Source organism: Motacilla alba, chromosome 2 (genome assembly GCF_015832195.1).
Source record: "Motacilla alba alba isolate MOTALB_02 chromosome 2, Motacilla_alba_V1.0_pri, whole genome shotgun sequence".
NCBI lineage: Eukaryota > Metazoa > Chordata > Aves > Passeriformes > Motacillidae > Motacilla > Motacilla alba.
The window spans coordinates 145,925,122-145,997,210 of NC_052017.1; positions in this window are offsets into that span (position 1 = coordinate 145,925,122).

Genomic DNA, 72,089 nt, shown 5'->3' on the forward strand with positions numbered 1-72,089 from the left:
GAATGGACTGGGGGTGAACAAGTTGTCGGGAGAGGAACCAAAGCTGAACTAATTAAAGATGATTCTGTCCCTCTGCTCTGCCCTGGTGAGACCCTACCTGGAGCATTGTGCACAGCTCTGGGATCTCAGCACAGGAAGGACCTGCTGGAACCTGTCCAGAGGAGGCCACCAAGATGATCCAGAGGGATGAAGCACCTCTCTTATGAGGAAAGGCTGAGAGATTCATGTTGCTTCAGCCTGCAAAAGAAGAAGCTTTGGAGTGACCCAGTTTTGGCCTTCCAGTACCTGGGAGGCTACAAGAAAGATTGAGATTTTTTCCAAGGGTCTGGAGTGCCAGAACAATGGGGAATGGCTTCAAGCTGAAGGAAAGTAAATTCAGACTAGATATTATGAAGAAATTCTTTCCTGTGGGGGTGGTGAGGCGCTGGAACACTTTGTCCAAAGAAGCTTTTTCACTCCCATGCCAAGAAGTGCTCAAGGCCAGTTTGAATGGGGTTCTGAGCAAGCTGATCTAATGAGAGGTTCACCTGCCCATGGCAGGGGTGCTGGATCCATTTGACCTTTAAGGTCCTTTTCAACAGAGGCCATTTTATGTTCCTGCAATTCTATGATATTCCATGCCATATGATATAAAATCATAGAATATCCTGAGTTAAAAGGAATCCAAAATGATCATTGAAGTCCAGCTCCTGACATGCATGTCAGTAAAAAGGGAGAGAAGACGATTTAGGGAAGTTAGCCATCTATTGTTCAGGAATTGACTGGGATTTGGTCTGCTCGTAGGAGATTGTGAGCAATTATCTTTGAATTTCACATTTATTTGGAACACAGAGTTAGCTTGATATTGTGAATTGGACATGGTTCAAAGCCTCTATTTTGCCTTCATTTGAGGCCTATTTGTTTAGTCAGTGCTCAGTTTGCTTTTGAGCAGATTTTTAATGGTATCATCATTAATGTCATCAAAGACAGTTCTCCATGGCACCATTCCAAAGAGAAAGAGAAAAACATGATGAAAAATAAAGGCCTGTGATCTACTGGATCAGGAAATACCTAGTGAACAGTGGAAAGCAAAGGACAAGAATTTAAAGCTTTTAGAACTTCTTATATATTAAATGAAAGGGTAGGTTTTGAAATTATCATCATCCATCCGGGCTGTCAGAGGAAAGAAAGATGTCTTCTCTTAACTACAAATGAGTCTGTTGTTTTCCAGATTCCAACAAAGGAGTAATAAATACTACTGATTCACTCTCTGAATTCTTGAAATTATTGCTCAGATGAATATCATGAGAATGAACAAAGTGGTTCTTAATCTTCTGGATAACTTTGAGGGACACAATGGTAGTGAATGGACCACTCACCATGTCCATCTGTCACATATTCAGGAACAGCTGAAGCTCAGTAACAAGCAGGATTGAAATTCAAATTATATTGTTCAGTGCCCTTACTCTATTGATATTCAGACAGACTGTCAGTAAACGAGATGTGCTATCAGTCAATTAGTAAATTCTCTGTCTTGACTTTTGTTTCCTGAAACTGCAGTCATGTCCAACTCATAAATATAAATTTGTGTGTGTGTGTGTTCCTTAAAGTTGTGTTCAGCAGGAAGTCCCTTCATCAGAATATTCTCTCATTTTGGGTACAACAACAAGCCCACTGCCAAAGAAGGTCTATAAAGGAGAAGGCTACAGCTCTGCTTCAGTATGGACCAAAAATTTTCCCTGGCAATGAAACAGTTGTGGGTATTGGTAGAGCAGCCCTTTGCACAGTTTGACTTGCTTCAATAACAAGTGTCCCAATCAATTCCCAAGCAGCACTCAGGGTTTAGCACGGTCTAGGGATTATTTCCAATAAACGCCTTGGGTGAACATACATGCTTGTTCAGACTAACGGTGTTTAACAGGTGCCAACCACAGGAGCGACACAGATTGTTCCATGGCAGTTGGCATTGGTGGCAGATAAGTGTATGAATAAAGAGTGCTTAATTTACAAAAAGGTCTTTAAAGTCATCCCAGATTTTCAAAGTCATCTCCATCCTTCAAAGTCGTTCCTCTTTCCAGAGGACATGGAAACAAGCTGTAACTGAAGCAAAACACTGCAGGTTCTGTAGTGTATATCATATAATGTATATATGGCATCCATGTAGTGTGAATCAAAGGTGTTCTTGGCTCTCTCTGTAGTGACTTCAGCAGCTTCTCCTGAGTCATTTGAGTCCATTAGTGAAATCATTGTAGTGCCTTATCACATTTTCTGTGAGTTTGTTTTTGGCGTTTGGGTTTTTAGTTTTAGTGTTCTGTTGTTTCTTTTAAAATTATTTTTTAAATAAATATGCAAAAAAAAAAAGTTTCTGACATTTTCCATTTTATTCTGCTGAAGCTGACCATGGTTAATTAAAACCCCATTAAAGCATAGGTTTGAACACTTATAAACTTTTAATTTTTGATACTTTAGTTGCATCTTGTTTAAACAATCTCTGCCATTTGCTAATTAGTTTTCTTTGCTGTTTTTGTGGTCAAAGAAGGTAATATTGAATCAAATGAGCCTTGTAAAGGAAGAGGTAAACAATTTGACAGTTTTTCTGTCAATGTGAATGGACACAAACTGCAGGTGCCCCTATTTTTATTACTTTTTATACCTAAATGGTGCTATACAGAATATTGTGTATTTATATTTTAGCAGGTTTTTTGTTACACAAAATTTCATAAAAATCTAAAGATATCTCAGCAAAGAGAAGAAGAACCCCAAATCATAGTACCATGTTTGATCAGCTTGGATGTATATTTTTCTGTTCTGTTAAATAAATGATAGTCTTTCTCTTTAGATGAGTGAATAATTGCATATTTATTTTAGTTGAATTTGTGTTAGCATAGAAGGAAAAGTAACCACATGTTTGAGCAAGGTTATGGCATTGGCTAATGTGAAAGCAGGTTTCTTTATCTAAAGTAATCTAAATTGGAGCAAGGTTGTAAGTCAAATAACAAAGCTTCCTGAAAAAGCTGTGATATGCTTAATTTCTTTTCTCATTAAAGAGTGATACAGTGTCCTTAGCAGACAGTCACTTCTTGAGTATCTCAGGAGATCAGATTATTATGGAGCTAGCAGTAAAGTGCTTAAATGGACTCAATCAAGACCAAGTGAAATTCATCCTAGGATTATTAGAAAGATAGAAGGAGAAATTACAAAACTCCATTAGTGTAGCAATCTGTCTTATTATACACTACAGAAAAAAAGGAGGGGGCAAGAGGAGGAAGGAGAGCTAAGGTGAACTTTCCTTTCCTCTTGTCCACTTTTCACCACTTTCCTAGAAGATGTTGGAATGACTATTTTTTTTTTTGATTTATTTATTAATATAACCCCTGGACAACCCTAAACCCTCCATTTTTTCTCCTGACTAAAATACAAGCAAGTCACATAACCTCTTCGTACAGAAGATTTCCTCCTTGTTAAACTGCACTAACAAAGATTCACTATCACTCAGGAAGTGCCATCAGGACATAAGCAGCATATAAATGGTATCTAGGACTCGCAGCAGCTTCTGATCACAGGTAAATTTTGCCTTGATTTTTGTAAAGTAGTGTAAGTCAGGTTGGAGGTAAGTGTGCCAAGGTCAGTTATGTTTAACTCTTCAATTAACAGGTAGGATTTTTGGTTCACAGGAGGCAGAAGTCTACTGTTACAAGAAGACCACATGATCTTATACTTTGCAAAGCAGATTTGAACATTTTTATAGCATCATTATCAAGTATTTTACTGACAGTTATATTAGAAGAAACATAAACACTCACAGTTTTATGGTCATAAGTGCAGCAGGAACTACTAGTTTCCAGAAAATTTATTTTCCATCTACATTCTGCCACTCTTTAATGAACTTTAGGGAATTTTACTTCCATCCACAATTGGTTTTCTCTTGGTGGTTTTTTTTTTGGGGTTTTTTTGGGTTTTTTTTATCTCGGTGTTCTCTTTTTGATCTTTGTTCTATTATAAACCAGGGAAAATTCCTCTGTGGTGTAAAATCATAACAAAATCCATACTTGAAAGAAATTCCATAATGAAAGACCAGGACAAGAAAGTTCTCCTCAACCATCTACTTGTGACCTGAGAGCAGACCATAGCTTTGCTACAGGATGTCATCCTCCCCTGTTTCACAAATCCATAAACTCTCTCACTAAACAGATTCCATTTGTTCTCCTCAGTGCCCTTTAAATGTCCAGTACTTTCACATTAACTTAATTATTTAAGTACTTCTCCATCCCATGCTGTTGCATGTACAGATGCTATGTGTATAATACATTAAACCTGGATAATTGACTTACATTTAAGTGTCACCAGTTGTGTAATGTTCTGCATTTGGTTTATATTCATGTCACCATGAAGAAATGAAATGCTTTGTGTTGGTAAACAGACCTCACTTTTATTGCTGCTCAGAGCTGGAGCAATTTGGGAAAAAACCCCACTATTGGTATTAAAAAACATGGAGCTGTGGAAACAGCAGCAGCAGCAACCACTTGATCATCTGCATCAGTGTTTTCTGAAACTGTAAATGTTTTTCTGCTAAAACCATGAGAAAACAGCAAGGACATATTTTGAGACTGACATTTTCCTGTATTTAAGAGTGTAGCTACTTATTGAGCCAGAAAACCGCAGCTCTAAGGAAGCTCAAAAGAATTGAAACATTAGTGGCTGCTTATTTCTTAATTACTTGAGGTCCTGAGTGGCCTACTGAAAAACAAACCAACCAGAAACTCTTCAAAGGCAAAAAACCCCATCCAGCAACCTCAGAATCACTTTCCTGAGATTTTTTATTACTTTCCATTTATCTTACCCAAGTGTTAGGATTAGGTGTAGACTCTGGATAAAGACAGAATCAATTTCAAGGCCTTATGGCAGCTGAGATCTCAGGTATCAAGCACTCTTTGCAAACATTTTCACAATATTTCTCAATTAAATAAATGTACTGAGTTTGTAATGTTAAATTTGAAGTTATCAGTCAAGACTGTCTGGCAAGGCCGAGAGCAGTCAGGGGCAATTTCCATGTGAGACAGGTCATCTCTGTGCATTTCCCTTTGGCAAATTTGCCATAAATGCACATTGATCAGTAAAGGTTGGACCTTCCTCTCCCAGGGCACAATCATTCACTGGGGCCTGTCACAGTGAGATGGTTTAATTGTCATGGGGAAACACAGCGTGGCCTAACCCAGTAGGACCTGAAAAAACCCACTTCTATCCTCACAAAGAACCCTGATCAAATTACTGTATTTATTGCATTTTTTCTTATTCTACCCAGGAAATTAAATCCTGAGATTAGATATGCAAAGCTTATACAAGAAATGTATGCTTAGAAAATGGAATAAAAAATTTTATGTCTAACTGAAACTCACACAGGAAAATTTGTGTTCAAGTTAGGTTAAACATTAGGGAATAGTTTTTGCTGAAAAAATAAAAGAAGCACTAGTAATAAAAGCCCATGCTCTGTTCCATTTAATGCCAATAAAAATAAACACCACCCACATTTAGGAAAGAAAAAAAACAGTCTTAGAAGATTTTAAAATTGCAAATTTAAGTTGAAAATCAAAAGCTACTTTTTGTGTATTTTCTTCTGTGTTTCTCTGGGAATAAGCACAAGGGAATGAGTGTGAATGTTTGCCTTTCATTTTTGGGTATGGCTGGTGAGGAATTACAGCCTTGACTGTTATTTTTAAGAGTCTGAATGTCTCATTCCACTTATCTTCAGCCACCTGGGACTGAGTGTATATTGGTAAATAAAACAGCACCAGGGTATAGGCTCAGGTTCTAGACTGCATTTATCTTGAAATAACATCATGTGCCAGCTAGTATGCTCCCAAGCACTGCTCAGTTGGCTCAGAATCTACCAGGAACCAGAAACAAGACCCAAAAGGCCAGTAATGCACCAGGTTTGGCTCTTTACACTTTCCACAGCATCTAACACTGACCCATCCAGATGTGCACTCTCAAACACCATCTGCTATGCCCACGGGGCTGTAACATGCCCTGTCAGCTTTGTGGCACGAAAACACCACTGTGAGGGGTTGCTATACAGCTGTCACATTATTTATGATACTTTGAACTGAGGGGGAAAAAAAACAGAGAAAAAAAGAGGCAGAAAAAAAATATCTTTCTGATTCTCAAGAGGCAGTCAGTGTCTCCAAAGAAGATCTAGTGCAAATTACTAAGCATTGAGATGGCTTTTCAGAGTAAATATGCCTCAGAGGCAAAGAACTATCCCTATTTAGCAGCATATATAGAACAAGGATGTTATTTCCTGGCCATCACAGTAATCCTGCAATGAATGAGAAAGGAGGAACTTCTAAGTGATCATATATATCTACCTATATCACAAATATATCTTAGCATGGGATCTATCACTGTCTAGAGCTCTCTTCAATCTGAAATTTTAGATTGACAAAGTTAGCAGAGACAAGGTCTCTGGTTTTGAGAAGTCTCCCGATGTTATTGGATGGTATCCACTATTCCTATAATGAGAACTTCTCTCCCCTCCCCACATCTGTGAGTTCCTACTATTCTCTGCATGAGTTACCTTTCATCTGGCATCATTAGACCAGATTACCCTCTAAGCAGAAAGTCAGTAGAAATCATGTTTGTCTTATAAAACCCAAATATACAGCACTTCCATATTGAGAAGTGAACATATCTGTCTTCTGTGTGTGGAACCACTCAAAACGCAGATTTTTTTAATCAATAACCTGTATTTAAGAAAGTTTGACATTTTAAAGAGTTAGCAATGCAAAATAAGGCAGTGGTAAATTAAATGTGATTTTTTCCTCTATGTGAAATTCACCCACTGTTGAACACAAAACCTCTTCAAGTGCTTGAAGGGCAATGGAACTGCTTCGTAGGCCAGGTTTACATGTTATTTACTTTCATTCCAGGCTGTGACCCTTCTGCCCAGTGAGAATAAGATTTCTTCCTGCTTTTGTGGTTTCATTGACTGCTTTATAATTACACCATGAGCTAATTTAACCATTTCTTTTTTCACAGAATCCCAGAATGGGCCAGGCTGGAAGGAACCACAGTGGGTCATCTGGTTCAACTTCACCGATCAAACAAGCTCATCCCAGAGCACAGGCACAGGATTGTGTCTAGACAGCGCTGGAATATCCACTGAGGGAGATCCCACACCTTCTCTCGACAAACTGCTCAGTGCTCGGTCACTGCACAGGAAAGAAATTCTTCCTCATGTTCAGGTGGAAATTCCTGTGCATCAACTCCTGCCCATTGACTCTTGTCCCATTGCTGGGCAATGCTGTTCCTGAGGCCCTCAAAGTTGCCTTCCATTTCATTTGTTGTCTCATGTAGTGTCATAGTTTCCAAGCTCTTATACGAGAGCTGCAGCACTTGGTGATACTGAGCTGGGAGATAAGGAGATTCTAGTCATGTAAAAAAATGGGAATGGCAGTCTGCATGGTGTAAATGAAACATCTTGTAAAATGAAACATCTTTTTTTTTTCACTTTGAGCCCATGTGCGAGGATTGAAAACATAATCCTATTATTGAAATCAAGGGAAGAAATCGCGCATCTAAGGTTTGACTTATGGCAAAAATTTAAAAGATTGCATTGTTCTTGCTCTGTTTCTCAACTTCTGATCCAGTGTCTCAGGCAGGTAAACCTGCTGCTACCCACTCATATACATATTTCAAATGCAGATGAAATCGAAGGAATTCTGAATGCACACATCTGATAGTAGACACTGGGGTTTTTTTTTTTGTCAGTGGTGGAATAGAAAAAGAGTCATAAATGAATCATAAACGTTGAGAGACAAAGCATTTGAAAGACTGAAAAATATTCAAATTAAGGACCATACTCAGCAACTGATTGAATGGAGAATAAATCCTGGGATGTGAAAGTGCCGTCCTGTTATAATCCAGAGGCTGATTTGTGAGGTTGCTCAACAGATTAAGGGTTCATTTGTATTACACTGCTTACCTTTGTGGTGCAAAATGTGAACAAAAATAGCACATGACTGTTCATTATACCCAAGGACAGAAAATAAACCTGCTTTGTGAAGAGAGCCAAGTCAATATGGGGTTTTTCATGCTTCTTATTGGTATTTCCTAGCATTTTTCCTATTTACTCTTGTGGCTGTTTTTGAAGGCAGGACCCTGGGGTGAAAAGGACGCCTTGCTGTATGTCCTAGTTTAGGGCAAATTTGGGAGAAAATCTGCAAAAGGAGGCCCCTCCAGAAAGCAAACCCACACAGCCCCTCCCTCCAACCGGTTCGGGAAGGATTCTTCGGAGAGAAGTGGAAAGAACCTGTTTATTTAACAGGCACAGCACCCCCCAGCACACAGAATGAACAATACCAGATGATAACACTCCTTCACCACTCTGAAAAGGATGACAAATTCAGAAAGTCTCTCTTGGGGGGTGGTTGCTCTGTTGTCAGTCCCTCCGGCGCTGGAGATGGCTGTTACAAGCCACGAGGTGCAAGCTCTCGGTGTTTCCAGGTCCCAGTCCAGAGCAGGTTCGAGTAGTTCCAAAAAGGGGAGGAAAAAAAAGGAAAAAAAGAAAAAAAGGAAAAAAAGGGAAAGAAAAAAACAGTCCAGGGAAAAAAAAATTGGACTGCTTAGCTAAACTAGCTAATGAGCAGAAGCAGAAGCAAAAGCAAGAGCAAAGCAGGAGCAAGCAGAAGCCAGAGCAAGAGCAAAGCAAAAAGCCCAGCAAAAAGCAAAAGCCGCACTATGTACTCCCTGTCCCTGTGTCCCGCCAGCCGTGGGGGAGCGGGCAGATAACAAAACCCAAAACAAAACATTCACTCTTCAGAGCCAGTCTTGAAGGCACAGAACATAATATCCAGCATAAACAGAACACACAAATGGGGATACAAGCATCATAACGTCACCCTAGGACACTGTACAATCTTAGTGAGAGGGATTAGGAATGGGGAAGGTATCAGCTCACCCTTCTTATGACATCAAAGACTGACTAAACCTCCGCCATAGCTCTGGGACTCATAAAAATCCTTGCACATGGAATGTAATTGTGAAAGATGGAAAAAAATTGTTTTTCTGTCCCATTTACTTTCCCTGATCCAGAAATATTCCAGAAGGACATTCTGCCCAATCCAGTTGTGCAAAGTGATACTCAAACTATTCCCATAGCATGGTCACACTACAAGGGAGCTATATCCTTGGTTGTAATTCGTAACTGTTTTCTTTCCAGCTACCTGTTTTTACTAAATAAAATTTTATCCCATGTAGAAAGGTTCTCCATGGTCATCCTTTTCACTCTGAGAGCTACCCAGAGGCTCTGCTGATGATGTTTCCACAGGATTAGAGCACATGGCAGACCTATTTGCTACCTTGAGATTGCAGGACTTCGAATTACAACTTGGGGCTCCTTATTTTAGATGCAGGGTCACTCAGTCATAACACCTCTCTCAGACGTGGCTCATAAATCTGTTTGTCAAAGGTCACTTTGTTTTAATTTGTCACAGAGTATTGGGTTTGCACGGTGACGTTTTGGTCGTGGAGGAGCTGAAGGGGTGATTATGTGAGAAGAGACCAGGATCTGCCCCCTGTCAGAGCCATGTGCAGGTGGGTTCACCAAATGTCCACCAGCAGGTCAAGTGTTCCCGCACCCATGGAGGGAGTGCCACCACAGCCCTGGCTTTATGAGCTCCTTCAACCAGATGCATCCAGTTATAGTGTTAGTTGGTTTTCACAGTGTAGCTTGTGATATTCTTTACTAAAAATATCTAGAAACAGTAATCAACATGATATTTTTTACGGTCCTACTCATCCTATAGAAGCTTTTATATAGTTATTTCTTCAAACCAGCCAGTGATGAGTACCAGACTCTTCTCCATCTCTGAAATCATTACCAGCACTGTTAGCTAAATTGCTAAATACTTAATCTCTACTTTCTGGGTAAAGGTTTAAATTTTGAGACATATACCATTTAAGAAATAGAAGGTTAAAAGCTTTGACATTTTATTTTGTTATGGAAGGGAAAAAAAAGAAAAAAATTACCTTCCATTCTTTACATAGGTTGTATGAATGCAACATCTATCCCAAAGCTCATTGGCACAAATCTTTTCAATAATTTTTTCCATTAGATCATTTACACATGTAATACAGAGGGAATATATTTAATAATTAAACATATCATATATATATATATATATATATATATATATATATATATATATATATACGAAAAACAATTTGTGTATATTTACACAGTGAGAGTGGTACAAATAGAAATCAATGGCTTCCTCTAAAAGTTTTGATTCCCCTTCATTGTATGCTGAAATATTCGACCTATTTCTGGGAAAAATCACTGGCCAGTGAACAAGATATTAACATTTTTTGTTAGTGATGTTGCTCAGTGGGAGAGTTAAAATTCCAATTTAAATGCAACACTAAGTAACTACTCAGAGTCCAGAGAAAAGACTATTTAAACAGTTTTAAATGAAAATATTTTACTATAATTAATGTAAACATTCTGGTACGCATAGAAGATTAATTATGTTATATCTGTCATACGCATAAATTTGGAGCTGTTTTCTCTTCAACTCTGTCTTTCCTGCCAACAAGTTTCCCTACCTGAGCTAAATTAAGCTGCCACGTCCTGTGTTCATGCAGCAGTTGCCCTGGGGAAAATGACAATTTGGTGCAAAAACACAGTCAGGGATATGAGGGTGGCAGTGACAATGGCAGAACCATGTCTCAAAACAGGAGTCAGACTCTGAATACCAGATCACTGATCATACACTAAAAATATCCCTAAAATATTCACATGAATATATGAATGTATTCATGATTACTTCATAACAAACTTGTTGCATGCGTTTTTATGTCTCTAGGCCATTTTACTGCTTTTGCAGATCTTTGTGACTGCAGAGAGCAACAAGGTGGAATGTGTTTATTTCCTAGTGTCCCAGACTTTGAAAAATCTGCTTAAACTCATCAGAGTATTGGACTCTTTCTAAACATCACATCCAAACATATGTGAACATAAAGATTTCCCCCATGAAATTTGGGAATGAGAAATAGGTTGGAATTCAATTTTCTCTGAGAAAATTTTGCTTTCAGAGAAATTACATTCCAAAATATCAAAACAGTCAAATATTGAAATAGGGATTTGTTGGACACATTTTTTTTCTGATTTTCTTCTTTTATTTTAAAAAAGTTTAATGATATATTTAGTTGTGACTGCTGCATCCTGGGGTCCAAAATATGTGAATTATATCACAAGAGAAAAAAAAAGTATGTGGAGGTGTACAAGCAGATGTGGTACCTTGAAGAAAGTCCTCTGTCCCACATGGACAGAATTCCTCTGTCCCCTGCCCAAAATTCTGTCTAGACTGAGATGTCACTGTTGAAAAGAAATGTGAGCTGGCTGGACATAATAGGAATAAGAACAAGAGTGATCAGAAATTCATAGCCCATTGTAAGGAAAGAATTAAGTGAAATTAAATGGGAAAAAATCTTCAGTGATTAAAAACACCCCTGAGAAGTAGACAGCGAATAAATCAGCTTTGTACCTACCACAGACAGGAGAAGAAACAATGGATTGAAATACAAGAAGAGACATTGATAGTGGACATTATCAAGATACTTGGTGGCCACACAGGAAATATTATCCATCATGGTTGCAGACTTTTTCAGTGGCCAGAAGTTTTTAATTAAATTTGAACATAGTTGTGTACAGAATTATACAGAGTCATCTCTCCATAGTTTAGCAGATGGACAAAAATCTACTTGTTTTCTCTGATTTCCTAATGAGTTTAAGTACCACTTTAAAATGTCAGCTGGTCGCTATGAATGACCTGGAGGTGATAAAATGCTTAATACTAGTCCAGTATGATATGTTGAATCCTACTAAACTAGATTTCACTAAGTTCAGCAATTTTTAGCAGCACAAGAGGCTGGAATGAAAAGCATTTAAATGTATCTGTTCAATGACCTTTTAATCACTTGTAAAAAATCTAAGCAGCTTGAAGAGGTTTCATTTCATGTTTAATCAAGAGTCAGAAATTCTAATCATCCTTGCAATTCTGACCAATAGGAAAAAAAGGCCAGGAAAATATATAAAACCTTTTTCTTAAAAAAAATTTTACATTTTCATTAGATTTTATAGATTGCTATTGCTTTACTGGAACACACTTTTTCTTTCCCAACGGCTTGTACTGAAGGAATAGTAACATAGAGATACAAATACATCCTGAATTTCTAGAAATTATATTCGAGGCCAGAGCAACTCAATCATCTCCAGAAATAAAGAAAATGTGTCATAACTAATAAACTAGTTATGAAATTCTTTTGGAGGGGATTAAAAATAATATTATCTAACAATATTAAAATATACAGTTTTCATTTAATATAGAGAGGGTTTTATTTTTGCATTTTGTCAGTTATAAATGAAAATATTTGTAAGGAAAATAGTTTCTGTGATTTCTAGAAATGTTTCACAAATGTTTTAGATTACTTAACCAGAATATAGATAAAAAAAACCTCCTGGATTACCAAAATCAGTCTCAGTGCTATCGCAGACAACAACAATATTCAATCTCTTCGCTTCATTGATAAATACCTGTTTTAAGATTCAAGAGAGCTTTTTTTTTCAACTATCCTGCTGAAAAGTTTTTTTCTAATTATCACAGCTGTGATAGTTAGAAAATATCTAATTTCCATTCCAAATATATTCATGGCCAATAATAAAGAATAATCTCACATTTTATTGGTGAGATAATAAATGTCATTTCTCTGTAACGGGATGAAAATCAACAGAACAGATTGTGAATCCCTTAAGATTACCAAAAAAACAAAGCTCAAAGTAGGCAGAAATTAAACTGACCATTAATGCATTAAAAATAATATTGTTCATTTTCAAAACATTCTTCATAGTTTTTCTCATAGTCTTATTATGAACAGTTAAACTTTTACAAGATGAGATGTTTAACCTATGAGATAGCTTTCCACTCTTTATATAGCAAGTCAGAACATATTCTTTACAGGAAGAAATTAAAATATCTGCTACTTATTCCTAGTGAATAATGAGTAAGTTTTATGGTGATTTACTGCAACTATTTGTATCATGTGTTGTCTTTTCTAATAAATTTCACATCATAGTGCTCATGAAATGCCTTCAGCTATGGAAGTAAAAGTGCAGGTAAGAAGAAATTAAATTCAGAAGGAAAATATATTTACAGCAAGTGGTAGCCAGTTTTAAACCTCTGGTTCCAAAAGGTTTGTATTGGTTTATATCAGATAAAGCCAAAGCTTGTTTTTCTGTCTTCATTTATATCTTGCTGTATAATGTGTTCATCATCCTGATCTTCAGGCAGCATATGGAAAATGAGAGAGAGACTTTTATAAATCCCTGGCTGCATCTTGTTGTCCACCTGACAATGAAGTGTCTCTTTCAGAAAGAATTCATATTACTGAGTGTTTTCCATAAGGATATTTGCAGGGCAGTTCACATTATTTCATTATTTGAAAAATTTTATGAACCTCAATTTTTCATCATGCCTTTAGACTTTCACCTCAGAACTGTTTTCTCATGTGGTCAAAGCATGGGGCCAAGACTTTGGAGACATAGATTTATTCCTCACCATATACTAGCTTTCATGGCTTTAAATGATATAAAGGACATTTTCTTTTTGTCACCTATAAATTTCCATCGTTATTACTTTGTAAGGGGGCAAATTTTGTCATAAGTAATAAATGTGTTTTTCCGCTGTGTTTCCCTAGAATAAAAGACAACAGCAATTACCTTAATGGAAAAGCAAAATATTTAGGTCCTAAATTAGACAGGAGAGATTTAAGTCTCTTGTTTTAGATTCTCCATTGATGCTCCATAAGGCACCAGTGTTGTAACAGGTGCTTTCCATATTAATTGCTGCTTCTGTTCAGAGCAACAGCTGCCACATGAAACATTGTTCAGGTGGCTGAATTTGTGAAACTGTCTGGTAATGAACTACACCTCTTCATGGTGATTTTAAAATTTTGTGACTTTGACTATTCCTAGCATACTCAGTGTGCATGCCAAAATTTTTGATTCCTCTTCTTGTGTTCAACTTCTGGTCCCTTGCATCACTTCTTTTATTTCAGAGAGGTTCATAGCAGAATTTATAATTTCTAATTCAAACAATATGAAAATATCAAGAGGGTTTTTTTTGTTGTCAACTTTTTTCTTCCTTTACAGGATATAATAGATGATGTCCTGTGTGAGGATGTTTAAATACAACTTTTTAATGCAAATAATTGAGCATAACCAACCATTCCTCATTTCAGGGTTTGGTACTGTTTGCTGGTTGGTTTTGATTGCTTGTTTTTTTGGTTTTTTTTTCAAATGTCTCTTTTTAAGAAATCAGTAAAATACTTTAAGTCTAGACATTTTGCCTCAAGAAATATTAACAAATTTTTAAATTTGTTAAATTCTGTGACAGCATCAGGAACAATCTGCATTTCAGTAACCTCAGAGGAACTCCCAAATTTATCCCAAAATTATTCACCAAGGAGGTGCCAATGCTGTCTTTTAAAAGCGGGTCTACTTTTAAGTTGTGCCATTAGTGCCAAATGGCTTTCTGAGTGAATGACAGCAGCAGCTTGAGTGGGAGACTGAGGGTCAGCAAACTGGATAGTGTACAATCTATATTATTCAAATAAACAGGGGTGTGAGGATAATATCTGCATTTCTCTTCCTGTGTATGCCAAAACATTTGTACAGACAGCTTTTTGCTGTTCCAGGAATTCTTCCAGCACTTATTATAAGTATATTATAAAGAGTTTCTGTAAGTTGGAAATTCCTTTCTTAGGTACTTTTCCTTGCACTGGAGCGGAAAAAAAAATCCCAGATTGATAGGAAGAGTCTATTTTTCCCAAATGTTTTTGATCCACAAAATAATAATATGGTGCAGGGTAAGTGGAGGCAGTGTAGCCTTTACTGAGATTTGTAATCAAAGAATCTTTTATGAAGTTGGACTTGTAGATTCTCTTTCCTTGATGAGATTTTTCTTCCTCCTTTCCTGTCACTTGTCCTTTTTATGGACAGTTATTTGGGTTTCCCTCCTGACGGAAACCAAGGCACAGAGGATTTGTGTGGGTGTTATATTCAGGAGAAAAAAAAGAAAAAGAAAAAAAAAGGTGTCTGGAGCCTGCAGTTAAATCTGGGATTAGGGTGTTCACCTGGCCACGGGGACTAGACAGAGTCTAAGGATGGCAATTAATAATTACCACAAGTATATTTATGACTGGTATAAAATGACTGCACATTTTTGCCACAATGATGATATGGGAAACCCTGCAGACTCATCCCACAGCATTCAAAAAACATAAAAAAGCTTTCCTTGTACCTATTCTGCTATTTAAAGCACAGTTTTTACCCAGGTGATAGAAATGAGGGATTGCTGGAGCTGCAGCTTCCAAAGAGTGAGTTAGTGTAACCGGCTTGCCAGCGAGCAGCAGGAGTCTGGGGCACTGACACCAAACAGAATTGCATCAGCTGGCCAAAATCCAGCTACTCACCAGCCCCTGATTTCATACAGGTCAATATATTAAGTCAAGAATGAACTGTGGTGATCTTCCATTTTCATCTTTGTATAGCATAGATGACATGAAATAGAAATTTCTCCTCTGAGTCTATGATGACTAGTTAAAATAAAATGTATATTTAAAATGGGAAAAAAAAAAAATCTTGATTTAAAGGTTTCAAGTCAGGGGAATCCTCCTTGCCCTAACATAATCCCTGGTAAAAATAAAGTGTCTTGCTTTTAGATCAATTATTTTCAAAACCAGCTTATCCACCCACCCATTTATTTCATTTGGAAATGTTCACTTAATTGTCAAGTGTTCATGAGTAAAATGTAGAGTTCAGGCTTTCAAAGTATTTGCCTGTAACTCAAGTCTCCTAAATATCAATGAAATTTCAAAGTTATTTTTAAGCCTGTTTTGACTGGCCATTTTTTTTAATATGTAGACATTAAATCAATTCCTGAATGATCTCACTACTATTTCTCTACTCTAACTTGATGTTTTTCAGTTAATGTATTCTGGGTTTAAGTCAGTCCCCTTTGCTACAACAGCAATTTGAAATCTTGATTCAGCTGGCTACTTCTATAATTCACAAGCTGTTTCTAATACTTCATTCCAAGACCTTGTTCATCAGCTTGCAAATTTGCAAGTGTTCTGCAACATGATGTATGGCTTCGTTCTTTTTCCAGGGGATCCATCTTGGTTTTACACATTTGTCAAACATTTCTTCATTGACATTTTTTACCAGAAATAGTAGGATGTCATCGCTAGGTCCTCATAAAGCCTCAATGTTAATAATTCTTCCCTGAAACTGCTGTATCTTTTAAACAGGTCCACCTCACCTATTATCATAAAATCGTAGAATCATAGAGTGGTTTGGTTTGGAAAGGGACCTTAAAGACCCTCCAGTTCCATCCCCTGCCATAAGCAGGGACATCTTCCTCTAGACCAGGCTGCTAAAAGCCCCATCCAGCCTGACCTTGAACATTTCCAAGGATGGGGCACCCACAGCTTCTCTGGGCAATACCATATAATATTTCACAGATGTTGCTAAGTACAGCACCTCTTTTACATGGCATTAACTGTTTCTTTAGAATATCAAATTGAAGGAACATACAACACCAGAGACAACTGGAGACTATGTACAAGCTGGATGTGATTAAGTGCAACACTTATTCTGTTATCAATCCTAGGACAGCTCTGGCATATACCTGGCAGGACAGCTCTACATATACCCTGAAAAGCATTTATTGTACTTATTTTCAACTGTACAGAGTTGAATCAAAACCCAGGCATTTCCAAAATCCATCTGCAAGAATGTGTGCTGAGTCTTTTTGCATTTCTTACACTCTTAATTTTTTTAAATTCTCCATGAGGTATGAGAAGCAAAGGAAAGAAAACCCTTCCCCAGTCAATTTTGCAGCTCACGTGTTTCTTAACAATGGGTGCTTCCTTTGCAATTAGATTGGCTTCTCAGAAGTCAGTGTATGTGAGAAGCATTCCCATGGGAATCTCATTAAGTTTAACAGGACCAAGTGCAAGGTGCTACACCTGGGTCAGAGACATCAGCACAGTTTGGGGGATGATATTAGGAAGAAATTCTTCACTCTCAGGATGGTGAGGACCTGAAAAGCTGTGGCTGCCCCATCCTTGGAAGTATTCAAGACCAGGTTGGATGGGGCTTAGAGCAACCTGGTCTCCTGGAAGGTGTCTCTTCCCAGGGCAGGGAGCTAGAACTGGATAATGTTTAAGGTCCATTTGAACTCAAACCATTCTATTATTCTAAGATTCCAAGCAGAAAATGGAATTATCAGATTCTGCGTCCTGATATCTGTTTTATCTGCAGAACTCATACTCCATACATATTTTATTTATTAGAGAGGATGAGGGCAAATTTTGTGGGAATTTCTTGTCTATACAATGATGGCCAACCACTGAAAAATGAATCCCCTCTTCCTTTCCCCGGCTGTCTGCCATTTGTCAGCTAAGCCATCTTAGTATTTCCTGACATTTCCTGCTTTCTGCTTTGATATGATTAAACTTGTGATGCATTGTCAGAGGGTTTAGCCAATGGCAGGATTACAAAATGCCAGACACATCACTAGTGACCACTAGCTCTTCTCCAGCTCTCCTTAAATATCTTCTTATTTGACACAAATTGTGCATGATCTGTGGGTGGCAAACCAGAGCCTATCAATTCCATCAACTCCTATTGCTGGAAACAGGAAAGCTGAGAGGTTGATTTAGGATTTGACAAAAAAAAAAAATCTAGCCAGTAATCAAGCAAACATTTACTTTGAAGCTTTTAGTGGTGAAAATAAGTAATGCATGTTCCCATGCTTAGTACTTGGGGCATACCCATGAAGTCAACAAATGAATATAATGGAATATATACACAAAGTTAAAAAATATTTCCTCTGAAAATTATTTCTGCCTTCTCCAACTACAACATAAAACATATGTGTGTGTATATATACATATATATATATATATATATATATATATATATATATATATAGTCTTGTTGCTGGGAACTGAAAGGCACCACTGTCTTCTCAGTGCAGAAAGGAAGGTACACTATGAGTAGTGTCCCAGATGCCTTCATGTTACTACTGCCAAGTGAAAAGTATTAGTTGGTTACATCAGACCTAATTCATTCCCTTTCTCGTGTGCCTTCTCAAGCTGAGGTGGGAGCTCGGTGAAGTCCTACCTGGCCATCTCCTTCAGAACTGCCACCACTTGGGGTGCCTGCTCTGTGAGGTTTTGCGTGGTGTGCTGCCAAATCAAACTTCACCCACTTCACCAATTGCTTTCAGGCTTTTTTTAAAGGGTCACCTCAATGACAGTGTGCATTTATTGATTGCTCAATAGCATGCAGCCCTGAAATAGCTGGAAATGGGTATATTCATATCTCTCTGGGAGTTGTCCTGAGTGGCAACCCAACCACATCCTTCTTTTCTTTTATTCTTTTCTCTTTCAATGCCTTTACCACTCCTTTGACGGTGAGGTAATTTCACATTGTCCTATCCATTTTTTTCTGCATGTCAGACCACTTCTCTGTTGAAATATGTGCATCCAAGCATCTTGAATTTAGATGACCCCACTGTGGTCCCTTCCAACCTTATCCATTCTGTGATTCTGTGATAATGAAGTAGGACCTACTCAAGGAGAAAATGGAGCTATAATCAGTTAAGGGGTGAAATGAAGGGATCCTGTATCATCTGACCCAGTAATATTTAATATCTCCAGCAAATGGGAGGGTTGTGAGATAGTGGGAGAGGGAGGGCAGGAAAGGCATTTTACCAGAAGATTAGAAGGCTTGTACATCCCTCCCTTTTGGATGAAAGGGCCATTATGGAAACCTGAGGTTTTTGTATTTGCATGATACTGAGGCATGGGACAAGCAGTTGTGAGGACTGCAGGATGTGGGGTTATGCCTGGACATCAGAGTCTTTTGTAGATTACAAAGGACCTCAGGTTTAGTCCACAAATTCTTCCAGTAGTGAGACCAACAGGTAAATCTCAATCCTGCACCTGATTTTCACAAGAGGGGAATCCTTCACACTGAAAGAAGGAATGGTTATTGCTTCAGAACCAGTAGTTTTACTGCTATAACTTCATCAGTACCCACTGCTTGTAATAAAAAGGAAATGCAAGCTTCTCTGATAATGTTTTATCTCTATGGTCCTGTTCTATGTGCCAGTGATTTTCACTAGATCTTGCAACACTTATCAGAATGGACTTTCCCTCTCTCACCCTGAGGTCTCTGATGGTACAGATAAGGCAGCATGTCAAAGTATTCTTGAATAATAAGTCGTGATTGTTATGAAATTACTTCATCCCACATGCTCTTTGGCCACTACATGTGATTAATCAAGAGTGTATGACTGCCAGAAGACTTGAAGATCCTGTCAAAATGGTCTTTAATTTATCTGGAACATAAACACAAAACTACAGCAAATACCCATGTGTTTTTTGGGGTTTTTTTTGTTTTTGTTTTTTTTTTTTTTTTTTTTTTTTTTTTAATGTAGAGCATTGTTTGGTAAGACCAAAAATACATAAAATAATAGAATAGTAGAATGATGTGGGTTTGGAAGGGATTATAAAGATCCCCTAGTTTCAATCCCACTGCCATGGGCAGGAAACCTTCCATATCTATTTAAAAAAACCCCTCAAACTATTGTGTTTCTCATAGTTAATCTCATTCCAGCCTTAGAAAATTGGAAACTAATACAGACAGGATTAAGTACCTCATGCCATTTAATTTCTTTCTATTTCCTTTTTATAGTATATATTCTATCAAGAATGTTAAGCATACTTAGTACAAATCGCCCATCTGGCTTGCAGAGTATTTATTGAAGAATATTATTTTTTCCTTTAATTTATTTCTAGATATATATAGCAAACTGCTTTTTAGGGAGTAAAATGAAAAAAAAATCAGAGCTTCAATAAGATTATGCAATTTCTTACAGTTTATAGTGCTGAATTTTTCGTGTCAGTTGAGGTAAAGGACAGCTTCTGCAACTGGCACTAGGAGAACGAGATATGCTGAAAGATAGAGAAATATGAAGTGGGGATGCAAATACAACCACTGAAGGGAGTGCTCTTCCTTAAGAAGAACTGAACCATTCCAGTTTCTTATTGTTTCTGAGCTGTCCTGTCTGATCCAACAGGCAGCAAGCTGGATGAGGGCAGTGATGACATCTGCCAAGTCCTACAAGTTGTTTATGATGATCTCATGTGCCCTTAATTTCTTAAGTTAAACTAGAAATAAACCTATAACTTTTATAGCTGCTCTGCCCAGTTCTCCCTCCTCACATCCAGTTGCTGTCGCAATCACATCTGCGACTCACAAAACATGCTGGAAGGAAAGTGTGAGCTGAAAAAGAGGTGAGTAGTAACAGGAGACTGTGGGAGAACTGGAGACAAGAGCAGCCTGATTGTGAGACTCACACCAAGGTGTTAGTGATTAATGGGAGAGAAGATGAACTGGCACATGGCTGTGAGAGTGTCCTGCTCTTCCTTTCCCCTAATATTTCTAAGGTAATCTCCCACACTGCATTCCAAAACTCCCCATTCCATCTCTGTCCTTTTGTGGTTTGTTTTTTTTTTTTTTTGTTTTTTTTTTTTTTTTTTTTTTGACTACTCTGGCTTGTCTAATATATTCAAATTTACAAAATGATGCTCTTTCTAGTAGTGATGCCAGCCCCTGGCATGTCTTAAGCTGTCAAATTTCCTCAATTAAAGCCTGTCATATATTTTTGCAAAGAAAATAAATATGCTACAAACAGCAGGGGGAAAAAGACCCATAAAAATGTTGAATTACATCTATAGAAGAAAACATTCTGTGACTTCTTTATATTAAGATGTCACTGCCTTTTAAAAACCTTTCTTCCTGCATGCTCCTCATGCCCACTATAAAAACCATGTCTGTATGAATTATGGCATACATATAAGTCATATGACATCCTTATAGAAATGGTATGAAAAATGAGATCACCTCATCCTTAATGAAATCTAGAATATGAAGGACAGAGAATGAATATCACAGGATCATAGAGTCATTACAGTTGGAAAAGATATTTTAGATCATCGAGTCCAACCCTCAACCCAGCACCGCCACCATGTTCACCATTAAACCATGTCCTCAAGTGCCACATCTATCGACACGGTTTTTGAACACTTCCAGGGATGGTGACTCTGCCACTTCCCGGGGCAATCTCTTCCAATGCTTTACAACCCTTCCAATGATAAAAATTTTCCTAATATCTTATCTAAGCCTCCGCTGATGTAACTTGAGGCTGTTTCCTCCTGTCCTGTCACTTGCTATGTGGGAGAAGGGGCCAAACACCACCTCACTACAGGCAGACCATGTCCTACCTTTTCCCAAAGAGCCAAACCAGGAGCCATCAGCCCACCAAAGTCCCATCTGCACAATCCCAGGTGGGAGCACAATTTAGGGACTCACTTGAAGTGGCATCCTGTCCAGCCACTCTCCCTGATGTTTTTTGTACATCCAGGTGCCAGCAACAGGAGAGACTGGGACCCAGGGGCAGCTACTGGGAAAGACAAATGTCTGAGTTCTGCTGCTGGAGGGATACACCATGAATGGATTTCGATCTCCAAATTATCATTTAGTGGGCTTCCATCCTGCTCATCCAGAGAGAAGAGCAGGATGAGGGCTTGGTGCTGTATGTTGGTGTGGGTGTTCTGTGTGTGTGACCTGTGCATCAACCAGGTAAATCTGTGCATGGAAGGTGTCCAGGTGTGCTCTTTTCACCTGTGCTCATGGGAATGCACAATCAGACTCACTCCTGGTTGGACCTGGGCATGTGGACTTGTGTCACCCTTGCTTCTCTCGGGTTCTCATTCTGGCAGAATAAATTCCCCTAGTACATTAAATATATCTACTGAATATTCTGGTCCTGCTGCCTAAAGAAGTTTAGGATAATTCATTAGTCTGGAAAGAAAACAGAATGCTTTGTAACAAGGGGGAAAAGATCTCTTTGTGTCAAGAGATTACTGGCACAGTCATAGTTTCAGTGAATATGATTCAACTCGCAAATCATTGTTGATGCCCTTATCTGCAAGTGTCACATCAGCTCAAAATTGTGTTTGGATACTGCAGCTGCCTGTCTGTCTGCCTAGATGTCAGATGTCAAAATACTATCTTTTTTTTTTTTGTCAAAAGGTGCTGGTAGCTGACATGATGGAGGTCTCTGATCTAAAAATACTCCACATCTTGTGAAACTTTTCAGGCATTTCCCTTCAGACTAATTGGAAGCAAAAGTCAAATCCTTTATGTCATAGCATTTCCAATGAGGATGGGAAGCTGCTGCCCAAGGAACCTGTGGTTGATCCAGAACTTTCCTCGGACCACAAATGGATTTCTCCAATTTCCAGCCCTGAAGGATTTACAAAGGAATCTTTTAACAGGAAAGAGTAAAACAAAACTTACTATTGAGTTTAGAGATACTAAAGGCATAAGGGATTTTCAAGACAGGAATTTCTATTTCATCAAGACCTTTAACAACATTTTTTGCCTTTTCATTTTACTTTTTTTTTTCCTACAGTGAAACAAACATAATTTTGTGCATTTTCCTTCCTTCCTTCCTTCCTTCCTTCCTTCCTTCCTTCCTTCCTTCCTTCCTTCCTTCCTTCCTTCCTTCCTTCCTTCCTTCCTTCCTTCCTTCCTTCCTTCCTTCCTTCCTTCCGCCACTTCCTTCCGCCACTTCCTTCCTTCCTTCCTTCCTTCCTTCCTTCCTTCCTTCCTTCCTTCCTTCCTTCCTTCCTTCCTTCCTTCCTTCCTTCCTTCCTTCCTTCCTTCCTTCCTTCCTTCCCCCACTTCCTTCTGCCACTTCCTTCTGCCACTTCCTTCTGCCACTTCCTTCCGCCACTTCCTTCCTTCCTCCCGCCACTTCCTTCCTTCCTTCCGCCACTTCCTTCCGCCACTTCCTTCCTTCTGCCACTTCCTTCCTTCCATCCATCCATCGCAGAAAAGGGATCTTCAAGATCATCTTGTTCCAATCACCCTGCCATGGGCAGGGACACCTGCCACTAGACCAGATTGCTCCAAGTCCCAGCTAGTCTGGCCTTAAGCACTTCCAAGAATGAAGAATCCACAGTTTCTCTGGGTAACCTGATCCTCACCACCCTCACAGTAAAAAATTTCTTCCTATTATCTAATGCAAACCTACTTTATTCCAGTCTGAAGTATTCTCCCTTGTCCTGTCATTTCAAGCCCTGAAAAAAAGTCCCTCCCCATCTTTCTTGTAGGCTCTCTTCAGGTACTGAAGGGCTGCAATTAGGCCACCCTAAAGCCTTCTCCTTTCCAGGCTTAATAATCCAAATTCCCTCAGTTTTTCCTCATAGGAGAGGTACTCCAGTCTTCTAATTATTTTGGTGGCCTCCTCTGTGCTTGCCCCAAGAGATCTTCCTCTGTTGGGGACCCCAGAGCTGGCTGCAGCACTGCAGGTAGGGTCTCACCAGAGCTGAGTAGAGGGGCAGAATCCCCTCCCTTGACCTGTTGCTCACAGTGCTTTGGATGCAGCCCTGGACATGTTTGGTTTTTCAGGCTTCAAGTGAATATTGTCAGCTCATGTCCAGCCTCTCGTCCACCAGCACTCCCAAGTCCTTCTGGGCAGGGCTGCTCTGATCTGTTCATCCCCTGGCCTGCTTTGATACCAGGGGCTGCCCTGACCCAGGTGTAGCTCCGTGCACGAGGGCCTTTCAGCTTCACATAAGGCACTCCTTGTGTGGCCCCACACGTTCTGAATAAAGGGGAGAGACCCCTCCCTCAGGCTCCTGGCAACATTTGGTCTGATGCAGCAGAGGATTCCATTTGCCTCTTTTGCAGCAAGGACACTTTGCTGGCTTATGTCCAGCTTGGTGTTAACCAGAGCCCCAGGTCCTTTTCTGTCAAGCTGCTTTCCATTTGGGTGTCCTCCAGCAAATCCTGGTTCATATGCATGTCTGTATACAGAGATCATCCTTCTTACCTGGTGAGAAGAGACTTAGACTCCATGAAATGCAATGGTTAAATTCCCATCATAATTTTTTCGCACTGTCACTGGAGCCAGGATTCCTTCCTCGTGGTTGTCCCATATGGTTTTTAGTCAAAATCCCCATTAGTAAACATGAGGTATGTGGTCCTGTGGGATTCAACAGGACTCTACATGACTGTACCAGCATGTAAATAGCAGGATTACTGTAATGATGTTTAAAGACAAAATGTGACACAGTGGGAGATAGCAACAAGAGAAGATGCAGAGGCTGAAAGAAGGCAGCAAACCCAGTGGTGATACAGCACTGCACAGCAGTGTCCCTCTCACTGCCAAGTCCTCTGCTTGTTTAGAGCCTGGTGCGTTACTTGGTCCAAAGGCATGGGAAGATCTGTGTTAAGAAAACAGTAGGCATTGAGGAATGCTTTCAAATTGTTGTTCTCAATTTAGGGGAGCAATTTGGGATTTAGGATTCTAGGGGGATCCTATTCTCATACCCTTGTGCACTATTTTCACTCCAAGGGTGAAATGAGTCTCGCTTACTTCCTTGGACAGAGAAAATAACTATTTAACAAGAATAGAACTAAGTCAACCCCCTGTGTATCAGTGAATTAAAGAATATCATAGCTGATTCTTTACAGATGCTCTAAATTCAGGAGACGGATGCAAAAGGTTGATAGAAGGCAGCAGGGAGTTTCAAAGTAAAGACTGATGACTTAAAAAAAAATCCTTTTCCATAGTATTAATTTTGCATCAATTCATTTTAATGGTTTTGATTGTCCTTAAGAAGTCTGGCTGAAGCAATGGAAGCTAATTCTAATCACAGAAAATTTATGTTGCTTAATTTTGACCTTGCTCAGATAGCAGACGATTATGTGTCTGAGTTTTGTGACCCATCTAGGACAGGCTCTGAAAATGGAAACTAGGAGAGAACACAGACAGACAAATTTATTCAGGAATACAGGAAAATAAGGAGAAAATAGAAAGTAGAACAGAGGTAAAATTATACAGGAAAATTATAGCATTGTGAAGGTCCTAAAAATAAGGTATTTTGAGTTCATATAATCTAAAAAATATGCCTTCAACGTATAGGAGTGAATAATCTTCTTGGCAACATGTTAGATGATCGGTTGTTCAAGAAGACTTTCCACAGCTCTATTAAACCTCCAAAAATAGCTATTAAACAGCTATTTCTGATATCTGGAAGGACAGATATTTCTATCCTTCCCTTTTATTTTTTGTGTTTCCTTAATCACAAGGCATCAAAGAGCTTGCAAAGCAGTGAAAGCCTGTGTGACCTGTGCTGGGAATAGCCAAGTTTCATAAGGGACTCGCTTCTTCTCTTCTGCTTGATGGGAGGTCACCTTTACATTACCTGTAGAAATGAGGAGTGGGAAATTCACCCACATGGAGTAAAACAGACAGTGTGGTTACTTTGTTCCCTGATAACAGCACAGAGCAGACAAGGCAGATAGAACTCTCTGGGAAGGGGATGAGCCCTGCCCTTTTGATCCCTGAAGAATCCAGAGAGGATTCTTTCATTCTCAGTCCATGCCAGGACACAGTTATGAGGCAGCTTGGGAAGCAACTGCTCCCAGAAGGGGGATGGTGTTGTGGAAAACAAGGTTTATCAATCTTTGACCTATGCTTTGTAATTGGTTTTCAGGGCCAGAGACCAGATCTTGATCCTGTTCTGCAAATTGAGACACAGCAGCTTCCACCTCAATCCAGACTCATTCTTGCCATAGCTGTGTGGTCTCTTGGAGTCCTTATGCTGTGACCTTTACTTCTTTCCATGAATTTGCCATTTCATTGACGTCAGCTTGATTCTGAGCCACTACAGAGACAGAACACAGATTAACAGTTGGGTGTTTTCTGTCAGGATGATAGATGCCCATCCCAGTGCTTAATGTGTCTCAGAAACATTGCCTTCAAGGTGGAATCACCCTCATTACTCCTGTGAACACCACTCCCCAGGACGTTGCCACTTTTACTCTGTGAATGTTCTCCCCTTGCCTTCTCTCCATTTCCAGGGGGCTTTTTTACATTCCAAACTGCATTTTCATTCTTCACCAGTTTAAAAAAAAAAAAAAGATATTGTCCTGACTAAAGACCTGAAGTGAACTAATTTTAAAACCATCATCTAAAAGATTAGCTACAAAATGGTGTTTTTCAATCCAGAGTGTCATGTATTTAATGATGTAAGTAATAGAAATGATCATGTGACATATACTGTGTTATAAAATCTTATAGCACCACAGTTTGTGATGAAATGTGATTTAAAACCTTATCTTTCTAATGCCTATGAAGCTATTAAATAGGGAAATAGATGTGAGTAGATATTGGAATGATTTTCAGCTCATTTCTGAATGATTCCCCCATGCTTGAGTAAAATACTTGGACATCTTTGATGTTTCCAGCAAGAAAATTTGTACTAAATGTACTCATTATAAAACTAACCCTCTTAAGTCAGCTCCTCACATTAGATATGAAACACTGGTTCCATGAAAAGACTCAGATTTCAAGAAAATCACCACTGGTTACATGTCTATTGTGGAATCTGTCCAAAACAGTTTCATTCAACTTATTTTACTTATCAATATATAAAATTTTAAAAGAAAACTGTGTCTCTCTTTTTTTCCCACAGGTAGCTTAATTTTTTTTTTTAAGAGACCTGTTTTTTACAACAAATTTGCCCTTTACTATTTAAGATTAAATAGTAATTAATTTATTAAACTATTTGTTAAACTATTTTTTAAACTATTTAAGATTAAAAAAAAAAAAGTTGATTCATGGAATACTTTATCCTACAGGGATTTCTTCATTAAGCATATTGATCTATATCTTCCCTGTTTCTTTGCTAGTCAGATACTACAGCTGGGATGCACATGCATCTAAGTTAAGTCACTTGGATGAACAAATATTCCGTGAGCACTTTGTCAAGGATATCAGTGTAAATGAGGTGATACTGCATGATCCAAAAGTCTCTGAAAAGCCATCACCTTGAGTATCAAATTCTGTTTATGTGTTAACCTCGGCATTTACTGCATGGCACACAGAGCCTCTGCAGCTGCAAGTAGTTTAAAGTCAATGATTCTGGAACATTTCCCCCTATTTTAGTGGAGACCAGAAAGATCAGTGCACTGGCTGTCCTGTGCTATTCAGTTGAGTCTTACTTAGGGCTTGGAACAAATTGCATGATGTTATGCTACATCTTCTTTGCTTGGGGTTTTGTTCATGTTGGTGGCCTTTTTCCAGAATTTTTTTTTTCCAGCAGTTAAAGAGCACAAAAACCTTGTGAACAGAAATAGATATTTTTCTTTCAAATTTCACAACAACAACAATGACAACAAGAACAATTACATAGTGCATGCTTTCCATTTGAGGTGTAACTTAAATCACCAAACAAAGAAGTAGAAGGCTGAAATTTGGTGACACTAACAGCACACACCTTTCATTCAACAGCCCAAAGCAAAGGTATCAGGGAAGGGCTTATCCTCAGTTTAGAAGTTTTTATCTGCCAGTTAATTTCCCAAATGGGAGCTTTTAACCACATTTAATAATCAGGTTCACCAGCCCCTGACTAACTGGGCTCTACTGTGATGGGATGAAGCCAGGGTATCACTTTAATTTTTATGTTGTATAAAATATTGAAAAGGAGAACAATCCTACTGGCCAGATTTGAATATTTCTGTTGTTGCTTCAGTGCAGATTAAAAGATACAATTCAATATGCAGCATTTACACTGGGAAAACACAGAGGACTTCTCACCAAATGCCTCAGAACGCAGTGAGGTGATGGGAAATAATGTTCACATGTCTTCATAATTTTGTTCTTGAAAAGAATTTTCTCACTAAAGGCAATTCAAGTTACAATCACTGCCAAGAAAGTTTGTGTTTAAATCAAAAGCCAGAGGTCATAATTCACTAAACTATTTTGAACTGAATGTCTGAGCCACCAAAACTTAGACTAAAATAAGATTCTAAGGGGTAAAAAGAATGAGAGTATATTTTTTTTAAAGCACTAACTCCTCAACTGTTTCAGAAATGCATTAGCCATATTATATACCTCAGAGGGAATGAAATGGAAACCCAGAGTACAGAAAGCTGTTTACAGGTAAGCCACCCACTAGTCATAATGAGAGACTGAAATGATGTGGAGAGTGACATTCATGGATTTATTTTTAGAAGTGACAAGCAATTTTGAAGTGAAAGGTCAAAATGCCAATCACTTATGGCAAATAACCATTTTCAAGGACTCTAATGTCCATTAGTTATAGACATTCTGGGATGGAACACGGGCAACACAGGATGCTTAATGATCTTAGGGGTTTGATCTTTGGCTATTTTTTGAAAGAAAAATATTTAGTGGATTTGGTCTCAGAAGAGGCACTGCATTACAGAATACACTGGAAGAAAAAGCTCTGTACAGGAGAAAGTCTGTCAGAAATTTCAGGTCTACTTTCTCACTCTTCAGTCACGTCAGCTAAGAGAAGGATATAGGAAAGACAAATTCTCTTTGTGTTATGCTAAATGTAAAAATTGATACTTTAAAATGAAAAAAAAATAGGTCTGTAATAAAAAAAAAATTAAAATATTAAAATAATATAGCCTGCACAACCCTTAAAGAACTGGCTGTTTTCTATGCCCACTAGTAGGTAGAGTGGACAGGCGAAAAAAACAGACCAATGCCCCAAATAAAATAACATTTTTATTGTCTCTAACTCTAATAAAAAGTTTTGGAAGAAATGTCATACTTGTCCCTCAAACAAAGGATTGTCTTCAAATTCTCCATTACCTGTTTTGACTTTCTCAAAAATTAATTTTGAGATAAATCACAGTATTCCTGTCTTCTTACTGCTGACCTAAGTGACAATACAGAAATTATTAAGTAGGAATGAAGATGACAAAAATGCACCATCATCCATTGCAAATCTGAAATTTCTATGGTGAATTAATCAGATCAGTCTCTCTCTGTATGTATTAATGGCACACCCCAGCATTTTGGATTACAACTCACACATAAATGCAGCAGAAAATTTGCCAACTTCCTCTTCTTAAGTTGTTGTACTACAGTTTATTTGGGAACACCATATTGCCAGATATTGCTGGAAATTCTCACATGTACATTACTTATTTTTCTTCCATAAAAGAATGAAAAAATACATGAATAAAATAGTCCCAGAAGAAAAAAAAAAAAAAAAAAAAAAAATCAGAGTGGTCATTTTCTTTCTTTCACAGTCACATTTACTGCTTCTTACCACCCTCCCTGTCAGTGGAGTGCAAGTATAACAGATTCTTTTAGAGAACCTTTTATCTGAAAAGAGTAATGTCTCTCAGAAACTAGAGGAAAAGAGCTGAAAAATAGTTCTGTGCAGTCAATACTCTTGAGCAATGTGGAAAGACAGTGAATGTGTGAAGTCATAACTCCACATTCCTCCATTTATAACACTTAACCAGCATCACAGCACTTCACATGACTGACAAACAGCCACAGCAGGCTTAATTACTCATCTTTGAATTTACACCATTTTTGGTTGTTTTGCTTAGCTCTTTGGAACAGTGGGAATAAGAAGAGCGGCCGTCTCCTCTATCCCAGGTTCCTCCTGCCCAGCTGCTGGAGCCCAGCCCAGTTCCCCAGGAATCTGGGGACTCTCCCAGGCAGAGCTGCTGCTTTCCCTTCTGCAGGTCCCACCAGCAATGGAGCTGAGCACAAGGCCCAGAGACAAACACTCAAACACACACACAGAGCACACTGGCATGAGCAGTCTCACTGGCTGCCACAGACCAGATGCTGCTTTGAACAGCCCCCACAGACAGGACCCAAATAAAACATAACCATAGACAGCCAAGAACTCTTCCTCCTCCTTGGCTGGTAAAGATAAAACTCAGTAGTGAAGGCTGTAGTAGTGAAGACCACTCAGATGGTCTCATAGACCAGTGTTTGTCCCAGGATTGCTGCTTTAGAATATGGAGAAGACACTCAAGTTGATTTTTCTATAAAATAATCTTGTGGCTCATAATTTTGTCTGATCAGCTTAATGATCTGTAATACTTAATGATCTGCAATACATCCACTTTCACCAGAAATATTTGCCATCAGACCTTTGCCCTGTGACTTAGTTTGATCAGGAAACTGCCCATAATGATTCTTTTCATATTCTGTTACATCTACAAGAGCTTATGATTGTCTAAAATTTCTTTTTCTTTGCTTGAAACTGTAAAATTTGTGTTGGATTAAAATTATGGACTAAGTGCTGTAATTAATATTTTTAACTATTAAATGTCAGTTCTTTTTCTGACATTGTTGAACTTGTTTATGCAGCTGCAAAGGAGACAGAAAGGGTAGATGTGCTTTAAAAATAGGTTAGCTAAGTAATACTCTTGTTCCCCAATGAGAATATCACAGAATAGTATAAATGGGATTATAATAAATGGACTTCCTGTGGAGGCCTAAAACGGGATGGTAACAGATTATAAAGGATGTATTCTAAAGGATATATCACATCCAAAAAGACTTCACCCATTTTGGTTGGAGTTTGAGAAAAGGTTTACACACGAAAAGGGAGGTTTTGATCAGTACTGAGTGTGTTGCAAATGTCATTTCTGTTGCAAGAACAAAAAAGTTTTTTATATAGAATATGGGTGCTGTCAATTTTAAATTATAATTCCTTGAGAAAAATGGGTAAGTTCTTGTTCCCAGAACAGATCTCTGTGTTGTGTGTCCCAGGTATACCAGGACAGATTTTATTTCAAGTAGGCTGTGGCTAAACACACCCTCCTGAAATAGCTACATGATCTGAATGTGAGTTTCCAAAACAAATACTTAGACAAATACTTAGTCTGAATATTTAATCTATTGTTTGTGGACACTTTTTTCTTCTTCCTACAGGTACTTTAAATTCTTTAGAAAGGGTGCCCAAACACAGACACATGAACCCTTGTGACTATGAAGTAATTTGGGTTGAAAAGATCTCAGGCAGTTTTTAGTTCAATCTCCTGTTCAAACAAGGCTGAGCTTTGGGATTGAATGAAGTCACTCAGAGATTAATTTAGATGGAAAATATCTATGTTGGGAATACTACGAGGTTTCTGTTGACAGGTTTTGCTGTCATACTTGAGGAATTACAAGGAATTACCAGTAAATTTGGAAGTAATGTTAATGCAGTAAGAGTATGAATCCAAAGAGGGCCAAGCCTTGGTTTTTCAGAGACAGAGGAAATTTAGGAATACAAAAGGCAACTTCTAGGACACAAAACCACATCTAATCCAGTAATAGAATTATGAACACTCAGAGAAGATAAAAATGTCATCTAAACCTCAGATTAGAGACAGCACCTTAAATTTGTCAGTTTGGTGCCTGACCTATAGCTAAATGTTACTTTTCATGTATAAAATATCTTTCTTTGAATCAAGAGCCTGTTACAAGAAAATCCAAATAGTCTTTTACTCGACCAAAATCACACTACCATTTAACCTCACCTGAACTTTCAATTTATTACTGTTTATCTCCCTTCTTGGTACCAACTAAATTGTTTCTTACAAAGCCTTAAAATGGGTTTCTTAGATAGCCTTAAAATGGGGTTTTTTTCTGCACATAAATATATAACTTTCCAAGGTACACATCTGCTTTGTATGTGAAAGCAAAGTATGTGTACAATGAGTATGTTTAACTAATAAATGAGAGGAAGCCTAAAGGAAGGTGCAAAAGGCCTTGAAGATACTGTGGGATATTCAGAGGTCTCTATTTTAATGTTTCTGCACAGTGCATCCTCTGATATCATGTTGGCCTGGCACATCCCTTACATCACTGTGGGCCACTGTGTTTTCTGTATTTCAGATCCTACCATTACAATCAGCAATGGATATATCAGTTGTTGCTGTGTTTCCTTGTCTTTCTTTTTAATTGTCTACAGTTGCTACCCTTTTTTTTGTCTTTTTTTTTTTGTCTACAGTTTTCATGTTCAGAAACCTCACATATAACAAATACCAAAATAAAATGGTAGTAGAGGAAATACAGCAAATGGAAAATGATGTGTTCATTCTGAACACACTGCCAATCCCCCTATCTGTAGTAAGGGAAACAGATAGATGGTTCTGTTTTTGTGTTTTCCTTGAAATATAAAATTTTAGAAACTGAATTTCTGGATTTACATGCAGTCTGTTGAATGATAAAACTTCCCTTGACTTCAAAAGATTAAAAATTTTGAAGCTTTCCGTCACTCTCCCTGTTTTTTTTCTTTTACCATTACATGTCTGAGGGCACATTTTTGGGTGTAGCTTTGCTCTCAGGTCCTCCAGTTTTGTATTTGGTTTCAAGAAGGCAATAAGAGCCGATTGTCCAGTATAATTATTTTTTCTAATCTAGGAGACTGGGTAGTTGGCAGAATCTATAACTTGTTTTTTGCATAAAAGGAACATGTAAAAATCAGAAAGATTAAATAGTCTTAATTAAATATTCTTAATTAATTCTTAATGATAGTATGATGGATAATGCTATAAACTTTATTAAATATTATTTTTATTTCTCCTTACCAACCTTGATTTTCTTTTTAAATTTTGTATTTGAATAGTGTTGGTGATTTGAGCATTGATATGCTGTCCTCAGGGTTATGAACAGAAAAGTGCTAAAAGAAATCTAAGATTAATAAAAAGGACAGTGAGAAAATCCCTTCCATACTCCACATAATTAATTTTTGGGGGGTGACCATGTTAAACACCCCTGAACTGTCAATATTCCTTGTAGTCCACTACAGAAATCCTGGTCTGAAATATTACTCTTACAGTTTGTGTCCCTTTGATGGACAGGTCAGCTGTCAGCATTTTCAGAAAAAAAAAAAAGGAAGAAGAAATTGCATCAACAATTTATGTGTTTCTTAAAAGCCTGCATCAACTGCAGCTATAGGATGCTTACATTCAGAGAAAATTTCCTCTTTGACCTTTCTTATTCTCTTCCATTTCAAAAAGAAAATATTATTAAAATTTCTGGGGGTTCCTTTAATTTGTTACATTTACTTTTTACGGACCATTTGATGTAAGCAGCCATGAAGGTGACCTAATTAAAAAAAATATGTTTCTGTAATTGATTATTGACATACTAGTATATGATTTATTGCTGACAGCTTAAGAAGGAGATATTTATCTACTTTACTAAATATAGTTATTCTTGCTAGGAGTGATTTTTTTGTATTTGTGGTAATTTGTGATAAACTATAGCAATTTAGAGGAGAAAAGCCTCCTTGTTTTCATGCAGTATGCAATCCTAAAAAACCCATCATCAGAAACTCTACACACCCAGAGTGGGTAACCCTTCAGATCATGACAATAGTTTACTCTGTATTTTTTATCCATTAGGAACTTAATCCTTTTACTTTCCTCCTCCTAAATCCCTTCAGTGCTGCACCTGAAAGAGCCAAGTTACCTATTCATTCTAGACTGGTTAAGAAGTGAGACTGTGCAAGAATGAATCTTCTGCTTCCCAAAACATGGTGACTTAGAACCCAGCAAGACTAAAGAATACAGCAGGAATTCAGTTTACTGACAATTTGACCCAAATCTACCAAGACCACGATCTAGAATACTAGTTACAATAAATATTTAATAACTTTTTTGTCTTTCCTTGATATTCTTTCCAAAGAGGCCTACAAACACATTCAGTAGAATTCAAAAACTGAAGGTTAAGAACTCTGTATAGTCTAAGATTTCAGCTTTAAATTATTAATTTCTATCTTAAGGACAAAATTAGCAAATAATCATTATTGAAAAGGAGTGAGGGAGTACTTTGGTTTTGGTGGTGGTGGTGGCAGAAGGTTTTTTCCTTAGGTGGTTTTTTTATATGAGAATAAACTGATGCCTTAAATTTTAGCTTTCATATTTTCCAGATTCTGTATGGCGTTAGTCTATAACTCTGAACTTCATATAAAGTGTTATCAAGTTCTCCTCACAGCTTAGTTAGACAAAACAATCCTTTTCCAGCCCCAGAACCAGGGACACCATTGCAGCTTCAGGCCCAAAAAGTGTAAACAACAGGGAATTGAGGAGAGCAAACTGGGAGGATGGGACTTCATAAGCCGAAGTGTTAACTGGACAATTAACCCAATATGTAAATGGACCAAAATAGGCCCTTGTACTGCCCAAGGTGTGTCCTTTAAAGGCCTTTTAAATAAATACCTGCTTTATTGCTTTAACACTGGGTAGCCTCTGCTCTAGGTAGCCTCTCAAGACTTCAAAAGAATGAAAATAGATTTGGATTTAATGCTCCTGTAAGAAATTCTATTCAACATACGCTTGACTGATCACAGCCAAGCAACATGGGTCACCCAACCATGCATCCAAAACTCTTCTCACATGGTTCTGCTTCTTTGTGGGGGTTTCTAAGCTGCTTGTGAAGGAGGACCTCCACTTCAGTACTGTACAAACTGGCAAAAGTCAACATGGCATTGATTTTCCCACTGCAACAGCTGTAACATGAATCAGTCTCCAACACAGACAACAGAGCTGCTCCTGCTGTGGAACAGGTACCTGGGGATGGAAACCATGCAGTGAGCCCTGTGTAAGCTGTCCTGCCTTTGAGTCACAGTCGATCCTCAGACACATGGGCACAGAATAAAAGTCTGGCTAAAGCATGTAGTTCATAGTTTGGGACGCTTCTGACCAGTGGATATTTCAAATTACAGGATTTTTTTTTTTAATTATAGTTTCATGACATGAGTCAGTCAGTTTGAAATGGTCTTTCGACCTGATATATTCCTGAATGCTCAGTGAGTAGTCAGCATAAGCACACAGATTTATGTCCTCAAATAAATGAGCCAAGTAGACACTGATAATCACGATAATGATGCCAGTAATGCACACACCAGAGAACTCTAAATGCCCAGCTAGTGCGGAAACAATCCTGATTCATAACAGCAGTCTTTGAAAAGTTTCATTCTTCTAGCAGCTGAGGCATTTTTCTACTAGTTAAATGCAAGATCATTCTAACAGATGTTGAATTCCTTCCAGTGAGCAGCAAACAGCCTTGAGCCAAACACCAATGATGCTACCAAGAGACTGTATCAGTCCAGATCTGGGTGTTGAGATCAGCTTGTGCCTTTGAACTGTGCCTCTTGGATCACATCAGTGCAGGCACCAGGGCATTTAATTTTGCAGTAAGCTGCCATCAGTGCATCCTATTACACTGATTTTCTGTTGCCATCTTCCAAATTCTGCCAGCCTCCATTACTGATTGAGTCTGAGTAATTGCTGGGTCATGTAAGCATCAAACTGTGCACAGCAGCTTCTCCAGTTATGAATTGTATCTTGGGTTTCTACCAAGCATGTCAAAAGCTCTGGTTTATCATTTATTGATACTCTTGAGCAAGCTTTCCATTGGAAATCCTTCCCAGCTCAGATTTTCATCCAAAAAAAACCCCAAAAAACAAAACAGGCTAGACTTTTAAAAACTAATATTTTATAAAATAAGTAATACTTTCAAAATAGCAGAAAGAGTCAAGAAAAGAACTTGCAAAATGGTAATGTTTACTTTATTGCTCATTTTCTGTGGTTTGTAGTACCCAGGGCCTTAGGACAGGATTCATCATTAATAAATTACAGTCAAGATTCACATAGTGCTTGAAATCAATGATTTTAGAGTTTTTCCAGCCTTAAAAATTCTATTATTCTCTGTGATTTAATTCTCATCTCATTGTTGGATGGATGGGTCCTGGCTTTTTTTACCATTCACATAAATTTGCTACTCCATTTACAGTCCATAACTCTATTGATAAAAATGATGAAATTAAGTACAGCTATGGAGAGAAGAAAGTTCTTGAATCAAGATTGTTATCAAAGTAAACATATATAGATTTTAATTCATAATCAGGGAATACTTTTGGTTTTGTAGATTAAGTTGGAATTCACAAATCTGCATATTATTCAGGATCTGGGCAAATAAATAAATATTTTGTGCCTGCCACTCCTAGCTTGTCCCTGTCCATGAGAAAGCCAGAAAAAGCTTGATTTTGCTTTCCTTTTTAGGATTTTCTATCCAGATCACCCCACAAAGTGACATTTTAAGCTATAGACTTTTCTGATAGGAAGTTTCTATCAACTATTGCATAGATGACTACTGGGGAGCTTTGCACGTAGAACCCAATTCCTGTCATCCTGCACGGTGCCTCGTCCACTTCTTCTATCTCTTGCCTTTCTTTGGTGTGAAGCAGATTGCTGTACATTTCCTTTTCCTCACATGGAAACCTAAGCTTTTCCTTCACTGAGGCAGTATTAATACAGCTGTTATTAATAAAATAATAGTCACACAGCACATCCACTTACTTGTTCGTGGTGCTCAGTAACACACACACCTTCTTTTAATTGCACTTATTCATTTGGAGGGCAACTCAAGTGCAATCTCAGCCACTCAGACATGATTTGACAATAGAATCTGCCCTCTCAGAAAGGGTGGATTCTGCTGATTTGCCAGCAGCTACTTTTTCATCTTTTAGAAAGTGTCCTGCAGTGCTCCTCATTCCCACATTTGTCCATGAATCTCCGTAGCCTTCACCCACAGCTGCCTCCCCCTTGGGTGCAGACTGAGCTCCATAACCCAGCTGTGGCTCTGTACAGATTGAGCAGGCTCTTGGTGTGCTGATTTTGTCAGTTCTTGCAGATTAAACAGGAGCTGTGGTCGCAAGGACTGCCAGTCCTTGGCAAACTTCCAAACACAAACTTCTTGGCATCTACCTCTCTCCTGCTAGGTGTTTGCCAGTAGCTACTTCTACATCCAAAACTATTTATAAACACAGAGACCACTTACAAAAATGCATACCGAGAGTGACTTTCTGTTGTTACCACTTCAGAGGAAGAGTCAGGTTCTACAGCATGAAATGTGAAAAAAAATTGTTGAGTAAATTCAGCATCAGTATTTCTGTGTTTTAACATTACAATTTTTTTTTGTTGTTGTTTTCACCTCAGGCTTGTTCTCATCCTAAAAACACATCTCAAAGAAAATGAGACAACAAGAGTTAATAAAATTTATGATCTTAAATTCCCTGTTGGTGCTTGTTCCCTCACAAGATGTACAGCAACAAAATCACCTCCTGCAAAGCTGTAACCAAAGGACATTCTCTGTTATGCAAAGGACACTCAGCTGATTTCTTTTAGTTGCTTCATCCTTATAAGATGATGGGATGCAGATCTGTGCTGGTGTTTTGGGAAAAAAATACAAATTTTAAAGGAGATTCTGACCTTGGATTAAAACAAGGCTGGAATTCGTAGATGATATTTCATTAATTCTGAAATTCATGGCATTTCAGTGTAGACACTTTCCAAGAGGCTCATCATTAATTATACTTATGGAGTGCATTGTGTATTATTCTCTCTTGAACACAGGACTGCATAGTCTGTGCCACATGATCATGCCTGCATTAAATAATGTGGAGTTTCATACCTGTATGTCCAAAATTGTATTGTTCCCTGATTGTTAAGTTTGTCTGCCTGTTTTAGAAACAATCCCTGGTTCTGATGTGTTGCTAAGTGGGGAGAAAAAAATAGCAAAAAAAAAGTCAGCAGTAACTTATTCATTTTCAACATGAAAAGATTTAAATAGGACAGTTCCTTTCTTGTTTACTCCCAAGAATTGTTCAACCTAGGAAAAAGAAGAACATCTGCTGAATTAATCTGCAGGGAGAAATAGAGTTGCTGGACATATCTTCATTTCTTTGAGCTCAGTACTGTACATTTTCAAGTTGAAAGACTTTTGTTTTATAAATAGTGTACGCTGAAAATATGAGACAGTGGGAAAATGAATGTCTAAAACAAGAAAATAAAAAAAGGTAATTCAACACTCTTGATAACCACAGAATTCCCACACTGGCTCAAAGGAGATTATCTGGAATTTATCATAACTCTATGGAGATTGCAAATAAAATAAGGTTTAAATGGATTCTCCATCCCTACTTGAATCTTTATAATCTGTACAGTGTTCTTTGAGAATGTAAAAAAATACTGAAAAATTCTGCAATGATTAAAAGACTGAATCTAGGTTTCAAATTCACATGGTAAGTAAAAGATTCAGGTGGAGATTCCTGCTGTTACCTTAGGGAATTCATTTGGAAGGAAACCTACCAAACAAATTAGAAAAACTAAAGTACTTACATTCAGAAGTACGAAATTCATCTTTTCCTATTCCTATGTGACATAATTTCATTATGCACTTCTACTGCAACAGCTTTCTATGTTCATTAGAAAGAACTATCCAACATTGATTAGTTAGACAGAATCTGCAGATAAACAACCTGCCTCTGGGCCTCAGACCTTTACCCAGAGCAAGAAATTTCTATCAACTTTTTTTTACCTTATTCACCAGTAAATATTTAATGTAGAGATAACCAGCTCATGAAATTTGCTTCTCTAAGTTGACCATAAGGATTTTAAGACATACTCCAACAAATGTGCAGATACTGAAAACCTCAGAGCTATGTGTGATAAATTCCATTGTAACTTCTGAAATTTTTGGGCTGAGTTGTATGAGGTACTTAGTCAAAATAGTTCTGTTGAGTTCCCAGCTCTTGATCCAGGGATTTTTGAACATAGATGGCCTGACACTACCATTCTTTCCACCAAAACCTTGGTATAGCCAATACAAGGGGCTGTTGTGTTGGCTATGGAACCAGCCAGTTAAATTAAATGCCATGGGTAAGAGTGACACATTCAAGGACAACCACTGCTGTTTTTTTCAGTGACATGGACAGTGGAATTGAGAGCATCCTCAGCAGTTTCATGGATGGCACTGAGCTGTGTGGTGCAGTTGACACTCTGGAGGAAAGAGATTGCATCCAGAGGGACCTGGGCAGGCTGGAGAGCTGGGGCTGTGTGAGCCTTGTGGAGTTTAAGGAGGCAAAGAGCAGGGTCCTGCAGCTGGGCCAGAGCAGTTCCAAGCACAGAGGGGCAGAGAATGGATTGAGAGCAGCCCTTAGGAAAAGGACTTGGGGGTGTTGGTGAATGAAAAGCTGGACATGATCTGGCAGTTTGTACCTACAGCCCAGAAAGCCGAATGTGCCACGGGCTGCACAAAAAAACTGGGAAAACCTGATTTACTGGATAGCATTCCTGCCCATGGCAGTGGGGGTAAAACTAGGTGATTTCTAAGGTCCACTCCAACGCAAATCATTGTATGATTCTAATTGCTTGGGAGTAATTGCCAGTAGCTCATTAGTTGTAGGCATACAACAGTTTTTGTAAGTGTCGAAAAAAATAACAATTTTTTTAGCTCCTGTTTGGGGTTCTTTTCTCAGCCTACCTTTACCTAATTACGATACTGTTCTTCTTTTCAATAGCATGCAAAAATTATTTCTACTGAATTTAGACTAACCTGAGTAAATATCATTCTAGAAAAATGCTCTTAATACATCAAGCTGCAAATTTATTTCCTTATACTAATATGTACAACACAGATAACATGCAATTTAAAGATAAAATGTGTTTGTTGAATAACTCCTCCTGGACTTCTACATTTTAAGCTTTTAAAGGACTGTGAATAGAGCACAATTGAATTACTCACTGAATGTGTGTTTTGATTTGATGTACTGAAATTGTGCAGTTGTTCTCGATCAGTGGAAGAAATTCCAAAGGACAGGGAGTGTTTGGAAAACAAAACAGAAGCTTTCTTTCTGTTAGAGCCAGTTTATCAAAATAGATTAGATGAAGATCCAGAAATGAACTTAGTGACCAAGAATTATATGTTTGTAAATGATAGCTTTCTGTCTTAAAAGACAGCATGATGCTGATCCATTTGAAGTCATTTGGTCCCAAAAGTTCATTTTACACAGAGAAATCTTCACTGTGATAGGTAGCCCATCCTATACCCCTTTTAGATCCTTCAATTAGATAAAAACTTTCTCAATATCCAAAAAGAGTTGCTTTTGTGTATCTACAGGGTTATAATCTTTAAATAACAAAATGAAATGCAATGCTCAAGCATTAATCAAAGCTGTGTAAAATGGCCTGACCATTTTCAGCCATGCAGGAACATTTGGGACTGATTAGAAATAAAACAAGCAGCAGTTAGAAATGGCTTATGTCTCTTAAATCCATCACAAAAAATAATTAATTTCTTTAATAGGCAGTTATTGAAAGAGTGCCCAGTTTAGGGAGAATTTGAATTTCCCTCTGTTTAACAGTTATCAGCACCAGCAACTCTTCTTTCTGTATTTGCATTTTCAGGAGTTAACATGGTTCATTTCTCCCAGGGAACACTTGTAGACATCTTCTTTGAAGACTGATTTCAAAGGTCTGAACAGAGCTACCTCTCCTGAAGTCAAAATCCCCACAGTGTTACACATCATGTGTTTCCTATGCCAGCTCTTGCCCACAGTTTCCAATGTATTGCTCATCCTAAGGCTCCTAAAACTCTTCTCTTAAATATGGAAGACCTGCTTCTGGGTTTTGTTTGGAATTCACATAGATGTTTAAATTAAATACAGGAAATGCAAACCTCATTAGCAGCTTTTTTAAATCTCTGTTTGGAGAAATCATATTAATTGGGCTATATTTGCATAAACATGGCATTGATTATTTCAAAATCATACCATGAATATGAAAATATATCAAGTTTGATTGGATCCTACAGCAAAGAAAATTAAATAACAAATTCTAATCATTTCCAGCAGCTGAATTTGGAAACTCTTTGCCTGTTTCCAATTTAATCAAAATATTTGATCTCTTTCTTAGTTTAGCTAATCTCTAATGCTTTTTCTGTTTACGTCCTCATATTATATTTACTGTCACAGTATCAGCTCCTTATCTGTTTGGCAAAAGGTCATATTATCTTAAGTCTCCTTTATAGAACAGGTCTCCTGGGGAAGGTTAATAATACAAGGCCTCTAAATGCTGAGGTGCTTGTGCTGTTTTTTTAAGACTGATAAACAGAATGGTTCATCATTACTAAGGGCAATTGGGAAATAATTGTTTCTCCACATTCTTTTTTCAGAAAGAAATAATTTGTATGCAATAATGTTATTCTTCTGTTGTCCAGAAAATCAAAACTTTTTAAAATCTTATTTTATCTTATTCTCTACCCTTTCTTGGCTTGCTTTTTTTTTTTTTTTACCTTTTCCAATGAAATGCATGTTCCACTAAGGTTAAGCTCAAAAGAAAAATGATAGAAGTGAAAAAGAATAAAAAGTCATTTTTGGTTTACCAAAAAAATACCCAGAGGTGAAGGTCAGAGTGAAGGAGAAAAAAAAAGAAAAAAAATCTTAATTTCATAGCTGATTTTATAAGGAAATTAACATGCAACAAAGCCTCTCTATAGCAACAATAATTGAGCTGCTATCAAATGCACTCAGGGAGCCCCCACTACTGATACCACTCTGTCTTGAATAAAAAATAATAGCTTGAATTTAGAACCTCGTTGAATTTTATATCTTGTATGGTCTAGAGGCATCAGCTCATATTGAACAAGAAGCTACATATACTGAAATGATGATATAAACAGAGGACAGATTTTAAATACTCCTTTTTTTTTCCAGAAGACTGCCGTATTTTTCAGCCCTGAAAGAATATATTTCTTTTTAAAATTATTTTCAAGTATAGAAAAGTTTGTAGCTAAGGCATTTATTCTACAGCTTCTGTTTATGAAAATTTCATTCCTAATGTTTCCTAATAAAATAATCAGTAGTACCACTTCATTATAATTAATAAGCTATAAGCATATTGTTTGAGGATGCTAAATGTTTAAGTTTTTGCTTTTCCTTCTCTCGCCTGTTCTTTAGCAGCCTAATGTATCTGCCTAGATATTAACTAGGCTGAAAGCTTTTGGCTTTATTGTTATTACCAACTGCATTCAGTTTTCACCAGTCCATTAAAACACTTTAGATAATTGATGCATTTACTTGCAGCTGTGGAAGAGGCAAATATTATCCCCAACAGAATTTGACCCAGTAAAGTTATTGCTCTGTTCTTCTGCACCTCCTAAGAAACCAAACTCTGGTGCTTAGAAGTAAACACATTGAAAGTGTCAAGGACCATAATTTCCTAAAGTTTCTGGATTATTACTCTTATTATTATTACCTTGATTAATATTTTCTTTCTCTTTCTTTTCCCACACCTTCTTTTGAATTCTGCCATCATGTGAGCCAGAAAAATTGTGCTTCACTAAGAGCAAATGGAGTTCTACGCCAACAGCATCTGAGGGATCGTAAGTTCATGATTCTGTTATCTGCTGTAGCCTTTGGGATCACAAAAAAATAATTTAAAATAAAAGTCATTAGAGGCACTGAATGCCCCAAATTACTGAGCAGAAGATCAGAACCTCTGAAAGTCAAATCCTTACTCTGTACAGCAACTTCAGCCATCTGTGAAGCATCTGTGAATTTCAATAAAAAACTCGATGTGGAACTTAGTGGTGATTGACAAAATGTTGGACGTGTTCCTACAGCACCAATGGTCTGTTTATATCATTATTCCAACTTCTTTTCAGTGCCCCACTCATGTACATGAGGCAAGAGTAGGAAGATAAGCCATACCAGTGACTGCTCCTCTTTGCCCACAGGTGAAGGAACTGTCTGGATTTACAACCGTTTTGTGAAGAGTTTATGGGGTTCTGCACACCAAGCTCATTGTGAATTTTCATCCAATTTACTTTAGAACAGTCTTGCTGGAATAAGCCAGGCAAACAGATAATATCCTTGAGTAATTCAGAAATTTGCAGTTTCCACTGGAAACTGTCTCACAGTACCAGGACTAGCCTTGGTTCAGTGCAAATAAACATTATTGGTGTTCTACAGGCAAGTGTCTATGTTTCTAAAATTCCCAGCTACTGAAAATTAATACAGCTGCAACATTAAATAGACCTACTGTGATTTGAACCACCTGAAAACATGACCTTCATTTTTTATGTAAGTATTCTCTACAGACATCCTTTGAAAATGAATCTACTTGAAAGTCTGAGGTTTTTGCTTAATATTCTGATTCATTTTGCTCTGGGGTTGAAAGAGAAAACTGATGTAGGAGTCCTACAATGTCCCAAGAAGGAATACGCACACAGGTTTTGTATTATATAATTATGATGAAGTAGAAATGCAAGAAGAAATTGTGCAACATATCAGTAGTCATTTCCCACTGCTCTTTTCAACTGTAAAAGCATAACACAGAAAATGAGGGAGGAATATGATTTCACACTGAATAAAAACTCGAGGCCAACACAAATATTTGCTTTTAACAGAAACAGTATTTCTACAACAAATTCACACAGTATAAAAATACCACTCTGAAGATCTGTAGAAAACACTCTAAAGTGATCTCATCCTTTCATTGCACCAGGTGCTCTGTTCTGGCTTGTGTATTGTCTTGACTCTCTCTTTTTTCTTTTTTTTTTTTTTTTTCCCTAAAGAAAGAACCAGGTAATTAAGAAGGAGGGGAGGGATTTTTTTCTGGAATTTGAGTTCTAGAGACATGTTTTGTAGCAGTAGAAGATGAAGAAGCATTTTTTCATTGCATGAATCATCAGCAATGAAATGTTTGGAGGTTCAGATATCTGAAAGTATTTACATGACTTCCCATTCTGTCTGCCTTCTGAGGATCCCTGTTTATCAATGGCAAAATGCTCTTTTTTTAAGAAAGAAACACCTCATAAGAACATGCAAACTACAAATATATTCCATATAATGGTTTATTTCCTACTTTTAGAGCCCCTTTCTGATTGTTTTATGCTACCATTAGAGTGGAGAAAGTGGAATTATGTTAACTATCAAATTTAATTTTAATTTAATTTCCCTCTGTGATGAGTCACACAATTTTGTTTTTGAAAAAAAAAAAAAGAAAAAAATTGAGATTTGGGCTAGGAAAAGACAGCAGAATTGAGTTTTATTTGTTTTTTTGATTGTATATTTTTCATTCTGATAAAGAAATATGCAAGACTTCACAAAAAGGCAAAAAAGAAAATGATTTGTCATAATGTCTCCCAGCCCATCTGCAAGGAAAGCAATTTCCACTGCTCTAGGTTTACTTGTAAAATAGTTTGCCTAACATTAATCACAACCATCTGATTCCCATCCCTCAATTTCCTGGGGTCAGGAATATTCATCTCATGTATCAAGAACAAATAGCTTTCTCAGACACATGTTTTGGTCAAACAGATTCAGGTCTTTGTCTCTGTGAACTGTCAGCCTCTGCATCTTTTATCATCTTGTTTTCTTCCACTGCAAATACATTGTTAGGAGCATAAAAGTGGCTCAAATTGGATTCTGTTCTGTTCCAGTTTTGGAATAATGTAGTCAGTGCTGATATGAGTTGCTGAAAATTAATACCTTATTATCCAAAATTCTTCTTTTTAAGCTTAATATTAGCTCAAAAATAAAAATATGTACCTTATACACTAGGGAAAAAAAATAAAAACAGCTGAAGTTGTTTTGATATGGTTACATTGTTTAAGAGTACGTGACTGAAAAATTATATTAGGAATGAGTGAAAAAAATACAAAGTTCAACCTTCTCCACAACTTATGGGATAATTAAGAGTCATGCCTAAGTAGGGACACAACATTCACCTAAAACAGACTTCACATGAAGAGATCTGAAAAGTAACAAGTTAGTTCAGGCTAGTTTGTGATCTTATTTACATCCATCTAAATGTAATATCTGGTCAGAGCAACTACACTTATTCCTAAATAATTTAAAGCAGAATTTGTCTTTTCCTATCCCTTGCACAGTTCTGATTTCAGCTCAGATCAGCATCCAGATCATAAGCACCTTCCTGGTTGCTGCTCCTCTCTGATGTTTTTCTGTGGAGTTGCCCCTTCATCTTTCTGATGTAAATCCCACAAGGCAATTCTCCCTTTCAGGGGCCAGCCTTCCCTGTCATCACCTTTTACACCTATGCTGCCTCAAAAGCCTCTTTTCATCCCCAAAATTATCTGACCTCAGATTTCCTGCTTTATTCCCACCATTGGAACTGCTTTGTTTTCATCGTGGGCAAGTCACTAAAACGCCTCAAAGTCAGGAGAAGCAACACATCTGTTCACTCTCTTCCAGGATTTTAACCACCTAAGAACCAAAAATTATGGGTTTGCCACTCTCAGGGATATTGTACTGTATTTCAGACATGGTGCTGGGGCAACTGCTTTGTTTGGTCGCAGCTGTATGGCCGTGGCAGTGCAGAGATAACAGCACAGCTACAGACGCCGAAAATGAACAGCCACGTGGAGAGCCCAAGCAGGAATTTGTGCCATTAAGGTGTCATGAACAATCTCCACAGAAACCTGTATCATAATTGTAATGATAAGACTGTACAATACATTGCACAATTCTTCTTTTTGGCTATGCGTGCAAGTAGAAAATTGTTAAAAAGGAATAAAAATGCTTTTCTTGCCGGTTATACTTCCTTGGAAGAAAAATAAACAAATTGCAGACACATGCTTGATGCCAAAAAGATCTTCAGGTATTTACTTTGGAAAATGTTATAATGAAAGTTTTTGGCTGCAATGCAGTTTAGCTGCTGATGGAGGAAACAAAAAGGGGTAAAAAAAGAGGTACTTTGAGGTCCCATTTTTATTCAGGTAGGAAATTTAATCTTGAACAAGCTTGAGAGGGTTCTATAAATTATTTTAGACACAAAGACCACTGAAAAGCAAGGGAAGAATATAAAGAAGGACTCTTGTTTATCGAAGATGTAAAAGTAACCATAAAAGCTCCAAATGGAAAATTAGTTTTATAAAAAAGAACAAAAAAAAGAAAGAAAAAAAAGAGCACTGGTGGGAGCACACTGGTGCCAGCTGGAGGCTGCAGCATGTAGGTCTGTGCCCAGGAAGGGAAACTCCTCTGCTTCATGACAGAGCTTTGGGAAGAAGTGAATAGGTTGAGGAATACCATAAAAATCTTAGAGAGTGACTGAGGTTCAAAAAGGAAAAAAACAATCAGGCGGTCTGAACAGAGAAGGAGGGGCAGGTGGTGTGGTAGTTGGAGCCTGCTTGGGCACAGCATGAAAGGATGGAGTTATTGAATCTTGGAGAAATGTGAAGGGGTCAGCAGAACTGCTGCCCTGGACTTTTGGAGGGCAGACTTTGGGCTGTTTTGTCATGCTGAAAAAATCCAGCAAAACCTTGCTGGAAAGAATGAAGAGGTATTATCATCAAGAGGTTGAATTCAAGGCATTTTAAAACACCTGAGACATTATCAATGGGAAACTCCACTCATTCCTCATCTCAGCTGTCATATCCCAGTTACATGTTTCAGGATCTGCTCTGCTTGAAATGCATTACCAGGACATTATCTGTAGATGCTGATGAACCAACAGGTGTGTACCATCTGTTAGATATCTGTAAAGGGTTCTGATACAAAAAACCAGAAGACAAAATGGGAAGAAATATGTTTATATTTTATTATTTGCTTTCTTTCATAATTAGTACAGGAACCTAAAAAACTTGACACTTAATTTCATTTTCAATCTGTATTTGCAGAAGCTGAGTTCATACTCTGAAAATTACCAGCATAGATGATACTGTGATATGAAGAATAAACTACAAACAAGAGATCCTTCAAAAAAAGGGAGGTGACTTTTATATAATATATATTATTATATATACGTAGTGCTTAAATATTTTTACTTCTACTGAAAAAATTACTTATAAATATGGGATAATTATTAGATATGCTAGCAAAAGATATTCAGAAACACTCTTTAGGAAGCATGAAAACAATTGAAGTAAATTCAAATTTTTTGTCATGAATTGACAGTTTGGTGTTGTGACCTCAAATAAGAAGTGTTTAATCTTTAAAATTACCAGTAAAAGTACATTTCCAGGATATTATATTTGGCTTTAGATAAAGATTCTATATAAATTTTTATATATTAGTAAGGTTTTTTTAACATGTCTTTTCAAATGTTATAGCAAATAAATATTTCTTTTTTTTTTATTGGCTTAATATACCAGCTGTATTCCAGGCAGGACAACTTGCCTATATTAGAAATACTTTATTTTATGAAATCACAATTTGTGGATGCAGTTCTGTACTAATAGAAACATCATTGCTCCTCTACATCCAAGTATTTCCCATACTGTTAATTAGAGAGTTTGTCACTCCAAACAGGGTTTGCTATTCAGTGCCAGAGCACCATAAAACACCAGCAGGATTTGAATGATTCACGGCACAATTTCTCAACCCCTGCTGACCAATGCCCAGCACATCCCTGGGCAGGGGCTGCCACACCTATGGCCAGCTCAACCCTGTGTTAATTAATGTTAATTAGTGTTAATTAATGTTCAGCATCAGGTGGGATGGGAGGGAATGACTCCTTTGGTCACTGGGGTCACCTGTCCTGGCTGAGTCCCCTCCCAGCTTCTGGTGCCTCCCAAGCTCCTCGCTGGCAGGGCAGCATGGGAAATTGGAAAGTCCTTGACTGAGTGCAAGCACTGCTCAGCAACAGCCAAAACATCAGAGTGATCTCAACATTATTTTCTTTCCTAAATCCAAAACATAGAACTTTTCCAGCTACTAGGAAGAAATTAACTCTATCACAGCCAAAACCAAGACAAAATATTACCCGAGTCTTTGACTTCTCATCTAACAAGTCTGTTATTTGAATTTTTATTTATTTACTTTTCAGTCTGAACAGTGGTTTAGCTGGAAGATTTTGAGATATTATTCTGTAGTGACATAATTGATAGCCTAAGTGATTATGTTCTAACAAGACTTGAGATTCCAATTTCCTTTAAGTCCTGTCAATGTCAAGAGCCATAGTGATGTGAAAAGAACAGAAAGTAAGCTGTGTCAATTGGTAGTAACAAATAGATCTCCTCAATAAGCCAAATATCAAAATAAAACAGAATAGACTGGTTAAAATACTATCATGATGCATGATCAAATTATACACAGAGAAAAAAATACAACATAGAAATAAAAATGTTGTATTTTAACTACTGAAGACTTGAAGATTAATTTTAAATAATGAAAAAAATTTCAAACAAAATCATTGAAACATATTTTTTCATCCTTTTCAACAAAATCTGAATAAAATCCATTCCAGTTCCAGGTAGTAATTGAGACAGACAATCCAATGCAAAATAAATCAAACAACTTCCCTTAAAATACTTTAAAAGTATTATGTCCCTAAGTAATTCAAAGGATAACATCAGAAATTAGTTCATTAACTCCCACCAGATAAATCTTTCTGAAGACCTGTCCTGTTACTATGGGAATCCATTGCTCAACCCTTCATTCATTAGGAATTTCTGTGAAATCTCATTAGCCATCACTATAAAAATAATTTTTTTGTCTGTCATAAGAATCAAGGAGTTGTGGACTGGAAGGGTCTCTCTGCAGCACTGAGGCCAGTGCAATGTTCCATGAAGTCTCAGTACATAATGGCATTTTGGAAAATGAATTTTCTCATCTCTGCAATCCTTCCTGAAAGGCTGTTCCCTAGTGTGGCTGCCCTGAGATTTGGGCATTTTGTTCTGATTTCCAAACACAATGTTTTCATTTTCCATTGAGTCAAGGTTGTGTTTCATCCTTCAGCTCTGTCTCCCCTGCCTTCCCATGCACTCCCACACATCCTCCCCTATAACCTGTATTTATAGATGGCAATCACATCCCTTCATAGCTTTTGTTATACAAGGGTAATCAAGCCAAAATATTCTCACTTAGTCATGGAATACAGGCTCTTCCTTCACTTGATTGCCCAAGAAATATTTTTCCCTGCATTTCAATTAGTATTTATTAAACACGCTGAAAAGAATTTACACACATTTTCCAGACATATCATGTCTGAGATTTCATTCTGACATAAATTATTTTTACTTCCTCAGTAAATATTTGTGAAGCTGCATTACAGTTGCATTGCTCATGGCTGTTACCAGATGTGTCACCCTGTAGTCCTCCCCACATTGCAATATTGCCATTCCCTCAGGTGTTGAGTATAGTAATCTGTATTCAAAACCACTAAATTCTGCCAGTGACACCTGTCAGGAAGCAACTGATCAGCTGATTCTTCTTGTTTCTTCATTTATTATTCCTTTATCCTGGAAGGATAGAGGAGAACACTGTTTTCATCCTCGATCCCTTAACCTCCAAGGGCCCTGAAGACTCTCTTGACTGCCCTGAGACTGCTTATTGCAACTTCATTGCTGTCTGCATGGAAAGCAATAATGGATATTAATCCAAGGGCCATGCCAGAGACAAAGGCGTTGTCAAGAACTGGGCTCAGTCGGTATTTTGGGCCTTCTGTTCTCCTCAGAAGAGATCTCCTTAGACAACGACCCATCTTTATTTCTTTATGGAAGTGGCCAACTTAACCTTGGGGTCACTTCCAAGCTGTAAGAAACATCTTGCACATCTTTGTTTGGTCCTACTTGCAGAGTCTGGTCCTTGCTATACCAGGAAAGGTGGAGATGTGCCTGCTGCCCAAGGCAGGAACTTGTCACAATTGCCTTCTATCTCTTAATTCCTCAACCTACTCACCTCCCCCCGAGTTCTGTCATGGAGCAGAGGAGTTTCCCTCCCTGACCTCCATCCCACAGCCATTCTCACTGCTGCTGCCACAGGAGCAGAACCCAGCCTGCAGCTGGCACTGGGATGGCAGTGTGGTCCCAACAGGACTCTGTCTGGGCAGCTGCCTCAGTCATGGTGGGTGTAGAGATGAGAGAGTTCTCGTTTTATTCTCCAAAGCTCAGAATATTCTTCATGAATATTAGTAGAGAAGACTGCATCTGAAATGAAAAAAAACCCCATACATTCAGGATAGAAATCATAACATCTATTTCAGTGTCACTTTATGATGAGAAAAGTACATTGCAGAAATGCACATCCTTTTTTTTGAATGCAAATGTAGCCAAGGTAACTAATAAGTCAGGTGGTATCTCCTAGGTGCACTCTTGAAATTCTGAATCATTTAATCCCTGGATAATAAAACATTTTTAATTCTTGAGGTCCCCCAATTCTCTATAGTGAAATCCTCTTCTTTCTCTTGTTGAACACTGCTCAAAATACCCTAATCTTTGTGATGTTAAAGGCCTTCCTCCTGCAATTTCGCAGCCTCTCTTTCCATTGCAACTCTTGAATCCTTTCCTCAATAACTGAGGCAGTTTTCAGTGGCTCTTGGGCAGTGTATTTCCTCGTGGTTTCATGCTGTTGTCACACGGTCGTTCTGTTCATTGCCTCACACCTGCAATCCCAGAGATCACTGTAGCGGTGGGTTCTCACGGGGCATGGCTGCCATAGCTGGAGACACCTGCACCTGATTAGGCACATCCATTCAGCACTAACAGCATCATAAACGGGAACAAGCTCTGTCAGCAGAGACATCTTAATTGTTGGCACTCGATGCACTGGAGAAAACATTGAGAGGAGGATGCTCCTCTAAATACAGCACTGCCACTCTCTGCAGCCAACATCTGGGACGTCCCTTCCCTTCCCTTCCCTTCCCTTCCCTTCCCTTCCCTTCCCTTCCCTTCCCTTCCCTTCCCTTCCCTTCCCTTCCCTTCCCTTCCCTTCCCTTCCCTTCCCTTCCCTTCCCTTCCCTTCCCTTCCCTTCCCTTCCCTTCCCTTCCCTTCCCTTCCCTCTCTTTTGCTTTCCCCCAAAGGTAATTTTTGTAAGTCTGTGTCATCAGCCATGTACGCTGTGGGTAGAGTTTTGTGCAACACTCACTGTTGTCAGTGTATTTTTATAATCTCAATTGCAATTGATCATTAATTTACTAACAATATATCACAAAACTGTCACTGGAAAAATTATTGCAAAAATTGGTGGTTCTCATGAGATCATGTTGAGATCAATTCCTCAAAGTCTTAGATTCTGTAGGAAAAACTAAACTAAAAATAAAAAAGAAAACAAGATAATAAATTAAAATTCTTACTAGGAAAGTGAATAGAGTAATTGGATAAACCACGAGACAATGATGACAGATTTACTAGAGTCTTATCATCTCTTAAAAAAAAAAAAAAGCAAGCAAGTAATCAATAAACCAAACTTACTTTCTGAAGTATTTAATGAGTTGCAGGTTGTGCATAATTAAATGTCATATTATTAAGTAATATTGGTCCAAGAATTTCTCTGCTCATAAGCTATATTCACTGCTAGGCCATTTTAGCACATTTAGAAATAGCTGGCCATTCTTGTTTGGTGAAAAAGTATTTTAGTCTTCAATTATTATGTCTAACGTTAGAAGATATATTTTTGTCTAGTCAAATAAATTAAGACCTACAATGACTTTTTTTCTATATAAATAGATTTGATAAATCAAATCTGAAAAGTGTGAACTCTCTTTGCTTCACATTTTATAACAGTCCTGTGCTTCTAAGTTGATCACATCTTTTGGTCTTTTATTGTGAAAAATGACAAAACATTTCTGTTGCCAGGCACTTGAAACCTAGTCCAGAATCAAACTCAAGAGGAGCAGATTAAAAATTATTTGATATTTTAGAAAACTTATTATTATGTCTGAACTAGCTTTGGTTTCTTTTTTGGCACTCAGAACATACTGCGTATTTGTAAATCAGTAATTTCTCAACCTTAGTAACAACACTAGTTCATGTTTGAAAATTCCATTTTTATCACTCTAAACCTTTGCCTGGAAAATAAAAAATATTAGAAATAATGTCATATTTACAGAAACCCTTCCTGTTTGGGGTTTTCCCCTCTCCCTTTTCCTTTTTTTTTTCCCTGGTTATGCTACTATATTGATCCTTACACTTGGATAAATTCCTAACACTGCTTTGCACTCCCTGTGACAATGCTTAAGTTGAAACCACCAAGTTCTGGACCCCTTGATCTGAACACAGCTCCTGACTGTCTCATGCATGTGAAAGTGAAAACTGTCTCTACCATCTTCATTGTAAAGGAAGCTCAGTTTGCAGAGAATCTGTAGCAAGGTCTATCAGACACCCAATCTTGAAAAATGGATGCTTAGAGGTAGTCAAACATAAAGGTGAATTTGAACAAAGTCAAAATACAAGGAGTACTTAGTATTACCACTTTGTATGTCCAGAACTTCTGTTTCTCAGCTGTGCAAAGTCAAAAATTAGCATTTAATCCTCCAGTTCTCAAGATTCATCCAGTCAATAGTGTTGTAACTGAACATATTTTTGTATGCAAAGGTGAGTATTTATCATCAAGGGAACTAGAGGTCACCGCAAGAGTTTTTAGAAGACTAATTAATCAGAAAAACTTCAAATTTTAAAGGAATTTTACTGTTTACATTGATTAGATGACACTTTGTGCTAATGGCTAATCACTATCTCACTAAAACTGTTAATCTTTTGCACTTAACCTGTTAATTAGCTCTGACTATGCATTTCCATGGAAAGGATACTGTGGAGTGCTGATGGCCACAGCCCTTGATGGCTCGTGGTCTCCCAGGTGCAGGATGAAGAGCTCTTTGATGAATTAAGTCAAAACACAAGCAGACACTTTCCCAAATTTCCTTTTCTTTTTCATGTGGTTTTATACTGCTCTACCCTCTCCCAGTGTAGGTAGATGGGGGATCTCATCTGCTCCCAAGGTTCCCTTACTCATTCTGGGTCTTTCAAGTCATGATTTTATTTAATGGGTGGGATGTCCTTCCTTTCTCTTTGCTGTCTCTTGTGCTTATTTCTTCTCCTTCCTCCTGATCCTTCTGTGATACTTGTTTTCATGTTTCCCCATGTCTCAATTTTTAAGGCTCTTCACATGCACCTTTAACTTGTGTTTACTCAAATAAAGGGCATCTTCCTCCTCCAATATACTCTTACAGAAAAAAAAAAAAAAAAAGACCTTGCCATTCAGTGGAGAAATTTTGTTATTTTTTACTCATACTTTCCCTTTTCCTAGAAGAAGCTATGATAAGAGTAGAAATTTAGGGATAAATAACTTCTGAAAACCACAGTTATTCTGTGATAGCTGAAAACTATTGAGGCATGTGAAAGGAGAAGCTGCAGGACTGCTACTTCTAAAGAGAGTTCTTGAGTTGTTGGTTTTGTTGTTTTTTTTTTTTATTTTAACTTATATCCCTTTTATTTTATTTTCTTCTATTGTCTCCATCACTGGTCCCTAACTTTCTGTTGAAAAAGCCCTTACCCTTGAGAATATTGCCTTGCTCTTATAGTCTGTGCAACAGGGTGTTAGTCTATAATTTTTTATAATATCCCAGTAAAAATAATAGGTGAAAATAAGAAATTTGTATATGAAACAAGTTACATTGTTAGAATAGAATATAAGTAAAAATAGAAATAGAAATAACAGAATTAGAAATAGATCAGGATGTCTCATAAGTGGCATATCATCTCTACTGCCAAAGCAAACAAAATTTTAAAATTTCAGATATAAATTATTTTTTACTCATCACTTAAGAACAAGTTAATATGCAAGGAAAGTGCTGTTACAGCCCTTCCAGCAGCCTAGGGAAATTTGGGAATAGATGGCTGCACCTGGCTCTGTGCTCAGATGCAGAAGTGCAAGTTTTTTTCCCAGGTAAACAGGGAAGGCACAGCAATATAAAGATCTGAAATCTGGTGTTATTTACTATTTTATAAAATAACTTTTTTTGTTGAAAGTCTGTTTTCTGGTGTGTGCAGAAGACACTAACAAAAAAAACAAAAAAAAACAAAAAAAAAAAAAAAAAAAAAAAAAAACCCAGGAAACTAATAGAGAATGCAGTGAAAGCTTTCTTTCAACTTAGCCAAGCTTATTGAATTTTATGAATGAAGCTTCCACAGTTTTTTCTTTTTTTCTTTTGGTTTCTGTGCCTGCAGCAGGGTTAGCAGGTGGGATGTCCTGAATGGATGCTGAGAAAAATGGGGCCGTTCTGGGTTTCTCTTTTTCTTTATCTTTTTTGTTTACTGTGTTACTTTGTGCTTGTCTTTCACTTCCCACATGAGTAGCATGTGTTCAAAAAGTGAATGAGACTACTATGACTCTTAAAATTAAGTACAATAGTGTTGGCAAGAGCACAAACTGCCATTACAAATCTGTCTTACTCTGTCCTGACTACATTTTATCTAAAACCTAATCTATACTTTATTTGGTGATTTTTATTTTTTTTTAGTTCAAAACTAGTGTATATATAACAGAGTATTAGGGGTTTAGTGTATGAGTTGCACTGCAACAGATGGAGATGAACTTTACTTAAAATTCTGTTTAAATTTCATGATACGTTTTTATTAACATCACCTCCAAAATCTTGTTAGTATAATTTTAAATCTGGAAGGTGGATACAGTGAATACAGCAGTAGTACTTCAGCCTGTGTCACTGTAATCTGAAAGAAATTAGGTTAACATTAATATTAGGAAAAAATTCTTTACTGTGAGGGTGCTGAAGCACTGGCACAGGCTGTCCAGAGAAGTTGTTCCATCCCTGGAAATGGTCAAGGCCAGATTGGATGGAGCTTGGAGCAACCTGGGATAGTAGAAGGTGTCATTGGCAGGCCAATGGGACTAGAGGATCCTGAATGTCCTTTCCAGCCCAAACTATTCTATGTTTCTGTGATGATGTGCTTGCCAGAGTAATTCCATAAGTCTGTCCCCTGGTGTAATCCTGCATCCCAGCTACAGCTACTGCTGTTCCTTCTCACTGATTCTCCATTCATTACATTGGGTTACTTGACATTTCAGATATTCACCATCTCCTGGCTCAGGGCAGAACTTAAGAAATCATTGTATAAATAATTGTTCTTATTTTGAGGAAAACAGTGACTTTCACACAAAAAAAATGAAGCCCTTGTAGATCAAATGGTGCATGAAGGAAAGGAACCGCTGGTAAAGGTGTTTAAAATGGGAAAATACCTGATAAACCAGCAGCTGTAGCATTTCGAAATCTACCAATTTTTTATAGGCTATTTTTTTTTTTCTAAGGTGCCTTTCTCTGAAGTCTCTCTTTTTAGATTCTGCTCAGTATGACTTTGACAGGGTCAGACTTTCAGACAGATCCACAGTGATCTCCACTAGGAGCTGGATAGCACAAATCCAAGATTCAGGAAAGAGAATGAACTAATTTGATCTGACCTCTAGTACAGCACAGGACACCAAAAAGAAGGGTAGTGATGACATTCTTAGCTAAAAATTAAACAGTGCCTGGTCTTAATATTCTAAGCAGAACTGTCTCTCACGTGGTTTTAACCTGTGACAACTAGCACATTCCATTAAAAGGTCCTTTCTCAGAGCTGGTAAAAACTCATCCTGGTTTTAAATCTCCCAATTTTGATCTGGTTAAGCAATTCTTTTACAGAGACCACCTCCCACCCAATTTAGGTACAGGCTTCAGTATTTATTTTTGGTTTTTTCTTTGCCCTAATGTTTTGTATCCTCTTTTTCTAATCTGAATCCATCTGACATGACAGTCTTTCTCTTTTCATAGAAAGGTGTAAATTTTAACAGTCAATAAGATAAAGAAATAATAAAAATAGCACAAATACCAATATTCTGCCATTTGTGATTGTTCAGCTTAAGAAGGGAGTCACCACGGGGGTCTTTGCAGCTTGACCATTTTAACTTTAAAAATTAGTTGATTGGATGAAACACTATAATTTGCACTGCTGGTAAAAGCCTTCCATTTTCAGGGAGAGGATAATAAACAGTCTCTCAGATCTGTATTAAAAGGATATTATTCTCCCACATAAAATTATTTGTTCCTGTATAGTTTTTCAAAAGCAACATTTCTACTTAATGTAATGTTTTCAAGTGGAGTTAAAATAATATTAACTCTAGGTGTTTGCTTTTTTGTCCTAGCTTTTTTCAAAGATTTACTTTGTCACCTATTAGAACTTGGAAGCAAATCTTGAACAGCCCAAAGTTGTAAAAAGACTAGAAATAACATGAAATAAATTATTAGCAAACAGAGCCAAGGAGTTTTGACCTCTCAAAGCACTCAGCCAAGGAAGTTGCTGGGACTTTGATTTTTCTGTCATTTAACTGCTGTACTAGATCTGTATCACCTCTTGTTTCTTTGAGCAGGCTGATCAGTCAAGTGAATGACTGCAGGTGAAATAGAACCTTTAATTCAAGCATGAATGTCATGTCTGGGCAAAAAAGAGAAAGCGTACTGGAAATTTAAAATAACTCCTTTGAAAATTGTTGTTGTTACATAAGAAAATTCTCTTTCAATATTCAGCAAAATTCTTACTCCCATCTTCATGACAATCCCTGTATATAGATAAATATTATATATAGATAGGAATAGCAAGGTAAAGGGAGCTGTATGCATGCTTGGATCCCATCTCATTGCAATGTAACTGGTGGGTTTGTGATACATTGAATGTAAATGTGATGAAAAATGTAATTTTAGGGAATAATGAGCTTAAGTCCTCTGATTTTGGTTGGGCTACAAGTTGGCATCTCAAGCTAATTAAGTTTTCATCAGTCATGTTGGTAATACTGTCTTAAGAAAAATAAGATCTTTAGTGGCTTAGAGAGCTACAGAGAGAATAAATTTGTCTACAAAAGAGAACATTAAACTATGCAGAATTTTGCATTTAGCTTGGAATAGGAGGGGTTGGATCAATAGCATAGTATAATTTTCCAGTTCCTTTTAGCCTTTTTTTTTTCCCCATAGCTTGTACTTGACCTGCATTTCTGTGAAAGAATCATTTTACTGAGAAGAGCACTGCCAGAGCCTGAGGTGATGTGACTCAAGATTGACTGCAGATCATGTAACAATGGAGCTTTATCATGCCAAGTTCATTAAGGCTGAATACAGATCTACTGGGTTTTAAACACATGAATATGAGCATTATTAACTCTAACCATGAGCTTTACTCTGAGAAAAACTCAGCAATCAGCATTAGTTGAAATCTTTTCACCAGCAGGAAGATTAATTAGAATAACGAATCTGAAGACAGAGATCACAATTAAGAAGATTCAATTCTAAGGAAAAAAAAAAAAGACAGTCAACTAATAATATTACTGTTTTATCAAAATAACTCAGAGGAGAACAAACAATTTATTTTGATTAGATTGAAAAAATATATCTTTCTACATTGTTATTTTTAGCTGATACTTACCAAATTTTTATCTAAGTCCTTATTGCATCTAAATTTATTTTGCTGCATGTAATTGAACCTCCTTGGAAGTCTAAAAAATCTCAGGAAGGTGTACAATAGAAGGAATTACAAATAATATTAAGAAAATATTATATAAAATCACTATTTTATATGTTTTAGTAAAATTTTATGCTAGTAATCTGTTGTAATACTTTAGCCCTCCTACCTAATGGTCAATTTCTCTTATTTTTGCTAAAGATTTTCTCCTCACATAACATATTACAAAAGCATTTCAGCCTCAGCAAAGCTATTAGAATCTACACACATATATACACATGACTTACAGGAGCACATGCAAATGCATTAAAATTTTCCCACATGACTATGTCATAGAAACCAGGCTGAATATATTTTAAAAAAAATTAAAATGTACTAGTTAGCAGGATCTAACTGATAAAGATTCATGCTAACTAGTTTTTTTTTTACCCTAGGAGATATTTACAATTTAAAAACAATTTCTTCCAAAACCAGCATCAAATCTATCAGATATATGCTGATACTAAAAAAAAAGCTTAAACAAAAGACTTGGAGTAACTTTAGCATTTCTGTACTTTTTCTGTGTTTTTACTGTGATTAATTGTTATTTTGCATTCCAGATTAGTATTACACAAAAAAGGCTAATTTTCAAAAAGCTTGAGAAAAGTTGTGATTAGCAAAAGCAGCATAATTCATTAGTTTAGACAAACTGGCAATATGCATTAAAAAGAAAAAAGAAAAAAGAAAAGAAAAAAAAAAAAAGTCTTCCTCATATTGTCCATCCCCTTCTGTGTTTCTTGGATTTACAGAACTTGGCACAGTGATTTCTCAGTCCATGATGGGATGTACTGGAGTCCCAGCACATCCCAGCTAGTCACAATACATCACAAATAGTGACATTGAAGGTTTGCTGTGAATGCTTATTTTTGTAAATTGCTCAGCCATTAAGCTATATTTAATATTGCTTAATTTTTTTTAGTTTAGAGGAAGCTGGTTTAACTGTTGAAGTTTTTTATATTTTGTGGTCTGGTGGAAGCTGTAGCAGAAATTATTCACTATTCAGAGAGGTGTGCCCAATTGTGCCCAAAACTACATGATAAAGCCCTCGTGTCAAACTGTAAAACGTCCCACAGTTCATTGATTTCATCAATCAAAACCCGAGGCTTATGGAAAAAAAAACAAAACAAAACAAAACAAAGCAACAAAAACCACAAAACAACAGAAAATGGCAGAAATCCGTGTGATGGATAACAATAATGGTCAGGGTGGTCCAGCAGGCATGGATGATGCCATTCTGGCTCAAACTGGAAAACAGATGTATGTGCACATTTATAAAATGATTTCATGAAGATGATTTACAATAAATCTTCACAACAGAGCTTTGTTAAGAGAGCCAAGTGCCAAGTGTTCAACCAGAGAAGGGTTAAAATAATGTTGCTGAATGAAATGGGAGTGAAGTGTACAAATAAATCAGAAAGAATCGTGTTCTTCTCTTGATTTGGTTATTTTGTTTGTATTTTAGAAGGTTTGTTTGTTTCTTTCTTTCTTTCTTTTTTAAGGAAGTTTGAAGCTGATCCTAAAGTACACCAATGTCCTAATAAAAGCATCAGAATGCTAATAATTCTGTGCTGATTGAACTGCCTGTCACTGAATTTGGCATTGACAGAAAAGTCAGTCTGCTTAATTGTCAGATTTATGCCATCTGAAATGGCAAAACTAATAGAAGTAAAAAGCTAATAAGTAAACAAACTTGTTTATTTTTTATACTCCTATTTCCCTTGTAGTGTCTTATTTAAAGACCAATAGCTATCTATAGCACAAGCCAGAAAATTCTGTAAAGCAAAATCAAAACTGGGGGAAATTAATTCCTAACAAACATTTGTTAGATGTATTCAAAAAACTCATATATATGTTATGTAAGACATATACTTTAACTTATATAGTTCTAACAAATAACTGTTTCTCACATTTTTTGTTATTCTGTTAATAGATGGAAAAACTCAGATGGGTCAAAAAAAAGGCCCACATCTGCACTTTTGTATGTCTGCATACTTATATCTGTGTGAATATATTAATATATATCTACTTAGACACACAAAACTATCGGTAGATAGAAATACCTATTTACAATAAGGGAGTTTATGAAATAACTGTTATTTCAATTTTTGATTAGCCTTTTTTCTTTTCCTCATTTGGAATTTATTTCTAAATCTGTAGTCTTCTTTTTTTTTTTTTTTTAATTGATTGAAAAAGTATCTTTAAACTGTTTGGCTAGATTCCTGAGACTAACTGTGTATGTGTTTCTATTGTAGTTAAATACAGAAACAGTCCTTTAAATGGTTGATGTGAGTCGAAACAAGCATGATATTGCTGATGACCACTGAATTCTTGATTAATCTCTAATTTAGTCACCATGGTTGAGTTTATCTTACCCCTTAACTTGCTGCACTTTCCACCTTCTTTTACCACCTCACTTTGCCAGAGGGGGAAAATTCCCTTCAGTTGTGTTCTCTGCAATCACAATTTTTTTCTGAATATTTCTCATCTTGGTTTGCCCAGCAATTCCTAACGGGAAACTAGAGCAATAATTTTGTTGTCAGGAACTTGTCTTGCACCATCCATTCCCTGGTTTTAAAGAAGTGGTTCTCCCGCTGGTCAGATATTTGGGGGAACAATCTGGCTTAGATGAATGTGAAGTCTAAGCATCTTAAGCAGAGTTCTTGATGGAAAAAGTTTAGTGAACTATTCAGCGAACACTAAAAAAGAAATATTGTCTTACAATAAAAATTCAATTCAATTAAATGATTCAAGCAACTTCTGACAGCTCTAGAGTAGGTCCAAAAAGAAGAACTTTAAAAGTCCAATCTAAATTAAAAGGCACTGAGTTAATTTGAGAGATGTCTAAATGCACTTTGACTAACCTTATGGATATTTTAATTTATCTGAACTTTTGTTCTTTATCTGTGGAGACTGCAAGACTTTTAGGCAAGAGTGCTGCTACAAAGATATATAGATCCCTACAGTGGGGAAAATCAATTTCCAGGTCAACTTTTGTGGATGATTGTACTAGGAATAACAATTTAAATTCAATAACATAGCAGAAATTGGTGGAGTAAGAGCCATGATATTAGAAGAAAACAATTTAGCTTCAGATCTATGCAGATTATTAATGATGCAGGCCAAGAATTAACCAGCCTCATACTCTTCACAAATCAGCAGAGGTAAGATACAATTTTTCTATAATAATTAACTAACCACTTGCCATTGTCATCTCCATATTCAAAAGCCCAAAGCACACAATTTTTACTTTTGATTAAGCAGATATTCCTGTTTTGAATCTAGAATAATGATTATATGACATTCCACTTTGTTATAAAAGAGAGTAATCAAACATTCTGAAAAGAATTAACCTGCAAATTTATTTCTAAAGATAAATAAAGTGTCTTGCAAAGGTTAAAACTCTTAGCTGTAAGACTATCTTCATCATATAAATGACTTAAATGATAAAGACAATAAACAGGAGCAGATAATATTTTCTGGCTATTCCTTTAAGCAAAATTTCTAGGAGCAGCAACAGGATAGTTTAAAAATTCAAATGTTGAATTTCAGAAAAAGGCTAAGATGGCCATTACATCTCATATTAGATTGTTTAAGAATGCAAAGTTAAACTGGAAAGACTTTTTGTTTTGCAAATCACTGCCAAAAATATCCTTTAAAACAATCTGGAATGGATTCAGGGTCATAATCAAAAGGCCTAAATATGGGCATCTAGTGATGTTTGAGATGCCCTGGAATATCAAAGGCATCTTCTTGGAAGTGGTACCACATTGGACCAGCAAGAGGCATAAAGCCTTAAGCAGAGAGAAATATAGATCGAAAAAATGCTCCATGGATCTTGCATTCCACCCTATATCTACATTTGGAAAATTGAATCATTTTTTAATATAACAACAGCAAAGTTGCAACAAAGATATCTTAAATCTCATTTACCCCATTTAGTGTCCTGCAGCTCTGTCTCTTGTCAAGAAAGAAAAAGGGCACTTCTGAGGGTAGAGTTTCTCTGACTTACAATGATAAGGTCTTTTTTAGTCTCAAAACTAGATGCCTTTACTACAAAAATTTATATTGTATCTCTTGATCTCTGTGACATTTACAGCTGGTGTCTGATGTGTTGGAAAAGGTTCAGAGAAGATCCTGAAAAATGACACAATGTGTAATAATAGTCAGGAGGTTCTAATCCCAAGCAATCATTAAAAAGAGGCCAGAAAATTGCCAAAAAGGTATGATCCATCTGATTTAATGGAGGCATCTGCGGGGAAAACACAAGCAGATGAAGGGAATAAGTCTAAACAAACTTTATGGTTGGTGCAGTGTTGGTCAACACAGCCAAGGCAGTCGAGGATGTGATTTGTTCCCTTTGAAAATCTGGGCTCTCAGTCATTATAGGAATTGCATCATGAACCTTTTTGAATCTGTCAACATTAACTTTTTGGACCACAGAGGGGGACCAGGGCATCTGTGACATATCTCAGGACACATCAGGAGAGCAGCTCTGGTTCTCAAAGCCCCACAGTCATGTTTGGAATGAACACACATTTTTAAAATGGTCTTTATTACTTACTTCATCAAAGCACCCCTTAACCAGGATGCAGCTTTTCTTTCCGATGAAAACATAATTTCAGTGATCTACTTTGCTCTGTTTGATAGCTTTTATTAGTTAGAAAGGGCAGGGGGACAGTACAACACAAATATTTCCACTGACACAACAAAATATCTGGTGCTTTACATGGGGATCAGTGAGGGCATAATTATATCTGTACTGAACAAATCTTATTGTTTTTCAGCTTCCATTTTTTTCTTTCACAAAATAAAATGTGCTGATCCATTATTAATAATATTTATTCATAGTTATTGTTACAAATTTCCTACTTTTCATTTAAAATGAAAGTTCTCATAAAAAATACAGAATGTCACATAGCCAAAAGTGGTAGAAGTTTTCTTTCTAACTTAACAGAAGAAATTATGAATTTATTTATTTATCTGCTATGAAAAAAGACCTTAGCAGTTTCAGGTATAAACAGCAAAAAACATAAATATTTTCTTCTGTTCTCATTGCTCTGAAAAATGTTTTGTGCAAAATTAATTTTTGGAAGGATATAATTTTTTTATGCTAAATTAACATACTGTCCTTTTATCACATTTTCTTGAGTATTTTGTTTGTGGGCTTCATATGAGGATTTTTGAGAGACAGAATAACACATTGTCTACCACTTTTTGAGAAAGAAATATTTAGACAACTAGCCTGATTAACTTGATTTTAATTTAATATTTTGTCTATGTCTTATTATTATCTTTCAATAAAGTATAAATTCATAGATTTTGATTATTTCAATATGCAAGTAGTAGATTATATGTGAAATACCCTAAAGTGATGCCATAAAAAATATTCTGTTGGAGTTTGAATGTTGAAATTCTAACTAAGGGTCTTCATATTGAAATTCAGAGATGAAATTCTAAGCTTTCTAAACTTTGAGTCCAATCAGTTTCCATCTGACCAAGCTGTAAATGGATACCTTATGTATCAGGCTGGGCAGCCAGTGAATGTCACATTGTTCCTTTGAATGCCACCAGAATTTATGTGCCATTCTCAAGCTTGCCAACATGCATAACTCAGAATGGAAATTAGAGCTTATGAATTTATTTTTTTTTTTGCTTGTTTTTCAACAACATGCATGTACCAGGGCCATTGAGTACTACTCTTGTAGGTAAATAACATTTTCTCTTGGATAAGATGATATTGTCAAAACTTTTTGATTTAATGCACGGGGCTATTACTTGTAAAAGAGTTTCAAGAAACATGATTAAATATCTGTGCTGAACAACCTAATACAAACTGTCACTGTGACTCAGATAAGAATGAAACTAAAATGTCAATATCTTTTCATTAGGCTGGACCAGAAGACAAATCTTCAGACCACCAGATATTCCCCAGAGCCTCAGAAGAACATGGCAATCAAAGACAAGTTCTGTCAGGAGTACCAAATAACTGATATTTGATCAGTTTGTCACTTGACTTTTTGATTTAGCTAAGTTCAGTCAACATGGTGTAACTACAAACAAGCCCTGTACAGACAAGTTCAATGATATTTTTATTTCAGACTGACTGAACTTGCAGAGGCTGTAGACACTTGATACAGCAATGGCAGTGGTCACAAGAAATGGCTACCCAGGTGCTGTCATCTGTTAGATGTCCTGGCAGGTTGCTCTTTAACACAAGAGTTCTGAAGAAAATGACAGAGTGATGACCTGTGTAATTTCCATTCTTGTCACAAAAGTGAATCCTTCCAATGAGATTTTATCTTCTAATTTATCTATTTTATCAAACCATAATTTATCTTGCCTTCTTTCAGAAGCAAATATATATGCAGATCTGCTGTCACCATGAGTAGTGTGTAGAGTCACCTTTGAAAGCAGAAGTGAACACTTGAATTTTTTGTAAATTGTCAGCACTTCCTACTCCCACTAAAATACCCATCACATGTGATAGGAAGAAACACACTGTGACATTTCTGTAACACTTGGCAAATTCTTTGTGCATAAATTAGTTACACCCAGTAAACTAAAACAGTGATCCACATGCCAAACACTCCAAGTTGAAATATTTTCAATGTTAGGGGTTAAAATATTAAAGAAAACAGACTTTCAGAACAGAGCTTTCAGAAGGCACATCCTCAAATTAGTCTTTAATTGTGAGAAGGACGTTTACAGCATCCCAAATATTTACCTATTTGGAATCATTGGTCACCTTTAGAAAAATACACCCAGATCCAAAATCCCTACAAGACCCATTTTTTATGTGCATGTATTGATAAGTACAATGAGCAGAAAAACAAGAAGAGAACAAAGTCATTACAGTGATGTTTACAGATGTCTGTTTCAAGACAAATGTATTCTTGCATCAAATGCAAGCTAAAACATGTGAAATACTTATGAATATATATGATACAAATCATAGAGGAATTCCTCTACAAACAGATTTTTCTATTTTTCTTAAATATCATTCAAATAATTTTTGTGAAAGAGTACTTTCTACATTATTTATAGACTGAAAAAATATATAAATTTCAAGAATGTAATCTTAATTAGTGTATTGATGGGTGTCTGTTGAATATGAAAAAAATTATTGTTGAAAATTTTAAGAATGTCAAAAAGCTGGGGTTTTTTTGCCTTTCATCTGAAATATTTTTAAAAAAAAAGTCTTAGGAAAAAAAAGAAAAAAGTGATTTTGTGCTTAAGTTACACACATCGAATGTTGCAGAAACAAGTTTTGTCCTTGAATCACATTATGAAGTTCAGGAATTAAAACATCAATCTCTCATAACTCATAAACATGCCATGAAAGCAAATACAGACCCTTCCCTCTTTCTGCTCAGAAGCCACCCAAGAGCCTCTGAGTCACAAAAATTCCATCAAAAAAACCCCTCTGACCCACAGAAATTCCATCAAGAGTATCCATCTATGTTAGTTATATGTGAGAAAAGTTTCTTTCATTAAAATAAAAATTTTAAAAAAGAAAAGAAACAATACTTCTAGTAGTGGTATAAGCTACTTTTAACCTGGAAAATGCATGTTTCATTTCCACCCCCACACCTGAGTACAAATCACAAATCTGTTCTGTGATCCTTGGCACAGAAAATCCAGAAATCTTAGTGTCTGTTTTCAGGAAAAGAAGACAAAACAAAGCCCAGGATTCAGAACAGCTTATCCCAATTTATATGGAACAGCTTACAGTTCTTCAGGCTTTGGAGAGTGCTTTCAGAATTAAAGTAGAGACAGAGCATGACTTCCCCTGCAGCCTGCACATTAACCAGGAAGCACCAGGAAAGACATTCCACTGTCTTCTCATTAAGGGATGAAGGGATGACACAACACACCAAATGGAGATATCACCATTTCCAAGGACATATTTCCTGTGAGAGGTGTGGGAGAGACAGGCAACACAACAGTGCCTACCATAGGCACCTTCAAAACAGCTCTGTGGACATCAAGATTCATTAAGAAAGGCCTCAAAATGGATATAAGGCAAATCTATCCACCAAATATATTGAGAGAAGGATATCTGATGTCAGCTTTCTTGGAGAGATTTACCTGCAAAGTGCACAGCTTGGATGGTCCTCGTGAGCTGTGCAGGCTGCTCGGGTCCCGTCCATGGTCTCAGTGAAAATACTCAGAAGGGTAACACTCCTTCTGTGATAGATCCTTTTTAAAATAGCCAGAAATAGTTAGTCACAATAGCAAACAAAGTTTGTAGGTTGTTTTGTGTCAAGCAAAAAGCACAGCTTGTTACCTTCATTTTCCTTACCATCCACCAGGTCAGGGTTCCCAAAGGAATGGCAGCAGGTCTGCATCCCATCTTGTCAGAACTGGTTGATAGCCATTAACCCAAAGCCCATCAAAAGCTGTGAGAATCTTTCCTTTGGTTTCCTTTACCTCTGGAATGTTCCTAAGGTTTATTCTTGCAGTGTTATGTATTCACACTTCTGCTTATTTCCCTGTCTCCTGTCCCTGACCACTACTCTACTTGAAAACCTATCTAGAGGGAAAAGAGCCTTTCTATGTCAGTACAGAACTCAGACCCATAAAACTGGAATATCTCTGTCTCCTCGGACATGTTTAAAAAATACAGAGCTTATTGAGATTACTCATGCAACTTCAGGGAACAGCAACCTAAGTAAATGAGTAACAGCCAACTTGTATTTTGAATATAAAAGGCATTTTCTATTATATAGCCTTTGAATGTGAATGATACACTATGAGATGAGTTAAACTAACATCTCTGGGAAGAGAAGATTTTTATTTGTCTCTAATATATACAGTTAGTGATTGATTGGCATAAGTACTTGATTTCTCTTTACTTTTCATTTTCTTATCCCTTTTGATTCCTATTATTCTGCCATCAGTGAAACTGTGGCTAGAAAAACAGACAGTTAGGAGCAAAAATGAAATTCATTTAGCGTCTAGCTTTGGAAATAAATGTTAATAATGCCAATTTAAACTGCTGCAGTTACTGCATAGCATTTAAGTGACACAAAGATAGGCTTCCACTGTGAAAGAATCTATATGAAAAATGACACATCTTTAAGCAACTTCTCACACACCAGTAAATCACCTTTCAGCTCATGAAAAACCCACACTGTTACAAGCTTGCAGACATGAAGTCCTTTTATGTATTTTTGATGCTTTGATTTTTTATATTGTGGGAGAGGAGAAACTCAAAACTTAATTGTCTTTTCCCTTCAGATAATTTTCCTGAAAGCTGACAATAATTTCTCAGTTTAAAGCCCTGTCAACATTAATTCCTAATTGCCTCTCAGAAATGCTTTATCTCTAATAGACTTTTTCAGGACTTAGATTCCTACTACTAATAATAAAAATATCAGAATTAATGTTAAAAATAGAAGAAAATTAACTGAGTGCTAATATGACATGGAGACTTTTTTGTGTAGCCTGTACCTGGCACAAAGGGTCTCATTTATTTTTGAGGAACATAAGCACTTCTGTAATGTAAACAACCAGTATTGCCGATTTAAAAATGTATATTTCCATCACTACTGGGTTTGCAAGAAAAACATTTTTGAAACGAGAAACCAACTTATCTCCAAACCCGTTTTTCAAAGAATCAAATACCCTGTTATTAGAAGCAATTTTTACAGGTGTTGAGACAACACAGTGACAGAAAACAAAAGGTAATAGGTACTCTTTCTAAATCAATATTTGAGATTTTTTTCAGTACACTGTCCCACAGCTTTCAGGGAAGAAAAAAAAAATCAACAGCTTTGAGCTGCAAAAATAATAAATTGAAGCAGGAAGTCTGACCAGTAAGCACAGAGCTGTTAGTAGGGGGTGACAATAGCACTTTAATGCAGACATTGATTCAAATGATAGCTTTGACTTGGAACTGCAGATTGCACCCCAATAATTTATCCCAATAAATTCAGACAGGGCATGAAATGCTGCAATGGCCCTTGATGGTCTAAAAGGAGGTAGTGCAGCATCTTGAAAAACTTCTGATCAATCCATTTTCATGGATTCATATGGCCATGCATAAAGACAAAGATGGTTACCAGAGCAAAGTGATAAGAAATGAACAGGTGAAACAGAGTTTATAAGTGCAAATATAACTCTGGTCCTTTCTTGTCAAAAAGAAATTGTTTTTCTGTGAAATGCTGAGCACGAACAGAAACTGAAATTGCATGATAATTGGATATCCAGTATAGAGATGTTACAAAGTTCTCATGTGTTTTTCATGCATGGGAAAGGCAGAAAAATGCTCCAGCCCACACTGGAACACTTCTTTTACCAATGAACATTTCTAGAAGATATCATTCTCTATCCAGATTTTTTAAAACAATGGAAATTGATTGAGATCAATTATAGATGGTGTCAATAATGCATAAAGATGCAAATATGGCTTACTTTAAGAATAAGCGGGGCCTTGGAAGCTTGTGAAATACTGATTAATTCATATGGGGAGTACAAGGATAAGGCAATTTAAATTATCAGAGCTATAAAACAAAAAAGAGGTTTTTTGTTGAGAGGTCTGGGTGCAATGCAGCAGCCTGGAACTGGAGCACAGGCATTTAAACACTGGCTGGGATTACCAAAGTTCCAAGATAGGCGACCTGGAAAGGCAAATCTAGGAATTGTGTATAGAGACAATTTAGATCCTCAGTCCACTTTCTAGGAGCAGAGGAAGTTTGTACACCAAAAAATATATTCAACAAGTGAGAAGGCGAAAGCACCAAGATACTTGCCACATCCTTTTTTTCATTTAGATTCCCAACTTTATTTCAAATGCATTTACCTGACTGTGCATTTGATAAAGTGTCTTTTAAAGAAATAGTTTTGCAATACAATGCCAGTTGGATTACAACCTCTTCCAAACTGCCATTCATCTTACAATAATTAGTTACTGGTTTAACTGCACTATAACTAGCCCAAATAACAGGTTAAGTCATGGTGCTAGAAGTTAAGCCTGTATTTTGCAGGATAATAAATGAAAGATTCATCTTTCTCAGATAGATATGGCTTAACAGCTGATCCCTGATAAGCCGTAAAACAGACCATCTCTTTGAAGTAAATTATTTAGTCTCCTAAAAGACACATAGAATTCTGCACCATGGAAACATATAGGTCTTTGCTTTTTTAAGCATTCACTTTGTAGGAATCAGTTTGGATTCATTTTTTCTTTTTTCTTTTTCTTTCACATTATGACCCTGCTTTTGCTAGACATTTAAACACATAGTATAATTTAAATGGGTATATAATCTCACAGAAGTTAATAAAATTCTTGGGCTTTTTTTTTTTTTTCATTTTCCACTAGGATGACAAAGTCTGAAGGTTTTTATTCTCCATTTTTTCATTTCTTTGGTCATACCTACTTCTGCTTTCAATAGAAACAATGTGGGAGATTTGGCTCCAGTCTATAACCAACTATATTTTGGTGTCTAAACATGACAAGCTTCCACTACAGTAAGAAAAAATCGAATTACTATGTTCAGTAGAGTCTGGAGAAGTATTCACCTGAGTTGATGTAACACTTAGTTCATTTCAGAATTTATTTGTAGTTTGAGAATTGGATAAAACTATGTAGTAGTAAGGCTTCCCATAACTTCTGAGAACCCTGGAATACCCTACCTGGCTTTTGGGTCCTAATTCATAGAGGAATAGGGTCACAGAATCATTAAAGTTCTCCAAGATCATCAGGTCCAAACTTTACCAAACAACACCTTGTAAACCAAACCGTAGCACTGAGTGTGCACAAATCCATAAGCATTTATCCCTCCTTTCAAAATTCCTATTGAGAAGCTTAAATATGTAAGCAAAATGTAAGCAGAGTTTAAAAAAATATAATAACTCTGCCAGTTTGGACAACCATAACATTAGAGCTGTTCTACAATATAGAAAAAACAAAGCTCCTACAAAATCTGGAGGAAAGAGCTAGACTTAGTAAAAGTTTTTCATATTTTTCCGAGTTGCTGAAAGATTTCACTAAGACTTTGTTTAAAAGGGGATTTCTGCATAGGGAATTTTTTTTTTTTTTTTTTTTTAGTTCCTGATCTATTAGAAAGGCTTAATTAATACCAAACCAGCAAAGCAGTCAATCACAAGGCAGTTATTAGTAGAAAACCACATGTTATTAAAATAATTAGTAGTACATCACAAATTTCCTGATGTTACTATTGATGCATTTGGCAACTCTAGGTGCCTTTAATTTTCTCTCCCTTTTATTTTTCCACTGCATTTATAGCAGGTTTACAGTTTGTAAAAAATTTACATTTTGGCTAAAAAACCCAAAACCAAACAACAACAAAAGAAAACCAAGTAAAATTTTAGGAGAAAAACCCCAAACTATATGTCTTTTTCATCACTAATTTTAGTGTAAATATAATAAAATTCAAGCAGCTCTTTCTTTTCAGACAATTCTTTTCAAAGAGAATCCTGGGTTCTTTATTATTCCCTAAGTTTACACTTGATGCTGTTCCCTTATGTTCTACAATGAATTCTTGCAAATTATTTTTCTTGCATTTTTGCTTCTGTCTGTGAATATTTCTAGCCTCCTTTGCTTAGTTGCAGCTAATTAATTTTCCTGCTTCCATTGCTCTTGTTCTGTCTGTTGGTTTGTACTCAGACACATCCTATGAGCACTGGAATCATCTCCATCCTTGTAGTGTTGTCATAGATACACACAGAACCATTTATTGTTGGAGGAATGCAGAGAAACAGTTGCCCAGTGTTCTGCTGTTTCCTGTTTATCTTTTAATTCAGCCTGGTGCCCTTGGTCATCAATGGCTCGCTCCCCTCTCGCCCATCACCTCTGCTCATGAGGGGAACATCTGTGCACATCCAGATGTGGCCCAAACAAGAAAGGGCTCATTCTATCCCTGCTCAGAGACCTGCCAGAGAGCCAGGGTGGATCTGACTCTTTGCAAGGGCAGAGGGACAGTCACTCCCATGGTAACTGGTCCAAAAACCTGAAGATACTGAATCTTAAGTTTTGATACATTTGTATTTTTCATTGCCTACAGAGGGCAGAAACTGGAGACCTGGAGCTCTGCCAGTCTTTGTTTTTCTCTGTTGGAACCATGCTGTCCTGCAGAAAGGACTTCAAAATTTATTTTTTTTTTTTCTAAACCAACAAGTGCTTAATAGTTAAAACATCCCTCTTCTACTTTAGCTGGAGTTACCCCAGGTCCTTATTGCATCTGCAAATACAGAATTGGTTTTATTGATGCCTGTTACAAGTTTGTTTTTTCCATTTAGCCTGTATATTGCTTAGAGTGAGAGTGAACACATTTTGGAACTGCTGTTGTTGTATAAATCTATTGTTGCAGTAGTAGTTATTATTATTGTTTTAATCATTTTTGTTATTATTACTACTATTTTGTTTCTCTATAGGATTCAGTCAGTCTTTCCATGACATAAGTTAAAGCCTTAGAAATTTAGGTCAACATTGGCAAAGATCCTTTACACCCCTGCACAAATGAATCCTGAATTTTATTTATGGACAAATTTCCAACAACCCCTCAATTACTGTAACTGGTAAAACACCACAGCTGAATCAGAGCAGCAAAAATTTCCTTTGGTACTCTGTAGAAAGGAAAAAAAATGCAGAAAATATGCATAATAGGTAAGTCCAGATTCATTGAACACAAAATTTTAACATTGACTTTCATTATAGGGCAAGTTTTTACTCTTTATTGCTGAAAGTAATTTAATCTTACTTGTAGAGTGCCTTCATAGTGAGAGAAGGGTACAAAAATTTCTGCTTAATGGCAGACAGTGATTTCCTCTCAGATAAATTTCTAGCTTCCTTTGATCCAGCCAATCTTAGGATATTCTTATATTTAAAAAGCATTAACTTTCATAAATTTCAGTGCAACATGTTCTGGTTTTAAGCTTTGTCTCATACAAAGCCTGCAGCTTAAATGTTCAGGAAGAAAACTCCCTCTCAAGTTGCCAGAAATTCCAAAACTGCCCTAAGAAAACAAGATTTTAATTTGTTTTCAGACTCCTGAAGGACTGCCTTTCATGTGCATTTGGAATAACTAACTTCTGTGTCTCTGTAAGCTGGGATTGACTGGAGTCTAAAGATAAAATTGTTTTGCCCAACTTCTGAGCTATCCTGTATCAATGGGATACCATCCTCCAGGAAGAGTTGCTGTAGAAAAGGTCCTCACTATGGAGACACTCTGCAGTGTCTATATATAGTTATAAAAGCTTGCTGCAAATGAATAGTGCTATAGAAATGTGAAATATAAATAATCATCATAATTAATGGGCTGTGTTCTTGCTGCAGCTCTCAGTTTAAAAGCTTATCTCAGTTTGGTTATTTCTCCATCCCACATTTTACTCTGTTATTTCTTAACTGCTCTGGTATAGTTATCTGAGTCTGACTGTTCAGGATTGATTTTCTCCCCAAATATATGTAAAAGGAAAAGATTAAATAGTTTTGATTAAATCTATTATATATATTAAAAAGTCATTTGCTTTGTATGAACTGTTCCTTAGCCACTTTCAAACCCCTTTTCATATAGAGTACAGCATTTCCCCCTCCCCCCCTTTCATAGATGGGGAAACTGAGGTAGACTGGAGGGATGATCTGAAGTTTTCTAGAGGCAGTACCATTTGGAAAAAAGGACCAAAAGGGTCCAGTGTTCAGAGTTTTAGAACTTGCAGCAGTTATTAAACTGTATAGAAGCTTTTGAATATTATGGACAACTTGAACCTTAGTTCTTCCAAACCTGCTTATCTGCCTGGGTATGGATGAGAGCAGCCATGAGCAGTTTAATCCTCCAGAGCTGGAATTCATGGCATTGATGCTGGATTCAGCCCCAGCACTTGAACTTACACTCATCACACCAATCAATCTGTACTCTTGTGCTCAGAGGTAAGAAGGTGCCCACACCAGAGTTCAGTACTCAGAATGCACAATTTCACTGCACCTTATGGAACATACATTCTAATATATTGGAGAAGGAAATGTGAAACATTGTGATGTTTCCTTAAATCCATCTGGGAGCATGACCAGTGACCCATGTGTATGCAAAAATATAAAG